The sequence below is a fragment of the Megalobrama amblycephala genome, linkage group LG12, assembly GCF_018812025.1.
Source record: "Megalobrama amblycephala isolate DHTTF-2021 linkage group LG12, ASM1881202v1, whole genome shotgun sequence".
Classification (NCBI taxonomy): domain Eukaryota; kingdom Metazoa; phylum Chordata; class Actinopteri; order Cypriniformes; family Xenocyprididae; genus Megalobrama; species Megalobrama amblycephala.
Window position 1 is genome coordinate 17,888,843 of NC_063055.1, and position 72,089 is coordinate 17,960,931.

At 38.3% G+C, this 72,089-nt stretch overlaps 1 protein-coding gene, 1 long non-coding RNA gene and 2 other non-coding genes across 8 annotated transcripts; 3 read left to right on the plus strand and 1 right to left on the minus strand.

The window, feature by feature from the left end:
* Positions 1–36,405: 36,405 nt before the first annotated feature.
* LOC125280651 lies at positions 36,406–43,202 on the minus strand. 4 transcript variants are annotated; one of them, XR_007187677.1, is made up of 8 exons: positions 41,936–43,202; positions 41,292–41,350; positions 41,078–41,163; positions 40,896–40,990; positions 40,100–40,117; positions 37,514–37,777; positions 37,003–37,077; positions 36,406–36,908 (listed from the first exon to the last, which is right to left on the minus strand). It is a non-coding gene; the product is annotated as an uncharacterized LOC125280651 (long non-coding RNA). The 4 variants fall into 4 exon arrangements; XR_007187676.1 differs by lacking the exon at positions 37,514–37,777 and having other exon boundaries at positions 41,936–43,201; XR_007187679.1 differs by lacking the exons at positions 37,514–37,777; positions 40,100–40,117 and having other exon boundaries at positions 40,943–40,990; positions 41,936–43,201.
* A 3,201-nt stretch (positions 43,203–46,403) lies between these two features.
* On the plus strand, positions 46,404–53,693 carry LOC125279753 (gastrula zinc finger protein XlCGF8.2DB-like). 2 transcript variants are annotated; one of them, XM_048209742.1, is made up of 3 exons: positions 46,404–46,792; positions 51,045–51,919; positions 53,465–53,693. In XM_048209742.1, the coding sequence occupies exons 1-3, from the start codon at positions 46,708–46,710 to the stop codon at positions 53,480–53,482; spliced, it is 978 nt and encodes a 325-aa protein (XP_048065699.1). In that variant the 5' UTR covers positions 46,404–46,707; the 3' UTR covers positions 53,483–53,693. The 2 variants fall into 2 exon arrangements, with proteins under 2 accessions (XP_048065699.1, XP_048065698.1); XM_048209741.1 differs by lacking the exon at positions 53,465–53,693 and having other exon boundaries at positions 46,405–46,792; positions 51,045–53,113.
* A 16,073-nt stretch (positions 53,694–69,766) lies between these two features.
* LOC125280761 lies at positions 69,767–69,885 on the plus strand. The gene has a single exon (XR_007187741.1). It is a non-coding gene; the product is annotated as a 5S ribosomal RNA (ribosomal RNA).
* A 1,827-nt stretch (positions 69,886–71,712) lies between these two features.
* Positions 71,713–71,831, plus strand: LOC125280766. Its single transcript, XR_007187745.1, has one exon. It is a non-coding gene; the product is annotated as a 5S ribosomal RNA (ribosomal RNA).
* The last annotated feature ends 258 nt before the right edge of the window (positions 71,832–72,089 follow it).

Sequence of the window (72,089 nt, forward strand, 5' to 3'; positions counted from 1 at the left end):
CTTACTTGAGAAGTACTCAGAAGCACAAGCTTCTGACCACTCACACAAGACAACTCAGACCTGCTCAAGTCGGCGCCGCCACCAGAGCAGAGGGACACAGCAAACTTCAGACTCCTTTGGACTGAGAGCAGAGGTAACAAATGCTTCTGTCATCAACCCTAGGTCAGTCTGAAACACTCTTCACACTACAAATCCCATAAACTCTTCCTGCAACCACCTGCTTCATGGGTGTCCGAATGACAGGTGACACTGTCATGGCACCTGCAACCTCGACACCTGCTGAGCAAGCTCAAAGCCCTGAACCTTGCCACCAGCAAACGTCTCGCCCGCACTAACTGACTTTAGGGTGACAGGTGACACACCGTCAAGGCACTGGATGCGTTGATTCCTGCAGCACCAGCTCAGAGAACTTAGCTTGCCCACGGTCTGCATCAACGACCACCACTCCAGGAGACACATACAACCAGGGCCCATCACAGCCTTCCAACCTTGTGTGTCAGTGATGTGTCTGATCTTTCTGCACCTTCAATGTCGCTCACTGTTGCCATAAGAGAGACAACAACGAGCGAAAGGGGGGGATTATGTAATGACTGAGGCAAATCAGACACAATTATTGGTTAGTTAACCAATAGTTTTAAGCTCACTCTGGAGTCTGTCCCCATCCCCCGGGAAGTTTTCAGTTACAAGTTTATTGCGCTGAGGAATGTGGTTGCCGCATGGAGAACAGAGTAGAGACACAGAAAATCTGCATCTTCCCTGCATTTTCCACACAGAACACAGACTCTATGGCATTAATGTATAGACAGACTGTGCTATAAATGATTCCTTCTCAGGAAATGGTATCCATTATTACTGATATTGTATTGTACTCATTGTATTTACATGTTTGATGATTGTTAAATGTTATGACCTGCACGGTAACTTCAATCATGCCATGTTTAGTGTCTATACGTTCGTAGCGGGAAGATTTAAATGTTTGTGTATGCGGTACATCCATACCTGTGCAACACATCAGTATTAAAAGAATATTTAATAGTTCTGATTCAAGAACTCAGCTTGTTAATCTTTCTGGGTTGTAAAAGCCCTGACAGGAGGGGTGTTGCCACCCAGAATTACAACATCTTCATTGGTCCGGTCAACAACTGAGAGGTGTGACTTTGACCAGAGGTTAAAAACCAGCGAACAGTGCCACTCCCTCTCTTCTTCTTCCTTGCTTCTGGACCGAACAAATCTCCTTGCGGCTGGTAGGCTGGTAGGCCCCTGGCCTACAACTAGTGATGGCCGATTTCGAAACACTGCTTCATGAAGCTCCGAAGCTTCATGAATCTTTTTGTTTCAAATCAGTGATTCGGAGCGTGTATCAAACTGCCAAAGTCACGTGATTTTAGTAAACGAGGCTTCATTACGTCATCACTGTTTCGAAACAGTTTGAAATTTCAGTGGTTCACCTATAGAGGGCGATGATAAAGTGAGCCCATGAATCATGCAGATTCACTGAGAACTATTGAACAAGTGTCTAGGGCTTTACCCTATGGTTTTACCTGATCTCCGATCAGTTTTATACAGTTGTAGATGTTTTAATTATACATTAGAATAATTAAAATGAATAATGGTAGTTATTAATCTCTTATTGGCCTGTTTAGCTTGAGCCATGGAACAGATACAAGCCTTTAAAATTGATAAAAGAACACAAATTATACAGACACTCGATATTTAATCTTATTAGATGATTAGTTAATTCCATTTAATTGATTTTACTTTAAATAAAACTTTTGAAATACATTTGTTAAAGTGTATTTTTAATGCATGTTTGGCCTGAGTTTTGTTGCATTTGCACTGCTCTGACCACTAGGGGTCACCGTGGAGACGGGTGTCAGATTGTTTCGAAGCCTCGAATCATTACGGCACATTTGATTCAGCTGCTTCAGTGTTTCATGAAGCCTCGATCTGCCCATCACTACCTACAACACCCAGCCATGTGCTCATCACCCAACAGACTGGCAACAACTTCAGATGATAACTTCAAGAGTTATCCTCAACCTGCAGATCCGACGCTCTTCAGCCTAAAGGCATCTTGCAAGTATCGTACATTTTAATGCTAAACAGCGATTTAGTATTGATTTGTAAAGACTTTACCTTTGCTATTGCTAAAAGAAACTGATGAGTCCTTTCCAGATTGCCTTTGACATTTCATGTAGCTCTAGTAACAGCATCTCTTCCGGTTCAACACTATCATTACTCATTCTGACTTGCGTGTGTGTGTGTGTGTGTGTGTGTGTGTGTGTGTGTGTGTGTGTGTGTGTGACCCTTTATGTATGTTATGTTATGTGTTTGTTAGTTTAGTTATGTGTTTGTGAGTTAGTTAATAAAGATTGTGCACAATACACGTTTGGTTCTGACTCCGTCTGCTAATGAATTGCCTCTTAAGTGATAGATCCGGACTACGTGAGTAGTACAGTACAATAAGAAATATTATTTTTCCATAACTTGGAAATTGACATTTCTTAGAATTAATAAACAATCAACACTGAGCGTTCACTGGACGAACAGGTTAACTGATTGTAATGTTAATTTTAATGTAGCTACATCCAGTTAATCTGATTAACGGATTTGCATATTCATAATTAATCATAATTAATAATCATAATGAGTTATGAATAATTATTAATATTTCCCCTTTGAGTTAATTTTCGCTACACCATGAAGGACACACTGGACATACAAATAAAGGACATCTGCAAAAGAGAGACAGGGCTAAAAGAGGAGATGACAATTTTTCAGTCAAAATGCCTGAGGATTGAAAAACTGTATACTTTTTCATCATTCTTAAATGTTTAACAGATTAGTTTACTTTAGAATTAAAATTTCCGGACAATTTACTCACCCCAACGTCATCCAAGATGTTCATGTCTTTCTTTCTTTCTTTCTTTCTTTCTTTCTTCAGAAAAAAAATTAGGGTTTTTAAGGAAAACATTCCAGGATTTTTCTTCATATAGTGGACTTCAACATGGATCAACGGTTTGAAGGTCCAAATTGCTGTTTCAGTGCAGCTTCAAAAGGCTTTACACAATCCCAGCTGAGGAATAAGGGTCTTATGTAGTGAAACGATCTGTCATTTAAAAAATAAAATAAAAAATCAATAAAAATGTATATACCTTTAACCACAAAAGCTCGTCTTGCACTAGCTCTGAAAGAAAGACATGAACATCTTGAATGACGTGGGGGTGAGTAAATTATCAGGAAATTTTTATTCTGAAGTGGACTACTATTTTAAGCCATGCTTTTGTGGATATTGTGAATAATGCAGTTTCATTATATAGGCTTTGATTGCCAGACACTGATATTCAAGTTTTTTCAGGACTCGAAGGATGCGATCATGGAGGCGCTTGTACTGCAGTTAGACATGGCCATTAACAAAGGGAACTAACTAATCTAAAATCTCTAAAACCTATGTGAATAGTTGTTGTTTTATGTCTGCACTTCAGCTTTCACACCAAACGGTGCAGATGTTGCCATTATTCAGACATCTCTGTTTTGTATAGGGAAATCTTGGGGTTTGAGGAGATGCTAAAGCTGGGCAAGTCACAACGAAGTATTGGAGATTTTAGCAGACCTGGAGCAACGAGGAAACTTCCAATATCAGAGCGACATTGAAGACAATTTTTACTAGTGTCTAGATGAGGAACAAAGCAGAAGTGAGTTTCTTTTACACTGCAGGAGGACTGATTCCTTGAGAACTGAATATATAATATGGTCATTTAGTATTGCAGGGGTTTTCAAACTGTGTGTTGCAGAGCGGGAAAAGGTGGGTCGCGCAAAGTCACTTGGCTGCAGCTACATTTCAGTGAATGGCATACATGCACAAAAAATGCTGCACGATTTACCAACATTAAACAGAAATCTCAATATAGCTTGGTCTGATTTTAGAATCACAAAGGTTGCGATTTAATATAGAAATATATCCACTGTATGTTTTATAGTGAGCGCGCATGTAACTTGTTAAAACAACGTTCGTTCATCTCCGTCTGTTCAACTCAGTGCTGTTGTCTTTCAGAGACATGGTCATAAGAGTGCGTTCTTTACGTCGCCCCAATGTGCATTTGGCTATCTACCAACACATAAGAAAAATATGTCTGTAAAAAAAACATTTCACATTATTTGCAGACGTTTTGCGTTGGGTGGGGGGCCAACTTCACGCAGGTCACCCGTTGGCCTCAGGAAAACAGCGAACAGTGGGCGACATGCATGTGAGCGAGTAAATACAGGAGAATTATGGCAAAATCATGTAAAAGTGCCACACTTCCTGCTGCCAACAGGTGGCGCTATAGCTAACTGAATATTGTCAAATAGATGTCTTTAGGCCAGGACTTTTATCACTCATGTGAAGTTTGGGGCAGATCAGACATAGTATGCCTGAGTTACAACAGCTTCCTCTTTCATGGCGAAACATCAGACTTAGTCAGTCTGCCACAGACACGCCCTTCAACGAAAACTCAAGATCTTTGCAATTTAACATCTCAAAGACCTTAAGATTAGACTGGCCATATATGGTGTTGATCTGATAAAATCTCTAGGAGGAGTTAATCACAGTGTAAAACATGTCATTTCCTGTTGCCCCCAGGTGGCGCTATGACTGTAACTGAATATTGCCATATAGATGTCTTCAGGTCAGGACTCTAATAAAACATGTGAAGTTTGGGGCAGATCAGACATTGTATGCCCAAGTTACAACAACTTCCTGTTTCATGGTGAAACATCGAACTTTGCCAGGCCGCCACGGACACGCCCTTCAGCGAAAACTCTAGATCTTCGCAATTTAACATCTCAAAGGCCTTTAGATTAGACTGACCAAATATGATGTTGATCTGATTAAAGCTCTAGGAGGAGTTCGTTAAAGTACAACATGTGGAAATGGCAAAAACTGCCAAAATTTTGTAGATAAAATTAAAAATATCTCACTTCCTGTTGGGTTTACAAACTTTTTGTAGGTATTGGGCTGTTACATCTGTCTACCGAATTTCATAACTGTACGTGAAACGTAGCACGAAGGGCGCTTAATTGAAATTTTGTAGGTGGCGCTATCGAGCCATTTTGCCACACCTAATTCTGAAACCCATATCAGATGTAAATTTTCACTACTTCTGACGCGTGTGCAAAGTTTCATGAGTTTTTGAGAGCGTTTAGGCCCTCAAAAATGCGATTCATTTTGGGAGAAGAGGAATAATTGGCTGAGCAATTCCAATAGGGTCCTCACACCATCAGTGCTCGGGCCCTAAAAAGCCAGTGTTGAGCAGCAAACAGGCATTTGAAGCTGCTGGTGTCTCTGGAGTCTGAAGAACCTCTCCATGCAGGCTGGCAGTTATGCGTAAAGTTGCATTTTAGCCACCAGTGCAAACTGCAGTGCAAAGATAGCTTTTGTTGATAATGATTTCATTTGAATTAAATTATTGATTTAGTTTCATTTATTTCTTTATTTATTATATTAATAATTAAATTAATGGAATTTTAAGAATTTGACATAAAACATGACATACATTTAATAGGATTAGAAAAACTTTGACTTTGTAAAGGTAAAAAATCCACCTGAAAATATTGTCCCTCAATGGAAAAGGTGTGAATGCAGTCTAAATGGAAGAGAGGGGGTACGCAAAAGGATGTTAAATGCCTCAGGGGTATGCAAGTCAAAAACATTTGGGAACCACTGGTGTAGGCTATGCTATGCAAAAAAAAGTTACATTACATTCTTCTAACATTGTAACAACTTTACAATCTAAAATCAAATGTAAAGCAGTTACTTAGTTAAAATCACTAAATTAAAAATTAAAATTAAAATAAATATAAAAACAAAAGCACAGACTAAATGGTAAGAGGAACACACATTCAATACTCTGGGCTTTATAATTATATGATTGCCCCATTACAATAGTCAATTTACAATTACTGCTATAATAAAAATACACTTATTTGTAGGTTTTAAATTCTACATATGGCACATTTTATGTCCAACAACAAACATTTTAGCAAAATGTATTGTATTTTAGACGAATTATGGCTCTCCATCTGTTTGGCGCTCATTCACTGAAGTTTGTGAAGTTTAGCAGAGACTTTCTTGCATAAGTCTCATCTTCAGAGGCAGCATAACAGTTTAATGATATACAACAAAATAGAGAGAGCTTTGGTGATCATCAAGTGAACATGTAATTACTACAAATATAATTTCTCGCTAGAATGAGGTCAAAATGTACATTTACACATTTTTAGCTCAATTGTCAGAGAAGCGAAAATGCACAGGATTGTGGGATATTATAGGCAGTGTAAGAAACATCTATGCTGCCTTCTAAAATCGATCAGATTAAGGTATCTCAGTAAACAGGGTGTGACACGATCATTTGATTCACGACTTAACTTGTTGCCCTCCTACCTCCATACACTGCCTGCGGAGGCAGCATTTTCAGCACTTCACACTGCACCAACAGACATGACCAACTTGGACAATCACCAGAATACAATATGTCACTTCTTAGACATTCCACGACCCAACAAATGCTGATTCAACATGTTCAATTGGCAAAAATGAGCACCAACCAAGGCCAACAGACCAACAGATATGTCTGTTGCCATTGGTCAGCTTCTGACAGTGCAGTGTTAACTGGCCTGTAGATGCTATTCTGAATGGATGATTTTTTTTTTTTTTTTTAGAATTTCAGTCTGTGCTGATGTGGCCCAGGCAGAAACTGAAATTGATGCCCATTCTAAAGTATAACTGCACCCTTAGGGGAGATGAAACCAACTACGGACTCTGACTCAGGACTATGCCTACAGGGATGGGTCACCCAAAAAATGAAAATTCTGTCATCAATTACTCCCCCTCAAACTGTTACAAAAAGACAGAGTTTTCATTTTTGGGTGAACGACCCCTTTAATGCAGAGACATACAATGAAGAAGTGGATTTAAAATATCTACAAAGAAAATCCTAAGTGTATCTTCAGTTCATGTTATCATTAATCATGATGCAATAAACTAAAGTCAAAGATGGAAATTGCTCACCTTTTGTTTTGATTCACCATTTTTAAAGTCACCATGAAATCAAATTTGACAAATCTTGTTTGTTTTTTTATCTAATTTTGCAGTATTTTAATAGAAATTATTTATCCATGCACATCATTAATTTTTTTAATTTATGTTCCTTGTAATCTTTAATCAAAATAACTTCCCCTCCCTCTTGCAGCAACCTCTCTTTTCCTCTCTGATGATGTGTTTACTGGTGGGACAACCTGTCACTCACACAAGATCTACCAATAGCGAACCACAACCATCCAACCATCTAATCAATTCCATATAAACAACATTGAGTCCTGCACTACACTTTTTTTGTTCCAGAAGCCAGAGATGGAAACTTGAGTCTTAAGTCGCAAAAAAAAAAAAAGTCTTGAGACTTGAAGACAGAAAAACACAAGTCATTTTGGTACAGCATTTCCGAAAATTATGAGCATCTTGAACATCATGATCAGAAAGACATCACAAACAGCAGATTTTATATTTTAAATCAAAATCAGACTGACAAATATTGGGCATACCATAATACTAAATATGAGACTAAATGGGCATCAGTTATGTAACAGTTCTGGCCTCAGCCTCACTGCATTGTACTGGGGTTTTGTGTGTGGAAAACCATGCAATGCTGGAAAATCTTTGCCTTTATTTTGGATGTTGTAACTTTTACAATCAAATGTGTTAAGTCTGATGATTCATATATGAAACATTATTTGTGTGATAAAGTGTTATAACCAATAAATATGAAATATAATTTGTGTGATCGTGTGTTATAACCAATGAATAAATAAATAATATCACTTGTCTGCTGGGCAGTTTAATTTCTTATGCAGTAATTCTTTGTAATTCAACAACCTGTGACAAAACATATGTATTATGGCACACGGCACCTGCATCTGCAGTTTTGTGAAGTCTGTGAGGTTTGTCTCTAGGTTACTCATGTAATACTGGATCCCTGAGAGGAGGGAACGAGACATTTAGTTAGTAGCTAGTGCTATGGGGATCATGTGAAAACAAGCCGTGTTACCAAACAACAACTTAATCAATTACAGGCCGATCTCGAGTCTACATTTCTGTCAAAAATACTAGAAAAGGTGGTAACACTTTAGAATACTGAATCTTCATTAATGAATAACTACACAGGAACAAATTAGTAATGCATTATTAACACTCTAGTTACTTTTATTCTATTTTCATTATATGGACTCCATTTCCCACAATTCCTCACCTAGGAACCAATCATGCACTCACACCTGTTTCCCATCAGTGACCCTTTATAAGCTGCACTCACACACACATACATGGCTGAGTATTTTCTAGCCTTTGTTCTACCTTGTCTCCGTGTTTCCTTGTCCTTGCCTAGCCTTGCCTGTGTTTTTGATCCTGGACTGTTTTCCTTGTCTGAGGATCGTTTGCTGCCTGCCTTGACCATAGCCTGTGTTTGGATTACTCTTTTGCCTTGCCTTTCCTGTATCTGTTCCTGTATCCTGTACGACAACGCTCTCCTGTATTAAAGCCTGCATGTGGATCTCCAACTCCGTTGCCCCGTCCCGTACATTACAGAATACTCAGCCACACCAAGATCCAGCGGCTTTTATGAGCGTTTCCAGCCACAACATGGATCCAACAGTGCGTCTTGTCCGCCTACGTCAAGGTAATTGTACCTTCAAGGACCTCATCCAAAAGTTTCTGGACATTGCACATTTATCTGACTTGCCTGACTTTGCTCTCATTGATTTCTTCTGTCATGGATTAAACAAACCACTGCAAGATTATTTAATCAGTTATGGTCCTCGAGGGTCACTCGTTGAATTTTTAGATTTTGCTCTGCTCTCTGTTGGTTCACCCTTTACCGTGGGGGAAGTTGAGGAAGTGATCCCTAATATGTCCGGTTCCCTCCATGCCAGTCAGGTCAGTGTCTTCTATGCCACAGACTGTTCACGTCCTGCCTGCCCAGCCACAGACTATTCACACCATTCCAGAGCCCTCAGCCAAGATGGCTGTGCCCTCAGAGATTGCAGCGTTGGCCATTATAGCCACAGCCATTAGGAGTGTTTGGGCTGTGCACTGTGCTACAGTTGAAGAGTTCACTCCAAAACATGCTCCAGTCCATGAATCGATGCCTGAGCCCACTCCAGTCCATGAGTCCACCCCAGAGCCTGCTCCAGTCCATGAGTCCACTCCAGAGGCCGCTCCAGCCCATGAATCCGCTCCAGAGCCCACTCCAGTCCTTGAATCTGCTCCAGAGCCTGATCCAGCCCATGAGTTCACTCCTGAGTCTTCTTCAACCTATGAGTCCAATCCAGAGTCCGTCTCAGTCCATGAGTCCACTCCAGATTTTGCCTCTCCAGAGGTCATACCAGAACTGTCTGCCTGCCTCTACATGACTAGAGAGGATGTTCTAGTTAGAGCCCTGGAGGGCTTTCCTGAGCTCCCTACCTGTGCTGTTATGGCCCTAGTGGCCAACTCTAACCTCTCTGTGATTCCTGTTTCAGTTTCATCTGATCAGCCTTGGTGGTTCCCAGGGTTACCAGATCTGCCTTGGGTGTCTTCTAGTCCACCATGGAGATCTCCAAGCCCATCTGAGCTGCTTTGGTGGTCATCTGTTCCGCCATGGGGGTCTCCAAGCCTGTCTGAGCTGCAGTGGTGGTCGTCTGCTCCACCATGGGGGTCTACAAGACTGTCTGCACAGCTGTGGTGGTCAACTGCACCACCGTGGGGTCTTCAAGCCCATCGGCACTGCTGTGGTGGTAGTCTGCACCACCGTGGGGATCTTCAAGCCTGTCGCTGTGGCCGTCTGTCCAGCCTCCTTCACCCTAGCTGTCTGCCCTGCCTTCTTCGCCCTGGTCGTCTGCCCTGCTTCAGTTTCCAGGACATCCTCCTCTCCATGGACCTGGAGAGGAGGACATGGACAACTCTCCACCCCCAGCTCCTATATGACCTAGTTGAAACCACTCAACCACTCACAAGGGGTAATAGCAGCTAAGGAGAAGGCTGCTTTACCCTGTGATGTGTATGACAGGGCTAACGCCTCCACAATCTAGAGGGACAGTCTTTGCTTGGAAACAGGCAGCCCTTTAGAGTGGCCCCCAAAGCAAACAAACAGTTGATCCATTTAAACTGACTAGAGTGCTCAATATAAATTTGGAGTGTTCGTACTGTACAGAGCGGCTGAGGGGTGTGAGAGACTTCCATGGTTGAAACTCCAAGCAGCTCCACTCCGGGAACCATAACTTGTTGGGGCACTTTGGAGCTACCAGTAATACTGACTCCTGCTCCACTCTGATCTTCTGCAATACCAGGGGCAGCAGTTTCACACGAGGAAATGCATACTTGCGGCCGCTCTGCCTCTGGCAAGCTAGCACGTCCACTCCTAGAGGGGACTGAGATGGAGAGAAATAAAGCAGCCAATGGGCATTTTCGGCTGTTACATACAGGTCCACTTCTGCCTTCCCAAATATGTCCCAGATTAAGGCCGCTGACCTGAGATGGAGTCTCCACTCCCTGTGGACCACACTAGCCAAGTTTACATGTAATTTTTTTTTTCATTCCAATTAAAATCATTCCGATTGAAAGATTCGGTGGACTGTTTACATGAGACGTCATCCAGTCCGATATGATGTTTACATGTGCTGGTGCTTTCAATCGGAATGACTTTGTGATACGCGCACATTAGCTTATGTCCTGTTTTGCGCCTTGTATTCCTGTCAACATGGAGCTCCATTATTTCTTATGTCCACCCTGAATGGAGCAGAGGTTCTAATCGGCCCAAAGAAGGAGGCTTTGCTCTATGCTGTGCAACGAGCAAGAGCAAACACCCCCTTGGTGATTGATGTAAGCCACCGCTGCCATATTGTCCAAACAAATAAGAACATGGTGGTAACAGACAACTGGGAGGAAGCATTCCAGGGCCAACTGAACTCCCTTAAGTTCAAGGCAGTTTATGTGCCTTGTAGTGATGGGCGGTATACCGGTTCATAGGGTAAACGGTTTCAATTTTGAGACCGATATGTATTTTTAAAAACCGCCATACCGGTCCGATACTTGACTCTCTTCTGAGTGGCACAAATTCAACAAGTGTTGTTATACCAAAGCAAAGGCAATGGAAAATTACTGCTTCATAATGTTGTCCTGTGATTCTGAAAACCTTGAGATGGGGACATTCCCTTATACCACTAACTTACTTGTGATAATAGCTAACCCTAACAGTAAACACACTGGTGTTCAGGTAAAACAACCTTTTCTCCAAGTAGGTTACGCAACAGACAACTTTTCATATTACACCCTAAAGTGTTGTTCAGTATAACGGGAATAAATGGAATGCAAACAACAAAACCAACTGAAAGAAAAAAACACAAGAACCATGAAACATTTAGGCAAATGGATAGTGATGGAGAGGAGAAGCACATTACCATAATCTACTCACTCAATGCATGTTTAGCCATAGTTCTAAAATTGTATATGAGAACACTTCTTGGACATTTCTGTAGAAATCACAGAAATTCTATTCAGTTTTTAAGCTGAATTCTGACAAAACATGACAGAATTGTGAACAAAGGGGTTAATAGGGAATTGTAAAGCATATGACACAGGTGTGTATATTAGAGGTGCTACTCTGCTTCTTTATGCATGGCCGTCTTGTCCCTGAATTGTCACAAAAGTCCTCAATATGCATATCAGTGAATCTCTTGCAACAGATATGCATTAGCATACTGTAGCAATCAAGAGCATTGTTCCATAATCAATTCACATGTATCCATGGGTTTCATGTGACGTCACTGTATTCTATCGCCGCCATGTTTGTGACCGGTGTTATGAAATATTCGGTGTCTGAGATTTTCGGTGACATGAATATTCACAAGTTTCCTGTTTTGAGTTAAAGCGCCACTGAAAATGTTAGTGCACGCTCTTCGGCTTACATTCAAGGTAATTAGCCTTATGTTTCAGCGTTAGACGAAGTCAAGCTTATATTCTAACTGTTATTGATGCACAATATTTTATATAAGTTATATTGTGTTATGTTGTGTCATGTGTTAGCTATGTTTGATATGAACACAGGCAATGATTCGCCAGAGGTGTCGTTAGGATTCGCTAAACGAGCCAATAGCGTTTTAAGCCTATTTTTGTTGTTTCTGTATTACCTTGAGTCTTTTAAGCATATAGTTTTGAAAGTTTGCCGAAATGTATGGTAGCATAATAATAATTGTGAACTCACGTGGTGAAGGCAGCAGTACCTTTTTAGTTTGCAGAAGCAGTAATCTGGGTAGACTTGAATTTCTAGTGTTATATGTAATATGTTTCAAAAATTGCACACATGCATGAAAACATGTCAATGTACTTTAAATATAGTTTATTTATTATCCAAATAGGCCATGATGAATTGTGCATGTGATAACAAATATATATAGCTAATATCCTTGATTCATTCCCAAATATGACTTTTGCTAATAAATATCCCTGTACACCAGACAAAGCTGACACTTTTATTTTTCACTTTGTTTTGAACAAGACAATGTATTAAAAATTTTAATAATACAGGTTTGTAGTGATGTCATTTTTTATATATATATTTCAGATTGAATGTGTCAGTAGCAAAGGCTGGTATCACTGATATCACATGATCAGACCAAACTTTCATCTGTCTGAGATCACAAGACCCTGTGTAAAGTGTGTTAATCTGTGTTTAAATACTGTGTTTTTGCTAATTAAATATGTCATATTATATGTTGTGACTTCTCCTCATTTGTGAATAAAATTTCAACACAGAATCATTTGCTCTTTTTTTATTCAAAATGTAACTACTCTCATTATTTAATTTCATCTTTGATATTACAGATATGCAAATTACTACATGGTGTATTATTTTAGCAGCTAATTTAACATAAATAAAATTTTAATTATTATGGAAAGCTTGTAGAATAGAACTAATACATTTCATTGTGAATATACTGCAGGTTTGATCATTTAGTTCCATATAGTTTCATATCATTGTTAAACTGAATCCTGATTCACAGTGCTTCATGTTTTTTCACATTTAAAATGTTTTGTCAATGAAATGCATCATTTTGTGGGAAAAAAGTTTGAGAATGTTTCCTAATAATATGAAAAAAATAACACTTCACTTTAGGATTTAACAAAGTCTCTTTAAAATTATTTACCAACTGAGCAAGCAATTAAGAAATGACAGAACAATCACAGTAGTATGTATATATGTCTGATTATCCATATAACAATGATATTCCTCATACTTTTGCCAATTGTCTTCTCCATATAAATATTTGTAAATAAAACCCACAATAGTTACTTTAGTTCTGTAGCTGATCAATTTAACCACATGTAATTCAATTTTAACATTTTAATTGTTGTGGAAAGCTTGTAGAATTAAACTAAAACCTTGTGAATGTGCTGCAGGGAAGCTAATATCACTGTCTCATCATGTTTCTATTCATATAGAGCATTGTGTGTTTTGCAGAAAAAGATAAATAAGTTTTACATTAATTCATACATGTCAAAAACATAAACAAAACAAACCTAACCCTCATTGTGTTTTAAAAATAACAATGTCTGGTTAAAGTTATGCAGCCTATCAACTGAGAAATCAATAGGGAATGACAAAAGAATCACAACTGAAACTTTTATTATGCAACCACAGATACATTTATACAAGTTATCTTCTCAAACGAACTAAAATAAAATCAAAACAGTTACAAACAAACTCGATGGCTGTTGTCTCATTTCCTAACGATAAACCAGTGGCTATAATCACTACTAAATTATATCACACGTCACGACACAATGTAACCTTCAAACTATTGAGCATACATAAACAGTTATTAATAAAAAAAAAAGAATCTTAACTTCATTCGACGCGGAAACCCAATCACGTTACAGAAAACAGTTCTGTGATCCAAGGACAATCCACTAAAATTTTCAGTGGCGCTTTAACTCAAAACAGGAAACTCGTGAATATTCATGTAAGCTCCGCCCAGTGTCACCGAATATCTCAGACACCGAATATTTCATAACACCGGTCACAGCTGCGCGCTCTGTTTAAGTCTATGGTGACAGCAGCTACAACTAGCAGAGGAAGGCCAACAAAACACTCTCAGAAGGTTACAAACAAATTTACAATATGTCTGGGATATGTGGTGCTGTTAGCCGTTTCAACAGTCGTCAGAACTACACATTTATTTGATCCCAAAGGAGTTAGATCGGCAGAATTATTGGCTTCATTCAGAAAGGACCATACCACTGGCAGCCAAACAGCAACGCACAACATTAATAACTGCTGGGACTGTCATTTACATAAGATTACCCAGATAGCAAACGGACGTCGATTCAACATTTATTTTTGGTTGTAAAGATCAGTATCAGTCGCCGATCAAATTTCAATGTTGATTCAACGTTCACTATTTGATCGGTACATCAGAACGTTATTACGTCGAAAATATGACATCGATTCAATGTCGAAATGAGGTTGTTTCATCAACAGATAGCTACACCGACGCATATGATCGAAATCTATAACGTCTAATATATGTTGAAACTTGGTTAGAGGAATCGGACATTGCGTGCATTAGGACGTGCATGTCTTTTGACTTATGTACTGATATAATTTTAATTCGTTATAAAAACCCTATTAAGTAAATTAAACAAGTTTATAGCAGTGGTTATTTATAATAAATCCACATAAATGAGCAGCAAAATCTAGCAGGCTCTTACTCTGACACTGATAAAATGAGCAGTCCTCAATATTTCCGTGATTTCTTGTCCGATGCATACATTTTAAAATTAAATGAAAGCATAGCCTACCGAAGATTGCTCAAACGGTATCGGCAGGTCATAAACACACGAGAAGGAGCGTTAATGAAAACCATGAATGCAACATATATGTGAAACACTGTTAATATGAAGACTTAAGATGCAAAAGCCTCTAAGTACCGTCTGAAATTTTTATCAAGCTCGTAGGTTCAGTAATTTCACTTGAATGGCAATTAATAGGTCCTTTTCATTGCCATTAAAGTGAAATAACTGAACATAAACATATAAGCTTGATAAAAATGCTCATTTTAGAAGAAAATTTCAGATGGCACTTAGAGGCTTTTGCATCTGAAGTCTTCATATATATATATATATATATATATATATATATATATATATATATATATATATATATATATATATATATACAGCTCTGGAAAAAATTAAGAGACCACTCCAAGTTCAGAAATCAATATTAAGTGGTCTCTTAATTTTTTCCAGATATATATATATATATATATATATATATATATATATATATATATATATATATATATATATATATATATGTGTATGTGTGTGTGTGTGTGTGTGTATACAGTTTATATTTTAAAAATGTAAAAATGCATAGAACATAAAGCTTAAAAATTGATCTTCATGTTACATGCATAAATAGGCCTGTGTACATATGTAAAATATATATTTAAAAAATATAGCCTATTCATGAATCATGTTATGTATAGTTTTTAACAAGAGACAATATTGTGAAACAACGAATGTGAAATGACTATGAGTGTACACAAAGCAACACACACACACACACACACACACACACACTGATGCCTGGATGCTATATGCAATCAATCACACAAACACATATTTATCAAAACCAGCAAGTACATATACTTCAATTCACCCACTCGACCAACAAAAAGAATCAAAATGTTTTTTGAGACTCCATCCTATCTTACATTTTTTCATTCTGATTGCCATTGCTCATTGTTTCAGTATATGTGTTAAGTTCAAAGTCTTCAACGCTAGTTCACATACTGTGTTTGAACTCTAGCTCATAATACTGTATGGTTAAAATATGTTTTTTGTTGTTGTTGTTGCTTCCGTCCTGGTGCCCATTGTAGTGGACATGAAAAAATCTAATATATTGTACATTTATTTTATTTATTTTTTTACAGTTAAAGGGAATCTGAAAAGCACAAAAAACTGGCTTTATATATAACAAAAGTAAAGTGTTGGTATAAAAATACTCCAAGCACGTTTTCCAAAAATACAAATAAGTTCTTTTAAAGTTTCACTTTCTCATTTTGCACAATGGGTCGATAGAACTACAAAATGCATTTTAAATTCATGATTTAATAATTGTATGTAATGTTATAATTCTATATGTTTATGTTTGTAAATGCTGCATGACTGTGACGTGTTTTAATGCGCGTGCGCGTTGAACGTTCGAATCGCTTTCAAATGCTGTAGCGGATCTGAGTTGCCATGGAAACGGGGAAACGTCAAGCAGCAAGCCTCCGTCTCGCTGTTGTTTTCACTGATTTTAGGTAAGTTTAGTCCACAAAATCACACACATAATATATAAAACTGTTCCTGACACTTTTCTTAAGTGTAACTGACACACTTCTGTTGAATATTTACTTAAAAGAAATGATTTAGTGTCTTTGAAAAAGTCCGTTAGCATCTCAACCGTTTTCAGAAGCGGTTGGCTAACTCTATATTTTGAGCCCTTGTTTAATGAAAGTTTGGGCTTTTAATCTCATCTTTATGTGTAGATGAGATGTTTTGATAGCTTTGTTAACGTTTTTTTGGCATATTATCAATGAATGATGGTAAACTTATTTATTTAACCTAAAAGTATGCGCTTGCTGTACCGTTAATCGGTGACGTCATTTACATGAGCGCGAATATTAGCTGAAACTATTTCAAACACGGTTTGATCTAATGGTAAACAAATATTGATAAAAATTGTTCTGTAATTTCAGGGACGACAGAAAACCCCCTCCAACAAAGGGTAAATTCCAAAGTTTGCAGCATTTCTGGAGGAAACACAGGTGAACTGAGAAAGCTCATTAAATACTTTAAAATGCATTTATTTCACAATATATTTTACCGATATCACCATGCATCTGCAGTTTTCTTTTGTAAAATTATTTTTAATGCATTAGTTAAGAAGGCTTTGACATCCAAACGTAAGTGACGCTGTATGTACAATAGTGAATTCTAATACTAAAAATATAAATTCTGTTAACTTAAGAAATTATTTTTTAATATTATGAATTTTATTCTTTCCACCTCTGCTCTAGCTTGGTTCCTTGTAATAAACCTGTAATAAATGTGGTTGGCTCTGTGACAAATTGCATGTTGTGTTCCTAGATCCTTCCATGAGGATGGCCTCCTGCACCCCAGCAGAGCTGAGCGACCTCCTGTCAAAGGCCATGAACCAGATGACTATAGTAAGCAAAACCTCAATCATTCACTACACTACTGTTGAAAAGTTGTGGGTCTGTAAGAGTTTTACATGTCTTTGAAAGAAGTCTCACATTTTAAAATCATTAACCCCAGGTTGTTTCAGTGAGGTTGTCTTTGAAAGGCCTGTAGGCTAAATAATCAGCTAAAAGAGGTAACATACGTGACAAGTATAATGTTATAATGCTTGTAGTTATAATCATTTATTTAACTATTATGATGACAGGATATCATGGTCATTAATCTATTTTATTGTATTTCTCTGTCTATTTGTAGTTATGTTTGCCAGTGACAGACGCCATACTGTTCCACTCAAAGGTATTTATTTATTTGTATACGTGCATGCATTTTTTAATGATATATTCTTAAATACTTTTTACTTATAAATGCTGATTGTGGTCCAGGGGGTCGACAACTTTAGGCAAGTAAGTTATTTTCGACAGAAATCTGGGCAGCTTACTCATTGCTCATACTCTTAGCCTCTAATATGTTTGAATTTATATCATCAATGCAATATTAGGGGGTAAAGATATCATTACAGTTCTTACAGATATGGCTGTACTATGCTCTTGTTACCAGATGAGATGTAATCTCTAGCATTTGGAGCTGTGATTCTTCAGGACAAGATGCCATTCACACTTGATACATGAAGATGGTGAGTTTCACAATAGCTGCACAGTCACAAATCAAGAGACTGACTCAAGCTTTCATCCTTATGAACTCACCCATATGTAGGGATGGGTACCGAAACATGGTATTAAACAGGCCCCGGGGCTAAATTCTGAAAGACCAGAGTATCGATAAGCTTGAACAATATTGGTTCTGCCGTCGGTACTGGAGAAATTACACGCACTATTCATTATTGCTATATAGATGTTAGGGCTGGGGGAAAAAAATCGTTTCACCTATCGCAATTTGTTTATGATTTAAAAAAAAAAAAACATTTTTATTCCAGAATCAATATTAATTCATATGAAATTTCTCTATTTTAGTCCTTGCCTATAGACGAGGTGGACAAAAGTTACCCACTCTTGTGTCATTATCAATGCTTGTCACGTGACGTAAACCAGTCCTGCTGTTAACGAGCAGAATTACTGAAGGAAAGAAACAACAACAGAAAAAGTGTAAAACTTCCAGCCACAGCCTTAGATGAAATCAACCAAAGATAAAAAAAAAGACCTTAAAGGGTTAGTTCACCCAAAAATGAAAATTATCCCATGATTTACTCACCCTCAAGCCATCCTAGATGTATATGACTTTCTTCTTTTAGACAAACACAATCGGAGATATATTTAAAAATGTACTGCACTACAAAAAATGATTTTCTTATTTAATATTTTCGTATTGTTTATATTCCAAATATCTAGAAATTGGGGGGGTAAGAAAAATCTGGTTTCTGTTTGAAATCCCAAGATGAAATTCAAAAATCTAAAATCTGTTACAGTTGCCGATGGATATTGCCGCGCATATTGTGGGCAGCCTATAACACATCTCGATTGAGACAGACTGCTTCAAAGCTCATGTGTGCTGTGATGCACGGGATATCTGTGATCACATAAACAGTAACATCTTCTCAGCATGTTTAATAATAGAACCCGTTATAATCTGTGATTTTGTCTACACTGGATGAGGAGTGACGCAACACAACAAATTCCTGGTTTCCCGTTCTATTTTTGACGTAGACCAAGTGCTTTGCAACAGTCGGTCAGCTTTTAGCTGTTGAGGCGCGACACAAAAAAAGTCATGTCTGGTGTAGACACGGTGTTAGTTGTTGTTTAGAGTTGTTTAATCCTCCTCTGCTGAGATCTTGAGAGATTTAATGTATTTTATATTCAGTTGATTTAATCTATAAAGCAATGTTAATTATGTTCTTAATTTGTATATAATAAAAAGAACCAATAAGAATACCGTTGAAGTACCCGATCAATAATTAACAGTAGCAATACCGTTAGAAGTATAACGATACCTATCCCTACCCATATAACATAACTGACATAATTTCTATGAGTCACATGAAATAACTTCTTAAGGCTGTCCTAACCTAATGTAGCTCTACCCAACCACTGCATGGAGGCTGAAAGATGGCTTCCTGAAGATGAAAGGACAATATGGACTTGAGGAGGGGAAATACTTTATATGAGGATTAGGAGGGGTGTTTTATTCCAACTCTAGTCTTCATACAACATGTGTTTGTCAGGATGGTTGTTATTTTGTAAGATTAGGGAGAGACTGTACCTCTCATTTGTGTGTCTTGTGTACTATAATTTTAGAACAGGAGCTTGTACTCCTTTGATTTGATTGAAAAGTTTCAGATGGAGCTGTTTTTTACTTTCTGTTCCCATTATGTTCATTTACATGCAAACAGCTCATGGTGAAATTTTTCTAGCATTTATATATACTACTACTATTACTACTATTAATATTGTTCATATTATTAAACAAAATTAACAAGATCTTTTAAAAACATAATATAATGACTTTATTATAAAAGGACCCACTATGAAAACACAGTTTTACAGTGTTATTCGTGTCTTTCCTTTTACTTTACAGCACATCACTGACAGGCTTTCCTGTGTATCACTGATTCAAGTTTTCCACCATTGTATTTATCCAAATGAGGTTTGTAAATGCATGGATGTTTCATATTTTGCATTAATTATTTCTCTTATATGAAAATTACAATGTAAAAGAAGACGTGACAAGGTCATTGGTCTTCTCACAAAATGCCACGTTAGAGGAATATTCAGAAGGGCGAATTGAATTAATTTCTTTTGGGCATTATCATGCCACAAATATTGTATATTGAGCTAAACTTAAACTAAACCTGGAATGATAATTTGTGTTACCAGATGAGATACTTTGTAATGGGTATGTATGATGTATGATTTTGATCTGTACTATTTCTATTGCAGGTTCTCAGGGATCCCCAGTTGAAGGCATCAGGACATCAGATGTTGGCCTGGACAGATGTACCAACAGTTCACCACAAAGACCTCTGCTTTTAAATGGATGGCTGATTATTACCATGTTCTGTGAGGGTATTATTATAGCAAAACTGAGCACATGTGACAGTGGGATTTCTAATTTTAAAGAATAGTCATACATCAGTAAATTATTTATTTATTAAAAAATTTGAAAGGATTTTTAAAAGTTGCAAACTTTTTTTCTACAGTTACAAAAACAGCTATACCTTTTCAAATTCTTCATTGGGGGTGCACAAATCCTATTTCACAAATTAAGAAATTCATATGCTCACATTTAAGCCGTGTTCTTCAGACACTGTAACAGTCCTGATATGATGTCACACTTTGCAGTATCTTTTTTATTAACATGAATTCAAATTTTAACAAATATATTCAAAATGTAAAGATATACAATCTGACAATCTGATCTTGTCATTATTAATCAATCAGTAATCAACACCGCACCACCCTGAAATTACCATGCACTGCAGAAGTATGGTTTTGGCAAGAAATGAACAGTAGCTAAATATTTATTATAAATGCTACTATTTGACATTCAGTATTTTAGTCTATATTAAAGGGATACAAGTCTCTTTTATGTATGATGTTTTTTTTATTACGAACTGTTTTTGTTTGTTTGTTTGTTTTTTGTAGCTAGCACTTAATATTTCTTTAATGTTACCACATGAGAATAGCCAAACAGTGTAGGTGATTCACAAAATCATACACCAAGAAATGTGCATGATTGGCCAAGTTTTACTAAGTTTTACTGATCTACAAAAAAATTGAGCCTATGAATTTCTTAATTTGTGATTTGTAGAATAGGTTTAGTGCACCTGCAATGAAAAAAAATTAAAGGCAGCGGCTATTTGCACTAAGTGACAATAGCACATTTTCTTACACTAGGTGAAAATAGTGATAGATTCTATTTACACCATGTAAAGTATCAATTCTTTGCAATAAGAGTAAATAGATGCTATCTATAGGCCTACTTAATATTGGCAGATACTATTTGCACCTCAGTATTTTTGTACATTAACAGGATGCAATAATATAGAGTGTAAATGATTGTATTTATTAAAATGATTAAATGGATGCTGCCTTATTGGTAGAATAAACCCTCCCTACACCTTCTCCTAACCCTACCCAATAAACACTTTTAATATTATTAAACACTCATTTGCAGCTTATTTCCTCTTTTAGAACATTATTTTCATTTTTATTGAAAATAAATGTGAGCTTAGCAAAAGGCAGATTTGAACCTGCATCAAAAGCCAGAACTCCCTACTCGCTACTGCTGTGTCACTGAAGACGTTGCCTTCTGTGCTTCTTTTTTAAAACTTGAGTGGCCCAAAAGCTAGTGTAAATAGCGTTTGCCAACAAGGGACGCTATTTGCACTTTATGTAAATAGACACTCTGAAATTTAAAAGGTGTAACTGTTGTGTTTTTGAGAGAGAAAGGAACTAAGTTTTCAACTCCTAAAACATTTTGATGACTTCACTGAAATATTGTCTACTCCTTCCACTGTCAGTTGCTCAGTTTCACTACAATAATGCTAGATATAATACAGCATGTGCATAATTGAGTCGCTATTCTAACAGATGGGGGCTATAGACTTATAATAAATGAGCAATATTATAATAAATATGCACATTGCTTTCTGTACTCAGTTTTATTTTTACGCTGCTAGAGAACCACCTGCACTGCAAATTTTCAGGAGTGACATTCGCATTTATCCAATTACAGGAGTGAATCCGTTAAATCATTGGGGCACTTCATGAATTGACACTGGTTTACATTTAGATAAAGATGAAATATTTTAATTTTGATATAAATGTCAATAATAATTATGAAATAAATTTAAATATTCATAAACCTTGAAATTAAAAAAGTAATTAAAAATATATATTTTATTGTCCATTGTATTGAAATTGTGGGTTACATCTTTGTCACCCTTTTCACCCCTGATGAGTTTACATTCCTGTTACAAGAGCAAGGAACTTACATTTTAATTGCACAGGAAAACCAATTCATCGTCTATATTCTTCTGTCCTCCATTTTTAAGGGTAAGATTTTTTTATAAATCATCTACTGATCCATATGTCTTTATTTTTGTTGAACACAAAAGGAGAGAGTCATAAAGTCTCAGTCACAGTTAGAAAAGAAGCAGTGATAGTGAATTCTGACTCAGGCTGTCAGTCTCTTGATGTTCTGCCTTACATCTCCTTTTGTGCTCCAATAAAAATAACACATTTGGTACAAAAGAACATGACCAGTTTTATACTTGAGTAAATATTGGTTTTAATTTGTAGCTTGAGACTATTTATAATAGCTAATAATTAACTTGTATACCTCTTTGTGTGTATTTGAGAGTAAATGCCTTTTCTATGTTAGTCTTGTATAGAAGGTTTGTATGCTCTAACGATGTAGGCTATTTGTAACTGTATTTTGTAAATATTAAAGCAATGTTAACTGAATGTGATGTGTGATTATTTTGTAAACAGGCTTATCTTTTAGTATTAAGTGTTTGAGATTTTTAAAATAAGTAGAAAATGTGTTAACTGTGTATAGAGTTGTTTCACCCAAATGAAATCAACATCAACGTTGGGTAAGCAAACCAGTTAGATCGATTTCATGTTGAATTCGTGTTGATCTACAACGTCGTTTCACTCAGCTGAAATCAACATCGTTTCGACGTTAGGTAAGCAAACCAATTAGATCGATTTTATGTTGAATATGTGTTGATTCTACAATGTCGTTTCAACCATCCGAAAATCAACATCGTTTCAACGTTCGGTAACCAAACCAATTGCGTTGATTTTCCGTTAGATTTGAATGGAGTGTCTGACGTTGATTCAACATTACCCCGATGAGCAAACTGATGCCGGATCAACGTCGGAGATCAACATCGTTTCGATGTCACGAGAAACGTCGTTTCTACGTTGATTCTATGTCAGTTTGCTATCTGGGTATAATTGTATACAATATTGTATTAAAATATTGTGAGTTCTAGTTGCTGTGTTTCGGCGTGTTATTACAGGATGAACAAATTCACGACACGAGCTGACTACCCAGCTAACACAGTTACGTTGTGACGACGTAACTGGACCGGACCATATTCGTTGTAGCGACGTACCAAATAACGTTCTAGGGACGTAACTTGATTCCCATATTCGTCGTGGCGACGTTATGGCGGTACGTCGCTGGAACGTGACAGTAACGTCTCAACGACCAAACTGGCACGTTGTAAAAACGTAACTGGATCGGCTCATATTAGTTGCAACGGCGTCCCGAATAACGTTCCAGCGACGTAACTTTGTGATTCCCATATTCGTCGTGGCGACGTTATAGCGGTACGTCGCTGGAACGTGACAGTAACGTCTCAACGACCAAACTGGCACGTTGTAAAAACGTAACTGGATCAGCTCATATTAGTTGCAACGACGTCCCGAATAACGTTCCAGCGACGTAACTTTGTGATTCCCATATTCGTTGTGGCGACGTTTTAGTGGTACGTTGCTGGAACGTGAGGTACGTCCTAAAGACCAAAATACCACCTCGACCTTTATCTTAAAATCTGCTTCTCACCTTTACTCCGGGGAATGGAAATGTGCACCGTCCATAACCTTGAAATCAATGCAGAACTGATAAACACTTCATTCTCTGCTATAAAACCTTATAAATTCTAATTGTTATAGGGAATTGTATTGCTTTGGTTAATACATTTGCAGATCAAAATATGTGACCAGATCCAGCAAAATGAGTCACAGTGACCCAAATTTCAAAATTGAGATTTTGGTATCAATGGAAAGATGAGACAATAAGCTTTAAAATGATATCCTAGTCAAAGTCATACCTTGAATGGTTTTAATTATGGTCGTCTGCCCTCTTTTTCAAATTGAAAACCTGAGAAAATCGCTTTTAAAGTTTTTTGCCCATTTTTTTGTTGATATCTTTCAAAATCCATTGCATTTAAAGGGATAAACTATTTATTTTACAGCTTAATTTGAACAAAGACATTTTTATATATATATAAATGCTATTAAACCAGGCTGAAGCTCAAATTATTTTAAAGTATTTATTTGAATTAACCCTTTAAGACCTGAAGGCTTTTTTAGAGTTCTTTTTTTTCTTTTTTTTTCTGAGCGACACACACAAAAGTAAAGACTCATAACTCCAAAACTCTAGCAAGGAGAGTCAAAAGGTAGGTATCATTTGATACAAAACATTTTAAATTTTAAGAAAATATAAATTACATTACATTTGGACATTTTCTTGCCGAGAAACAGCTGATAAAAGACAAAAATATATATAATTTTAAAAAAATAGTTTTTCTTTTTTTATTTGACATGGAATAACTCAGGAACACAATAAGATCGCTAAAAAAACTTTTTTGGTGATGCTCTCCTATATGTGAGCTGCATCTGGTTCAAATTTCGTGGTGATATTATAAAGAATAGTTTGAAAAATTGTTGTTCATTTTTTCCGCCGCCAGGTGGCGCCAACGGGCGGTAAACTCCGGTTTAGAGGTGCTTCTCAGCACTCGTTAGGAGTTTTTCAAAATGGTTAGATGCATTAAAAAGATAAGATTCTAAGCTTTAAAATGATATCTATTTTGTGTTATTCCACGTTGGAAAACAAACATGGATGGGTCCGGGATCATTGGATACACACTGCATCCAGGAGAGATGATAGACATGTTTTTAGCCAAGTATGTTAAATCATTTCGTGAGTAATATCCTGTGATCAACGCAATATATTATATTGATTTTGGATTCATTTTAATCTTGAGAATCTGCTTTAAATACTGATGTGCGATTTTTATGATCTGTGCATTTTTCATGAAGTTATGAGCACGTGAAATACATACTTGTATTCAGTTAGCTGCTGTGCTATTTTTGTTGTAAGTATATTTCTCAGACTCATTAGAGGGTGAAAATAACGCAACAGAAGCATGTTGGAGGCTTGATATGAAATTTTAAAGTCTTTGGTTTTGTATGCAAAAAGAATTTTTGTGCTACCTATATGGATTCAATTTTTATTGGCTTTTAAAGAGAGACACGCAAATGGGAGTTTTATTTTATAAGGCGCGCTAGTCTGACAGGAGGATGGCTGGACCGATCGCGTGCCTGTCAGTCGAAACGGGGCTTCCCATTGTTAAAAATCAGCGTTTAGGTCAGATTTTTGATCGGTTCTATACAACGTGTAACACCATATTTGTAGAGCAGAGATAATGACGTTTCAGGGGATACTGGGAAATGCTCATAAGTGACAAGAGGAGTTGAGAAGTTCATTTCCAGCTAATTTAGTGAAACCATGTCAAATTTAATAGCCATTTAAATACCTTTACTCGATTATCTGGACTACGAAACTTTGGGAGATTATTTTTGAAAGTCTGTTCTTTGAAATTAGCTTAAAAAAAAAAAAAAATCAATTTTGCAATGTTTTTCCACATTATCGGCCCATATCTTAAAATAGAACGTTGCGACTTCCGACTCATTTCGCCAGATCGGGTCACATATGTAGTGGAAACCAACAGAAACCCTCATTAAATTTTGATAGAAAATGGCTAGAAAGACACTGCATCCATGAAATCATCAGCATTGTTACTTTGTACAATTACTAAGCCAATACATTTGAATATTACCATGTAACCATGTTTTAACCATGTAAAGTGTTAACACATGAATTCATAAATTGAACACATTCATAGATCAAACAATACAATCAACTAGATGAGTAAAGTTCGTAGACAAACTTTAAGTTGGCTTGAAAAAGCCTAGCCAGAAGGTTTGGAGTAGTTTTAAAAGCTTGAAGTTTGAAGCTTTTTAGTTTGAAATAGTTTAAGTTTTAGTTTAGTAGTTTAAAAGCTAGATAATGTGTGAGTAAGTAAGTGTGAGTGAGTGTGTGTAGATATAGTTAGTTAGATAGTTAGTTAGTTAGATAGATAGTTAGTTAGATGGTTAGTAAGTTAGTCAGATAGTTAGAAAGTTAGTTAGTTTATGAGTTTGAATGAGTTTGAATGGCTTAGTACATTGAATGGAAGCTTCATTGAGTTTAATGGGCTTTAGTTTGTTTTGATTTGAATTTGAGTTAGATAGGTAATTATATAGTTAGTTAGAAAGTTAGTTAGTTAGTAGGGATGTCCCGATCACGTTTTTTTGCCCTCGAGTCCGAGTCCGAGTCATTTGATTTTGAGTATCTACCGATACCGAGTCCCGATCCGATACTTCTATAATACATGAAAAAGAATTAAGAAGAGCGAAAAAACAGATCCAGGATCCAGGAACAGTGCTTTTCAGGTTTTTCAGGTAACTAACAGTAGTTTTCAAGTACAGAAAATGGATAAAGTAATTAAATATAAAATGACACTGCATATTATCTTTACTGTATAAAATAAATAAAGATTAATCATTATTGAAGTTACAAAAACTATTCAGTCAAGAGCAGTGAGTGATTTCTTTGTTATTTGTTGTTTGATTTAACATTAAAAACAGGCAGCAGGAATAGTTTTTTTTCCCTATAAGACATGCACGATCCAGTACATATACTCTTACACATGCGCTGTCTTTCTCGACCAGGGGCGGATTTAGACATTTTGGGGCCCAAGGCAAACACAGACATGGGGCCCTCTACATCTCTTGTTTCCCTCCTTTTGTCAATCCTTATTTAAAAAAAAAAAAAAAGCCCTACTTGTTACTTCTCTTCAGCAGTCTTCACACAGCAATGATGTATAGACATCTGGAGTTGTATCTGTAAGAAAAAAAGAAGAAAAATAAAAAACACAGAACAACATTCTGTTTAACAGATGTATCCTCTGTAAAATTGTATTTACATAAAATTTTCTCTGTACAATAATATGTATTGTCTATTTACACAGGGAAGAGCTGTCATTGGTTGTCATTTACCTTGGTTGTTCTGATAGTATCTTCTATATGGATCTGCTTGCTGCTACATGTTGTTTTTGGACTTCTGTCTTGTGTTACTAAAGTGAGAAGAAACACACAAGACAATAAGTGATCAATTATGGAGACATCATTTTAGTAAAAATAACTTACCTTTTAAAATGTTTACATTTTTTCTTTCACTGACTTTCTCCTGCTCTCCCTTTTTTCTGACCATTTCTTTATTTCCCTTGTCTCTGTTTTTGCATCTTTCTCGTCTTCTCTCTTTGGTCTTTGCCTATCTTTTTCTTCTTCTCTCTTTGGTCTTTGCCTATCTTTTTCTTCTTCCCTCTTTGGTCTTTGCCTGTCTTTTTCTTCTTCTCTCTTTGGTCTTTGCCTGTCTTTTTCTTCTTCTCTCTTTGGTCTGTGTGTGAGTGAGTGTGTCTGTGTGGGTAAGTGTCTCTGAGTGAGTGTGTCTGTGTGTGTGAGTGAGTGTGTCTGTGTGAGTGAGTGTGTCTGTGTGTGAGTGAGTGTGTCTGTGTGAGTGAGTGAGTGTGTCTGTGTGTGAGTGAGTGTGTCTGTGTGAGTGAGTGAGTGTGTCTGTGTGTGTGAGTGAGTGTGTCGGTGTGAGTGAGTGTGTCTGTGTGTGTGAGTGTGTCTGTGTGAGTGAGTGTGTCTGTGTGTGTGACGTAGTCATCATTATTATCACTGTCACTGAAAGTGAACGCGGAAGTTTTGTTACCTGCAGCTGCAGTTGAAGGATCCTCCTCATCCTGTAAAATTGCCGTGCATGTAACGTTAGCAGCAATATCGCTTGAGCAGCCTGGGCTAGCACTGTCGGCGCCGGCGGCAACGGGTAGCTCCTCCACGCTAGCAGCAATGCTAACAGTCATGATGGTGTTAACGTTGTTGTCATTGTCAGCGGGGCCGGGCATCACAAAAAAGTTTAACTTCGGCAATTTTGCTAAAAACTTTTTGCTTTCCTCCTGTTTCTTCCTTTTTTCAGCACCGCTTGGGTAGCTTCGCTTCATTTTTACTGTCAATACTCTCTCTCTGTACACTCTGTCTATCACTGTCAATCACTTCTTCTTCGTCAGTTTTTTGGCGCATTACAGCCTTGTCACTTTCGCAGATGCGCAGTAAGTGAAATAATGGAATAGTCCAATGTAGTGAGGTGGGGGGGGGCCCTCCTGTCAGCGACACTAATGATTTGATGCCATTTTTCGCAAATGGAGTTTTAGAAATATATATTTTGCACGAAGTAAAAAAAAAAAAAAATCTTTAAGCAAGTTAATGGGGCATTTTGGGGGCCCCTAGGTAGCTCGGGGCCCAAGGCAATTGCCGACCTTTGCCTAATGGTAAAGTCCGCCCCTGTTCTCGACTAATATACGTTCAATTAAGACGGGCATGTTGACATCATTTTTGTATGAATTTGTCCGCTGAAGTGCAAGACTTGAAAGAGAACTCAGTATTTGCGCGCTGACTGAAATAAGCGTGTGCGCGCTTCGGATGAGCGCACACAAATCTTCTCACAGCGCGCGCGAGTTCTCTTTCGCGTCTTGTTCTTGAAGGTTTAAATCAGCAAGGCTTAAATGAGTTAGTTTAAACACAGACAGCAACGTGTGCTGTTCAGGTCTCACCTGTATCAACACCCGGGTGATGATGGCGTAAATGACTGGACATTAGAGCATACGGCACTCGCAGTTAACAGTTTACAAAGAGTGACTGTTTTGTCCACGCTTTCTGATTATCGTTGTTGTAACGTTTTGCGCATCCATCGACTGAAACATACATTATTTGAACTCTGTCTGTCTGTTTTCCACGTTGCTATTTTAAACAAACCATATTAACCAATAGATGCATGCGTCGTCATTCGAGATGGACCGCGGTGCAAGTGCGTACCGAACCGTAAGTGGGGAACCGTACGGTTTGATTTTTTACTGAGAACCGTTGCACCCCTAATACATATATATCCGAGTCCTGATCGGGAGGTAACGTCCGATTCCGATCGAGTCTGAAATCACGTGATCGGGCCCGATTTCCGATCATGTGATCGGATCTGGACATCCCTATTAGTTAGTTTATGAGTTTGAATGAGTTTGAATGGCTCAGTAATAGTACATAGAATGGAAGCTTCATTGAGTTTAATGGGCTTCAGTTTGTTTTGATTTGAATTTGAGTTAGATAGATAGTTATATAGTTAGTTAGAAAGTTAGTTAGTTAGTTTATGAGTTTGCATAAGTTTGAATGAGTTTGAATGGCTCAGTAATAGTACATAGAATGGAAGCTTCATTGAGTTTAATGGGCTTCAGTTTGTTTTGATTTGAATTTGTGACTGTTGGAGGTTGATGGAATGTTCAGATTTTCAATGTAAGTCTATGGGAGTTTTTTCCAGTTTTAATCAGCATTTTTAGGAAAACCGTAAGTCGGATCAGTCTGAAAAGATATAGCAACCCGAGTCAGAACAGTCTGAAGGTCTGGGCCGAGTTTGGTGGTTGTAGCTTGAACAGTCTAGGAGGAGATAGTGTTCAAATTTTCAGTCAGAAGAATAATAATAACTAGATAAAAAAGTTTGAAGACAAACTTTAAGTTGGCTTGAAAAAGCTGGTCCAGAAAGTTTGAAGTAGTTTTAAAATTTTGAAGTTTGAAAGTTTAAGTTTTATTAGATAGATTTAGTTCAATAGATAGACTTAGTTTGATAGATTTAGTTTGATAGATAGATAGATAGATAGATAGATAGATAGATAGATTCAGGGTACTTAAGGCGGTTGCTAGGGTGTTAAGTGGTTGCTAGGGTACTCAGGGTGGTTGCAAGGGTGTTGCTATGCGGTTGCTAAGGTACTCGGGTGGTTGCTAAGGTGTTGCTATGGGGTTGCTAGGGTATTGGGGTGGTTGCTAGGGTGTTGCTATGCGGTTGCTAGGGTACTCAGGGTGGTTGTTATGGTGTTGCTATGCGGTTGCTAGGGTACTCAGGGTGGTTGCTAGGGTGTTGCTATAAGGTTGCTATGGTACTCAGGGTGGTTGCTAGGGTGTTGCTATGCGGTTGCTAAGGTGTTCTGAGTGGTTGCTATGGTGTTGCTATGTGGTTGCTAGGGTACTTGGGGTGGTTGCTAGGGTGTTGCTAGGCAGTTGCTAAGGTACCTGAGGTGGTCACTACGGTGTTGCTAGGCGGTTGCTAGGGTGTTCTGGGTGGTTGCTAGGCGGTTGCTATGGTAACCTGGGTGGTTGCTGGGGTGTTGCTAGGGGGTTGCTAAGGTACCTGGGGTGGTCACTATGGTGTTGCTAGGGTGTTCTGGGTGGTTGCTAGGCGGTTGCTATGGTAACCTGGGTGGTTGCTAGGGTGTTGCTAGGCAGTTGCTAAGGTACCTGGGGTGGTCACTATGGTGTTGCTAGGCGGTTGCTAGGGTGTTCTGGGTGGTTGCTAGGCGGTTGCTATGGCAACCTGGGTGGTTGCTAGGGTGTTGCTAGGCAGTTGCTAAGGTACCTGGGGTGGTCACTATGGTGTTGCTAGGTGGTTGCTAGGGTGTTCTGGATGGTTGCTAGGCAGTTGCTATGGTAACCTGGGTGGTTGCTATGGTGTTACTAGGTGGTTGGTAGTTGTCACAGATAGTTACTATGAAGTTTCTATAGAGTTCTTAGCATGTTCTTAGCCCACTTTAGCACTTAGCTAATCACTATTAGCATGTAGCTATTCACCGCTAGCATGTGTATCATGTTGGAAGTCCAGTTTGCTAGCATGAGTCAAAAGAGCCAACCGCCATGTCTCTATGATGCTCTGATGCAGAGATATAGATCTTGCTAAACGGTTACTAGGGTACTCTGTTTGGTTGCTAGGGAGTGGCTTGGCAGCTACCAATGATGATACTCCAAAGGCTGCTTGACAATATAAACCAACCCTCATGTCTTTACGATGTTCTGATGCAGAGATATAGATCTTGCTAAACGGTTGCTAGGGTACTCTGTTTGGTTGCTAGGGAGTGGCTTGGCAGCTACCAATGATGATACTCCAAAGGCTGCTTGACAATATAAACCAACCCCCATGTCTTTATGATGTTCTGATGCAGAGATATAGATCTTGCTAAACGGTTGCTAGGGTACTCTGTTTGGTTGCTAGGGAGTGGCTTGGCAGCTGCCAGTAATGATAAACCAAAGGCTGCTTGCCAGTATGAATGATATAAACCAACCCCCATGCCTCTATGATATTCAGATTTGAAGATATCCCTCTTTGCTTTGGGTTGCTAGGGTGCTCTAAATGGTTGCTAGGGCGTGGCTATGAAGTGTTTAAGGTGATCCGTTATTGGCTGTTTGCTGCCCCGAGTCAAATGAGCCCACCCTTATGTTTCTATGACACTTCTATCCAAAGATATTCATTTGATATTTTTCAATGGAAGTCTATGGAACTTGTTGCTATGGTGCTCAATATGGTTGCTAGGGCGTGGCTTGATAGCTTAACAGTGATCCTGAGACACTGATTGGTTGTCTGAGTGAAATGAGCCCACCCCCTTGTCTCTATGACACTGTGATCAATAGTGAGTGAGTGAGAGAAAGGGTTCTAAGGGCCTGCGTGTGTGAGTGTGTGTGAGAAAGTGACAGTTGAAATTCAAATTTCTGAAGATTCCGCCATTGAAAGTCAATGGGACTTTTTTGGCCGCTTTTTCACCCCCTGTGCGAACATCGTTGGTCCGATCGCTTATAAAAGTCATAGCACACCTCTCCTCAATGGGCCGGTCGATTTGACACCTCATTCATAGGTCTAGGACAAAAACTGCGGGACAAGTTACGCGCCGAAGTTTTGTCCAGAAGAAGAAGAAGAAGAAGAAGAAGAAGTATGCAGGAGAATAAGAATGGAGCTTTGCCTTTGGCAAGCACCATTAATAAGTATGCAGCAGAATAAGAATGGAGCTTTGCCTTTGGCAAGCACCATTAACTAGCATGTACATTTCCTGAAGAAAATGTGAATGGTGCTTGCAGTGGCAAAATCGGCACTCGGTTGCTAGGCGGTTGCTAAGGTACTTTGGGTGGTAGCTAAGGTGTTGCTAGGGGGTTGCTAGGGTGTTCTGTGTGGTTGCTAGGCGGTTGCTAAGGTACTTGGGTAGTTGCTAAGGTGTTGCTAGGTGGTTGCTAGGGTGTTCTGGGTGGTTGCTAGGAAGTTGCTATGGTAACCTGGGTGGTTGCTAAGGTGTTGCTAGGCAGTTGCTAAGGTACTTGGAGTGGTTGCTAAGGTGTTGCTAGGCGGTTGCTAAGGTGTTCTGGGTGGTTGCTAGGCGGTTGCTATGGTAACCTTGGTGGTTGCTAGGGTGTTGCTAGGCAGTTGCTAAGGTACCTGGGGTGGTCACTATGGTGTTGCTAAGCGGTTGCTAGGGTGTTCTGGGTGGTTGCTAGGCGGTTGCTATGGTAACCTGGGTGGTTGCTATGGTGTTACTAGGTGGTTGGTAGTTGTCACAGATAGTTACTATGGAATTTATATAGAGTTCCTGGCGTGTTCTCAGCCCACTTTAGCACTTAGCTAATCACTATTAGCATGTAGCTATTCACTGCTAGCATGTGTAGCATGTTGGAAGTCCAGTTTGCTAGCATTAGTCAAAAGAGCCAACCGCCATGTCTCTATGATGCTCTGATGCAGAGATATAGGTCTCGCTAAACGGTTGCTAGGGTACTCTGTTTGGTTGCTAGGGAGTGGCTTGGCAGCTACCAATGATGATACTCCAAAGGCTGCTTGACAATATAAACCAACCCCCATGTCTCTACGATGTTCTGATGCAGAGATATAGGTCTTGCTAAACGGTTGCTAGGGTACTCTGTTTGGTTGCTAGGGAGTGGCGTGGCAGCTGCCAATGATGATACACCAAAGGATGCTTGCCAGTAGGAATGATATAAACCAACCCCCATGCCTCTATGATATTCAGATTTGAAGATATCCCTCTATGCTTTGGGTTGCTAGGGTGCTCTAAATAGTTGCTAGGGCGTGCCTATGAAGTCTTTAAGGTGATTTGTGATTGCCCGTTTGCTACCCCGAGTCAAATGAGCCCACCCTCATGTTTCTATGACACTTTTATCCAAAGATATTCCTTTGATCTTTTTCAATGGAAGTCTATGGAACTTGTTGCTATGGTGCTCTATATGGTTGCTAGGGCGTGGCTTGATAGCTTAACAGTGATCCTGAGGCACTGATTGGTTGTCTGAGTGAAATGAGCCCGCCCCCTTGTCTCTATCACACTGTGATCAATAGTGAGTGAGTGAGAGAAAGGGTTCTAAGGGCCTGCGTGTTTGAGTGTGTGTGAGAAAGTGACAGTTGAAATTCAAATTTCTGAAGATTCCGCCATTAAAGTCAATGGGACTTTTTTGGCCGCTTTTTCGCCCCTTGTGCGAACATCGTTGGTCCAATCGCTTATAAAAGTCATAGCACACCTCTCCTCAATGAGCCGGTCGATTTGACACCTCATTCATGGGTCTAGGACAAACGCTGCGGGAGGAGTAGCGCGCAGAAATAAAAGTGGAAGAAAATGAGTGTGTGTGAGTGTGAGAGAAAGGGTTCTAAGGGCCTGCGTGTGTGAGTGTGTGTGAGAAAGTGACAGTTGAGAGAGACGGAATGTTCGTGAATTTGAATTTTTCAATGTAAGTCAATGGGACTTTTTTGGCCGTTTTTTCGTCCGCTGTGTGAACATCGTTGGTCCGATTGCTTATAAAAGTCATAGCACACCTCTCCTCAATGAGCCGGTCGATTTGACACCTCATTCATGGGTCTAGGACAAACGCTGCGGGAGGAGTAGCGCGCAGAAAAAAAAGTGGAAGAAGAAGAAGAAGAAGAAGTATGCAGGAGAATAAGAATGGAGCTTTGCCTTTGGCAAGCACCATTAATAAGTTTATATAGCAGATCAGTAAGTTGGCTTTTTCAAGCCAACTTAATAAGTTTATATAGCAGATCAGTAAGTTGGCTTTTTCAAGCCAATTTAATAAGTTTAAATAGGATTACAGTAAGTTGGCTTTTTCAAGCCAACTTAACTAGATGAGTAAAGTTCGTAGACAAACTTTAAGTTGGCTTGAAAAAGCCTAGCCAGAAGTTTTGGAATAGTTTTAAAAGCTTGAAGTTTGAAGCTTTTTAGTTTGAAATAGTTTAAGTTTTAGTTTAGCAGTTTAAAAGCTAGATAATGTGTGAGTAAGTAAGTGTGAGTGAGTGTGTGTAGATAGATATAGTTAGTTAGTTAGATGGTTAGTAAGTTAGTCAGATAGTTAGAAAGTTAGTTTATGAGTTTGAATGAGTTTGAATGGCTTAGTACATTGAATGGAAGCTTCATTGAGTTTAATGGGCTTCAGTTTGTTTTGATTTGAATTTGTGACTGTTGGAGGTTGATGGAATGTTCAGATTTTCAATGTAAGTCTATGGGAGTTTTTTCCAGTTTTAATCAGCATTTTTAGGAAAACCGTAAGTCGGATCAGTCTGAAAAGATATAGCAACCCGAGTCAGAATAGTCTGAAGGTCTGGGCCGAGTTTGGTGGTTGTAGATAGAGTCAGAGTACTCAAGGCGGTTGCTAGGGTGTTATGTGGTTGCTAGGGTACTTGGGGTGGTTGCTAAGATGTTGCTATGTGGTTGCTAGGGTAGTCAGGGTGGTTGCTAGGGTGTTGCTATGTGGTTGCTAAGGTATTCTGGGTGGTTGCTAGAGCGTTGCTATGCGGTTGCTAGGGTACCCGGGGTGGTTGCTAAGGTGTTGCTATGCGGTCGCTAGGGTAATCTGAGTGGTTGCTAGGGTGTTGCTATGCAGTTGATAGGGAACTCGGGGTGGTTGCTAGGGTGCTGCTATGCGGTTGCTAAGGTATCCTGGGTGGTTGCTAGGGTGTTGCTATGTGGTTGCTAGGGTACTCAGAGTGGTTGTTAAGCTGTTGCTGTGCGGTTGCTAGGGTACCCTGGGTGGTTGCTAAGGTGTTGCTATGTGGTTGCTAGGGTAATCTGAGTGGTTGCTAGGGTGTTGCTATGCGGTTGCTAGGGTACTCGGAGTGGTTGCTAAGGTGTTGCTATGCGGTTGCTAGGGTACTCGGGGGGGTTGCTAAGGTGTTGCTATGCGGTTGCTACGGTAATCTGAGTGGTTGCTAGGGTGTTGCTATGCGGTTGCTAGGGTACTAGGGGTGGTTGCTATACGGTTGCTAAGGTACCCGGGGTGGTTGCTAAGGTGTTGCTATGCGGTTGCTAGGGTAATCTGAGTGGTTGCTAGGGTGTTGCTATGCGGTTGCTAGGGTACTCAGGGTGGTTGCTAGGGTGTTTCTATGCGGTTGCTAGGGTGTTGCTATGCGGTTGCTAAGGTACCCGGGGTGGTTGCTAAGGTGTTGCTATGCGGTTGCTAGGGTACTCGGAGTGGTTGCTAAGGTGTTGCAGTGCGGTTGCCAGGGTACTCGTGGTGGTTGCTAAGGTGTTGTTATACAGTTGCTAAAGTATTTTGGGTGGTTGCTAAGATATTGCTATGAGGTTGCTAGGATATTCTAGGAGGTTGCTATGCTGTTCTGGGTGGTTGCTATGCGGTTGCTAGGTACTCTTTGTGGTTGCTGTGCTGTTGCCATGGATTTAGTTTGATAGATTAGAAAGATAGATAGATTTAGTTTGATAGATAGATAGATTTAGTTTGATAGATAGATTTAGTTTGATTGATAGATAGATAGATATTTAGTTTGATAGATTTAGTTTGATAGATTTAGTTTGATAGATAGATAGATAGATAGATAGTTGGATAGATTTAGTTTGATAGATAGATAGATAATGAGTTTATGAGTTTGAATGAGTTTCAATGGATTCTAAGTTTCAATGGCTACTAAGTTTATATAGCAGATCAGTAAGTTGGCTTTTTCAAGCCAACTTAATAAATAAATGAAGAGTTTCGTTGCAAAACGAGATAACTCCGTTTTTTTTGTTGTTTTTTTTTGGTTGTGCATTCCAATTAATATCAATTCAACTGCAGTTGGTTTGTTTTGATTTAAACCTTCATAACTTAAAAAATACAGCTAAGTAGCACCATAAAACAAAATAATAACATGATAACATAATAATAAACATGTTTTGACAAAAATGTTAAAAACGGAGTTATCTCGTTTTGCAACGAAACTCTTCAAATGTAACCAGTGATTAATATGTTTTATTCTTTTAATTGACAAAGTGTTTTATCATTAGATGAGTATAGTTAAATAACGATTTTATCAATTATATTTATAGATACTCTTATGATTACTACTATCCATAATTTGGCACAAAAATGACAAAGATATGAAAAAGATTCAGCAGATATTTTATGACTTTATTTGCAAAAAATATATATTAAACCATTTCCTAAGTGTCCTGTATGAGGCAGCTGCTACAAATATACTGAGGTAATGTGCTTTAATACTGCTTTACTGCCAGACAATATCACAATTACCAAAGATATACAGTCCTTGAGCTTCTCAAAAGCTAAAAAAAAATCCAGAAGATGACAGTCATAAAGAGTAAGATATGTATAAAGAATAATATAGAGATTTTTAGCATTTCTTCAAATAATAGTTTGGCCCACCCAAAAATACATGTACAGTTTTTGTTCAAGAAAATGAACATGTGGACTTTGAGGAAGAATTTGAGATCTCTCATTACCGTGTCCTCAGCTGTGTATAACACTCTTGCCAACAGTGTTGTAGAGGTAGATGATGGAGAGCTGTGAGAGAAGAGGAAGAGGGTCTTTCTCAGGTTCTTCTGAGGCAAGGATAGGAGAATGGTCTCTATATATTCACTTTGGATTTTTACAAACTGGAAGTAAAAAAAAAATATATATATTATAGTAGTTATTGTAGTCAGGTTTATTGTTTGTTAGAAAGGTATGAGGAAAGCATGTTTAACTTACATGTTCCTCCTCTTCTTCATCCTGAGCTGCACTGTCACCTCGGTCACCACTGCCATCATCATCCTCCTCTGGCAGCTGAAAGGTTGAATTACATTGTTAGAAGTTGCATTTTTACTTTTGAAAGCAGTCTCTTCTACTTATAGTAGTACTACTTTTAATCTATTTTTAAAAGTAAGTTATTCCTGTGATCAAAGTTGAATTTTCAGCATCAGTACTCCAGTCTTCAGTGTCACATGATCCTTCAGAAATCATTCTAATATGATGATTTGATGCTCAAGAACACAAAAATATGAAGCAGCACATTTCAAAAGAAATGTCCGAGCATCAATTCAGCATATTAGAATGATCAAAGATCAAGTGGCACTGAAGACTAGAAAAATGATGCAGAAAATTTTCCATCAAAGGAATAAATTAAATTTTGCAACATCTTCCAAATCTCAATATCTTTGATTGGCAGTGTACATTATTACATTTAGATAATAAACAGTGCACAAATTCTCAAAGAACTTACATTTTAACGATTACTTCAAGCTGGGGACACACTGAACGACTAGAAGAAACATTCTAAGACTGAAATCAACACACTTAAAAACTGTTTCCTTCGACTGAAGTGGATTTAAATACTTACAGATTATGAACAGACTGAACGCAACTGGCTCTGACTCGACGTGTTTGGGCAAGATCAGTTTATTAGTTTATTTATAATCGGCCTTACAGTCGTTAAGTGTGTCCCTGGCTTTAGTCGTTGTTGCAGCCTCCTCAAAAATACATCTTTCTGTACACGAAAGCAAGAAAAAAATATTTTAAGAAAAAATACAGTAAGGGCATATTTCATGTAGCCTAAATGAATTGCGATTATGAAGTTTTTTAAAATTTTTGATAGTATTTTGAAATCATTAAAATATCATGTATATATTGTGAGTTACAACATTATTTGTTTTTATCATTACATGAATTCATGTCATTCCAAACCTGTTAAGACTTTCGTTCATCTTCAAAACACAAATAAAGATAATTTAATGAAATCTGAAAGCTTTCTGTCCTTCCATTGACAGTCTACACAACTGCCACTTTGATGTTTAAAACAAAAGTTCATACAGATCGTAAATCTAATAAATATTGAGAGGTTTGGTCCAAATTTTCTGAATAAACTCGATCACTTTATATAATGAACAAATTTAATACACAAGTGCATATACAAACAAGTAGTTGAGCTTCCATTTATGTTCGCTAATTAATGTTTATATGTGAATAAAAGTCTAAACTCAAACTGTATATTGCATTAAGCGAACAAGTCTCTTTGAAGTTCATGTTCAAATTTGGACTAAACTGCTCCATTCATATGGATCACTTTTACAATCTCTTTATGAACTTTTTGAAGTATCAAAGTGTTAGTTGCATGGTCTGTAAATTGAGGGAGATAACTCTCAGATTTCATTAAAATATCTTCACTTATGTTTCGAAGATGAACAACACATTCTTGCATGTTCGGAATGACATAAGGGTGAGTCATTTTTTTTTTTTTCATTTTTGTGTGAACTAACCCTTTAGGCAGGCGTACACTTTGTAAGTTCGAACACTCAGTAGTTTGCGAGCCCTTGCATACAAGTTAGTTAACCCGATAATAATGTCAAAGCAGTTGGTACATTGCACGACTGCACTACACAGCTTTTCTTTGTTTTAAAAACAGACTTAACATTTATCTATTATGGGTCCTAATTAGGAGACGATGAGCACATTAAGCTTTGTGCCATGCTGTTTATATTTATCAAACAGTAAAAATGTCCCTTTCAACGCCCAAAACAAGAAGCTTGCGGATGAGATGATGAGAGGAAGGAGATTTTGGATTGTATTTGATAGTCGAATTGATTCGAACAGTTTTAATCGAACAGATTTTAAAAAAGCTTTAATCATGCCCTTTCAATCCGAATGAAATGTCAATTGGACCCGGCCAATTCATTTCAACTAATGTGGTTACATGTGACTTTTTATTCCATCTGTGCTACTAGTCTGATTAAAGTCTGATTATTAGAGCCCATGTAAACACAGCTAATGTTGCTGCTATAGCTTCAGATTTAAAAAAGTTATAGGGTTGCCAAGCAGCCTATGTGATGTGATTCTGTATCATTTGGGACTATACAATAGCTGCATTTACATGGACCCTAATAATTAATTTGTAATCGGACTAGTTGCACAATCTAATTAAAGGGATAGTTCACCAAAAAAATGAAAATTCTATCATCATTTACTCACCCTCAGCTTGTTCCAAAGCTATATAAAATATTTTAAAGAAAGTTTGTTACCAGGCTGCTTTGGGCCAACATTGACTTCCATAGTAGAAAGAAAAAAAAAAAAAAACTATGGAAGTCAATGGTGGTTTTTAACAGAAGAAATTTATACAGCTTTGGAACAAGCTGAGGGTGAGTAAATGATGACAGAATTTTCATTTTTGGGTGAACTATCCCTTTAAGTCACATGCAACCATGTCATTCAGAATAAATTTGCCAAATCAGATTTTAAAATTTCATTCTGATTGTAAGGGGTGGTTTAAACCTTTTCTAATCTGTTCGATAGGACATGTAAACACTTGATCAGATTAAAAACTGAAATTTGAAAGTGTAAATCATGTGTAACCATTGTTGTTGAATGAATGCAGTGTAATAAATGACGGTTGTCATAAAATTTCAAAATGCTTCTGTTTAGTTTTGAGCATTTTTACTGCTTGATAAATATAAGCAGCACGGCACATAGCTTCATGTTCTCTGCGTCTCCTAATCAGGACCTGGAATGATAAATATAAAGTCTGCTTTTTGAAACAGAAAAGAAACAATGACAGGATGATGGTTAATATGCACCAACAGCGGGAAAGTCTGTAATTTTGGACAGACAGTGCATTTTAAAATATCAAATCCGATATCTAAATAAATGTACACATCACCTATATTCAGATTCATCAATCACAATGATTTCATTCTGAATTAAATAAAAAGTGTAAATGTATCAAATAGTAAAATTGCTGACCCCTCAAATTCAGAATTATTTACATCTCCTTGTCTCTGTGAGTAATTGAATTGTGAAATTCAACCCTGTGAATTACCTGTTTGTCCTCCTGAGCCTTTTAAAGGGTTAGTTCACCCAAAAATGAAAATTCTGTCATTTATTACTTACCCTCATGCCGTTTCACACCCGTAAGACCTTTGTTAATCTTCAGAACACAATCTAAGATATTTTAGTTGAAATCCGATGGCTCAGTGAGGCCTCCATAGGGAGCAATGGACACTTCCTCTCTCAAGATCCATAAAGGTACTAAAAACATATTTAAATCAGTTCATGTGAGTACAGTGGTTCAATATTAATATTATAAAGCGACAAGAATATTTTTGGAGCGCCAAAAAAAATAAAAAAATAACGACTTCATGAAGCATCGGAGCATAAATGAATCAGTGTGTCGAATCATGATTCAGATCGCGTGTCAAACTGCCAACGGCTGACATCACGTGACTTTGGTGCTCCGTACAGCAGATTCGACACACTGATTCATCTGTGCTCCGATGCTTCCTGAAGCATTGTTTTGAAATCGGCCATCACTAAATAAGTCTTTATTTAGTTTTTTTGCCGTCCCAAAAATATTCTTGTCACTTTATAATATTAATACTGAACCACTGTACTCACATGAACCGATTTAAATACATACCGATTTTAATGTTTTTAGTACATTAATGGATCTTGAGAGAGGAAATGTCCATTGCTCCCTATGGAGGCCTCACTGAGCCATCGGATTTCAACTAAAATATCTTAAATTGTGTTCTGAAGATTAACGAAGGTCTTATGGGTGTGGAACGACATGAGGGTAAGTAATAAATGACAGAATTTTCATTTTTGGGAGAACTAACCCTTTAACGAGAAGGCTGCTTTTATGGCTGGATGCTGATTGACACACCTTTTGACCATGTTCTCACATCCAGGACAACAAAATGATCAAGCAGACCTGAAACAAATGACCATGATTGAAATCACTTTAAATCCATTTAGTCTTACCTAAGTGATATTGGAAAAATGAGGCATAGTTGTTCACCCAGTATATGCTGCTTCTCCTGGAACATGGTCTGCATGATGAATGATATCTTGATCCTGGACCCGTGCAGTCCACCTGGAGGTTGTCTGAATGATATGTGGTAGCATATAAAGGGTAATTAATGACTGAACGTTACATACCGATAGCAGCACTATTAGTCCAGGACCTTATATCTATTGGTACTGAACAAGTCAGAAACTAATTTAATACCCACCCCTGCTTATAATCATTGTTGTCTTGTTGTTGCTGCACAGGCTGTCTCTCCTCCAGCTGCTGAAAATAAAAAGTATGTTAGATTTATTAGAATGAATAGACTCACACATAACGTTCACGTTAAACCAGTAAGTGGCGACAAACGAGAATATTTTGTTATGAACAACTCTAAATCATTGATTTGGCTGCTTCACTGGCTGTCATTACAAAGAATTTAAGTAAACAAATCGTGAAGTAATTAACCGTGTCTGATTAACCGTTTTATACAGATTTTATTGAATTTTCAATATGGTTCATATGAGCTTCAAGGAGGCCAGGCAGGGTCTAAAATTAAAAAACACTTTACTACAGTTGCCGTTTAACGAATATAAGTGATTATTCTGCCGTTTATAGCATTAAACAGTGAACGTTACACTTAAAATAACTAAAATAAAAATATAAAACTGCGTCTCAGATAATTTTAACGTTAACGCTACCTCAGACCGCCTCACGGGGACAGCGCTCGTGCGCACATTAACCAAACGTAATTTATTTATGAAATACATTTAGAAAACCAAAAACATTGCACTAACATTACTCATCACAAGTGATATTTAGTGACACATGGGCAAAAACGATGAATAAAAGCAGATTTGTAGGGCTTACCTTTTACTCCGTGTCCGTCTGCTGGAAGTCGACCGTTACAGAACAAAATGATGCGCATGCGCAGTACTCAAGATTATCCGAAAGTCCGTTAGACTTGCTCATTTAAAATTTCGAATTTGTCTCGCGCGTGCCCCATCCAATAAATCTCCTTCATTCACAAACACAACATATAATATATAAACATGTCCATAACTTTTGGCGCTCTAACGGTTAAACAGAACGGCATGCATCTTGCGGAAGAACATTGTAGCCGGAGCTACTTCTCTCTGTTTATGTCTATGACGAATCACGCAGGTATTTGTGCTACTCCGCAGCGGTTCCTACCAGACTGGTCTAAAATAGTCCGAATATAAACACTTATCTAGGTGTACCATAATGATTCAGGGTACAACAAAAACACGGTTTGGAAAATGTATTCATGTTGTACATTCCCATTGTATTATGTATTATTAGTTATCAGGAGACCAATGGACCACGTCGCTACAACGCTCTCCGTGGGATTAACCAGCGACGTCTTTTGAGGACGTGCCCGCGACGTTTCTGGAACGTTAGCCAAGATTCTTAAAAAAAAAAATAACTTTACCACGACGTCCTCACAACGTTGTCATTCAGTAAACCTCTTGTTCACAAACATATGAATAATCACAATTTATTAAGTAAATGTTAGGTAGTTTTGCTGGCAAATTTTTATGAATAGGTAGGCTATTAGGTATATCTCAAATATAAATAAAACTATGTCGATTCGTTTAAAAAGCGTGAATCAATTAAATTTACTCATAATATCCAAATGCCATATTAACAAACATAATGTTGGCTTAATGCAATATCTGGAAAGTTATCAGGAGACCTGTGGACCACGTCGTTACAACGTTCTCCGTGGTATTAACCAGCGACGTCTTTTGAGGACGTGCCCGCGACGTTTCTGGAACGTTAGCCAAGATTCTAAAAAATGGAACATTACCACGACGTCCTCACAACATTGTCATAAAGTAATGTCACGCTGACCAAATGACGACTAACTGACGACGTCGTCACAACGTACTGTGTTTGCTGGGTACATTACTTAGTTCAAGTACATGCGTGCATGATTTTGTGCAAATATAAGTTGTAATTTTATGTCTATCTTGTATAAATATATATGAATTACCCTATATAGGATGTGTTCCTTTGAGTTAATTAACTTAAAGCGCTTCATTTTACGGATGTTCATTCAGCGCGCAGCTCAAATAATCAAAATGAGATGATTTGAGAAAAAAATCTGTTATTGTTCGTGATCCTTATTAATCAAACTGTGTGTTGCTGAATATAATACAAGAACAATATAAGAGCTAGTTATTAAAAATAATGTATTATTTTTTTTTAAAAAAAATGAAAGTTTTAATATTACTGTAAACATTTTAATGACTTAATCATTGCTGTTTGAGCTGCGCACGCTGAAGCTGAAGAGAATAAAAACCCGTAAACAAAGTTAATTAACTCAACGGAACACATCCTATATAGGGTAATTCATATATATTTATACAAGATAGACATAAAATTACAACTTATATTTGATGTAGTCAGCTCGTGTCGTGAATTTGTTCATCCTGTAATAACACGCCGAAACACAGCAACTAGAATTCACAATATTTTAATACAATATTGTATACAATTATAATCTTATGTAAATGACAGTCCCAGCAGTTATTAATGTTGTGCGTTGCTGTTTGGCTGCCGGTGGTATGGTCCTTTCTGAATGAAGCCAATAATTCTGCCGATCTAACTCCTTTGGGATCAAATAAATGTGTAGTTCTGACGACTGTTGAAACGGCTAACAGCACCACATATCCCAGACATATTGTAAATTTGTTGTGAACCTTCTGAGAGTGTTTCGTTGGCCTTCCTCTGCTAGTTGTAGCTGCTGTCACCATAGACTTAAACAGAGCGCGCAGCTGTGACCGGTCACAAATATGGCGGCGGACATAGCGGAAGTGACGTCTTTGAAACCCATGGATACTTCTTCTTCTTCTTCTTCTTCTTCTTCTTCTTCTAGGATTTTATGGCGGTTGGCAAACCAACTTAAAAGGTGCATTCCCGCCACCTACTGAAATGGAGTGTGAAGCGCATACTGGAAAGGAAGTTTAATCTAGATCTACTCTTTCAAAAAAAAAAAAAAAAAAAAAAAAAAAATATATATATATATATATATATATATATATATATATATATATACACACACACACACACACACACATATATATATATATATATATATATATATATATAAAGAGTTTACACAGAGTTTACACAGAAGGGAGTTTTACATTCTATTAAATAATCCTGTTTCCTTTAAAATATAAATAACTCATGATAAATTCTTGATTGTTTGGTACCTTCTCCTAGGAGAACCTGAAGTGTCAGCTCATTGATATCTATATTTCTTAAGGCGTGTCTTAGCTGGGACCGCTCTCTTTCATAAGCTTCGCATTCTATAAGCACATGTTCTACAGTTTCAGCTAACCCACATTTATCACACTTTCCATTCTCATGTTTACCAATTCTTTGTAAGCATTGATTTAATAAACAGTGTCCAATACGCATTCTTGTGACTAAAACGTCCTCTTTCCTGTTTCCGAATCTTCTTCTCTCTGAACCAACTTTTCCTTGAATGCAGTAAAAATGTCTACCTTTTGTTCCTTCATTCCATTCCTTCTGCCAAATTTCCTGTATTTGTTTCGCTATTATCACTTTAATTTCTGTTTTACTTAATGCCACTTCAACGTCAATTTGTGAATGATTTAATGCCTGTTTAGCCAGATTGTCAGCCTCCTCATTTCCTTTCACACCCATATGCGATGGAACCCATACAAGATTTACCAGAATTCCATACTGTCTTGTTCTGTAGAGACTCTGCATTACTTTGTTTATCATGTCTTGCCTTGCTGATGATGTTCCACTTTCCAAGCTATTTAGAGCTGATAGAGAATCTGTACAAATCACTGCCCTTGTTGGTTGTATTTCTTCTATCCACTGAAGTGCTAGACATAACCCATGGATACTGTTAAAGAGATTACTTTTAAAACGGGCTGCTCAGCCCTATCACTTAGTCAAATGAGGAGAATTAAAATGATTTATATCTTTCATTCACTCAGTGGTGCTGATTCTATAGTTGTGTATAACGTTAACTTTTGTGAATGGCCAAAACACATGCAGCCAATGTATATTATTACTAAATTAAAATAATTATTAACAACTCAACAGTATTTGTACTGTTCACTGTTAATTTTGGTCCAAATCAAGTTTTTTGTTTTTATGTACCTACCAGCACTCCTAGATGCCCACTGAGGGTGAAATGTAAATCTCGGCCATTTCCACCACTAATTTCCATATTTCCACTTTGAAAGATTCTTGTAGTCAGCATTGTCAAATTAGTACCTCAAAATAAGTATAATATTTTATCATATTCTACTAAAATGCTAATATCTCACATTTTGATGATAGGAACAAAGTTGATATATACTATATGCAGTCCAGGTGTGTAACATACAAAATGAGTTTAAACAATGTCACTGGAAATTGGACAAAAACAAGAGGGGTTATGAGAGATTAGATAATATAAAGTTAAGTTATTTATAGTCTAAAGGTAACAGAGTGGTACAGGAATGAGTCCTAAAACCCGGAAACAAGTTAGCATTTTTGATATTCTGCTTCCATCGTCCTGAAGTCAATTGTTTTTTTGTTTTTGTTTTTTGTCAAATGTCTGAAATAAGGTCTGTGGTGAACACAAGCTCAAGATATTTTCTTAATTTTTTCTACATAATAAACTCCATCAGTAATACCCCATTCATTATTTTTTAAAGCATTTACGTGTCTTGAAAAAAATGTCCATCAAATAATTAAAAAACGTATTATTATTAATATTATTATTACAATAATTTAATGTAATTCTTATTTTTGTAATTCTAAAAATAAGACTCACCTCCTATTCTCTCACATTTTATTTTTAATTGAGGTAGATTCTCTTCTCAAATCTTTTTTTTAAAGTAGTAATAGGCTAAATAAATGTGACAGATTCTTTAAACCATATGAGAATTTCTGTTATGATTGTAATGATACAGCTTAGTTTGCTTTCCTCTGCTTATTAGCCTAATGTTTCTGTTTATTTATTAATTTATTGATATTTATCATTACCTATTTTTTTAGATTAATGAATTTTATTTTCATTAGGTCTAATTTTCTGAAATCATTTTATCTTTATCTTGTTTGTGTTTTTTCTCTTGTTTGTTAGATGTGAACATCTCTGTTGTGAACATTTCTCCTGTGTTTCTGCTTTTTTTTCTGCTGACGTTTTTACATTTTCATCTCTGTTTCTTTACTATAAAAAAAAACAAAAAAACAGGGCGATACAAACTTTCGGGTTGGCTTAGACTGCTTTCATTGCGTCACACTCCAGTCCAGTAGGCGGCGGTAATGCAGCAAAAGTCAGTCAGACGTCTGAAACTCGAGAAGAAGAAACAGCGCGTTGCCATCTTGTTCCACCAATGTTATCTACAGTGCGTCGCTCAATAACAGCTTTACAGTGAAAAGCAGGAAATATTAAGTAATATTATACAACATCTGACTTTGGATATTCTCAGAAGAACGCGTGCATCTAGTGCCTAGCGGGAGTATGCGAATCGGGCCAAAAATTTTCCGTGTATTTCGGTTACTCTGAACGTGAAGACCCGCGTCTAAACAGGCCCAAATAACTCGAGCTTTATCATATTATATCTTGGTCACAAGCTATTGTAAAGATGGACTTTATAAAAGAGGAGAGTGAAGAAATTACAATTCCAGAACCATGGAGAGTGAAAATTGAACAAACAGATGAACAAAGAGGTTTGATTCTTCATCGTTTACTCCTTTCGGTAACAAAGCTTCACTGCCAGTTTTGGTGGTTGTGAAATTATAGATAGCATAATTGACATGTAGAGGGAAAATGCATGGTCGTTACATGACTGTAGTATGTACGCAACTATTGTGCCAGGTCTGATATGGCAATAATATACGAATGACAGAATCGATCGATTAACTACCGTACGACTCGAGCCGTATATTTCAAGTGTTCTGAAGGCATACGTAGGATTTGGCGAAAAACAAATTGAAATGTATTTTTTTTTACAGTTGCGCGCTCATGAGAGCAGCAGTTCACGGCCACGCGCGAAAGAAAAGCACCACGCGCACCATTTTGAGAAAATAAGATTAATGATCACGACGCCTAAACCCGAAAAACAAATGCACTTACTTTTACGACACGTTTGAGGTGATCTCTATCTGTGCTGTAATCTCAACCAAGTCACCTTTTATTTATGTAGTGCTTTATACAACACAAATGAATAAACAGCAGAATAACGATGTTAACTTTATCAAACAAAAATAATTAATTTTATGCTGTAAAGCAGCTTTAAAAAGAAAATGGTGTTAGTATTTCGCTCAAGTCAGTTAAATGTTGATTTAGTTCAACAACATGTATGGCATAATGTTGATGACCTTAAGAAAAAGAAGCAAAAATTGAGGCTGTTTTTTGCGCACCTTTATAAATCAGTGGTGGTGTTCTAAAATGAGACTTAAAAAAATGTTTTATATAAAAGTCAAATGTAAATTCCTGTCCCAGTTGCACATACTGTTGGCACATGTTCCTGGTTAAAAAAACAAACAAAAAAAACATTACATTAAAAAAATAGAAATACAATTCTATTTTGTATTTTTACATTAACTATGGAATTAATGTTCTATTTATTAAAACCAAGTAAAAAATCTTGTTAGTTTTAACATTTTTACACTTATTCCAAAATAACAACTTAAGGCAGTAACAATTTAAACAATATATTTTATTTGTGAATTGAGGTTCAACTGGTCTTTTTTATAGTCAACTTATTTTCATCAGTCATCATCAAGCTCAGTAAACATTGGTCACAGACATAAAGATGTACCTTTAATTTCACCACATTTACAAAATATGCAAACTCAGAGTGAGAGTTTAATCTTTTATTTTGAAATGTCGATGAACAGTTTGCATATTTAGCAACATATTGGTGTATTCTCCTGTGTTGGTGTAGGATTATAAATGATTTACTAGGCCTGTGTAAAATATATTGATTTCTAGATTTTAATTGATTCTCATTTTTACGAACCAATATCGATTCTTAAATCCCAAGAATCAGTCTAGTCTGTTTTCAGTTGATGAATGAATAGAACATTGTAGCGCTCCTCCCAATCCAATAAATGGCAATAATAGCTTTTTCTTAACAGGCACATGGTGTGTAAACATGGATGTTTTAGGTCTTAAACATATAAAGTAAATAAACTAGACTTTATTAACTTTTTACAGAAACCATTCATCTCATAAAGAGTAAAATATAATGTGCATACACAATAGTAAAATCAGTTTACATGTTTTGACTGAACAGTTGCATGTTCATGTTAAAATGTTAGTAAATCTAGTTTAATTTGCATTTTCCAGTATGTGTTATTTATTATTAAATAACGTACATTTTGCCAAATTCGCCCCCTCATTCAAGTCCTTATTCACCAATGTTCATAGTATCAGCACAGCATCAGTTCGCTGTCCGAATGAAACAGTTTGCTTCAGACGCGGTGCTACCACGCATGCTCAGTATCTCCAGCTCATCAGTTCCCAGTATTGAACGTGTCCGAAAGTTTGGTTCAGACTCAAGAGTCGGTGCTGTCACACATGCTCATTATCTCCAGCTCATCGGTTCTCAGTATCGAACGTGTCCGAAAGAAACAGTTCTCGTACTGGTGATTCGGGAACTCCTCTAACCAGTTCTTGACTCCAGAACTGTATGTGTGCTGAGCTCAGAACTGCTGTTGACAAAACTAAAAAAGTCATAGCATGTATCAAGTATGTTTAATACATTTCTACTGTTTTGATTACCACATTATAAACATTAAGCAATATGGCAAAAGTTTACATATCTATTTAATCTTACTTAGAAATTAAATAAACTGTTCCTGAAAATATCATGCTTTATTGATAAAACAAATAAATGCATAGTTTGACAGTTTTACAATCTATTTATCATGTTTCCAATCTTTAAAATAATAGGCCTACAGTAATTGTGTGATAAAACATTTTCCAACATATTTTATTTTGTTACAATTTGTTCATCCTTCTGAAGAAATTACACGCATGTTCAGCTCATCAGTTCTCGTTATCGGACATGTCTGAAAAAAGAAAAGAAAGTTATTGGCTCTGTACTGGTGATTCGAGAACCATACATTCGGTAGTACATGCATGCTCAGTGTCTGCTGCTCGTTCTCATCAGTTCTCTCAGCACAGCATGTCTGTTCATGCTGTGTGTTTGAGTTCCTGGAGTAACTATATTCTCCGGGATATTGGTTTATTTTGGGTCAGAGGGACTGTCAGGCATGTCCGAAAGTGAGTAATTTAAAAAAAAACTGTGGATCAGTGCTGACTTGCGACGTAGGGCTGCACAATTTATTGCAATTTTATCATACGTGATTTGGCAAAGGCTGTGATTATTTTATGCGCAGCTTGTCAGAGCTGGGACGTGTTTCCCGAAGCGAACTATGGTCGCAAGTTCGGTCGTTACCAATAGAGTTCAATGGGAGTTACGACCATGGTTTACCAACGATGCTTTCGGGAAACGCACCCCTGTACGGCTCTGTGATCAGTAGTAAAAGCTTCTCCATCTAAAAGCCAGAGGGCGCTCTTGCACAGAAACTGCAAATATGCCCTGCTGCCGAAGTCGAACACGTGTCAATCCAGGAAATCCCATACTATCGCTGTAGCTGAATAAACAGAAGATTGAAATGTTTTAATTGATTAAACATGACTAATAAACACAACTGCCAAGGACGCTTAACTGTCATTAGGAAGTGAGTTTGAAGTAAAAACATGTTATTAAATGTTATTTTTTGTTGGACAAGATGTTAATAAATGCTTCTCATGTCTGGAAAGATGTTTGACGCCTGTTGCTTTTTCAAATGCGCATTATAAGCGACTCAAACTCGGTGCTTTCAGATGGATTAGCATTTGGAGCTATAGTTCATTGACAAGCCGCTCATGAAAAAAAAATCACAGCTTTGCGATTTCATAATCACACTAAATGCTGATTTATACTTCTGTGTCGGACCTACGCCGGAGCCTCTGCGCCGTAGGCTATGCGTCTGTTTTCATTTATACTTCTGCGTCATTGTCTGCGTCAAAGTGCATGCAGACCACTAGGAGGCAGTGTCTACGGTCATGTTTAAGATCAAGGCAAAAGCCGAAGAAGAAGCAGCTTTGTTTCGAATCAGTGGTTCGGAGCGCCGAAGTCACATAGTTTCCTTTTTCCAGCTCAGTGATTATGGATTTTAATTTTTTTCCTGAATGGTGGTGTTATATCTTTTACTTGGATGTTATACGTTGTAAAGAGTAAATACAGCTGGATAAAACAAACTGTGTCCATCTTCATTTCAGGCTGCAAAGCAACAAAATGTGATTATTTTAAAGGGGGGTGATTATTTTCTACACCCACTGTACATTCAATCACAGTCGATGTCAAACACACCTATTGCCACACACACACACAAAATTCACTGAACGATTTAGGGGGTCTGTTAAAACTCAATGGGATTGTTTTCTCATCATATCTTTTGAGGCACTCCCTCTCTTGTCTCCTCGGAGGAAAAGCCCCTGATACCTATCAGGAGCATATTTTATATCAATATATTAGGCCCATTCCAGATATATTGACAGCACCTAAATTAATTATCCTGTATTATTTGAGCTCTTGAAGTTGTAAAATAGGATATAACTACACAGAAAACAGTTAAGCATTTTTCCCATATGATTTACGTTTCATGCTTGTACTACTAAAAAAAGCAAGTATTTTAATGTTTATGAATTTGCCTGTTCACTTCCATTGTATGTGCCTCACTGTAACCCAGATATAATTTCCACCTATAGAGCAGGGACAGGTGGAAATTATTTTTGCACTTCAAATTTTGCCGATTGAGCTTAACATGGACTATTCCTTTAAATTGGGACCAATTTTATTTCCATTACCTTGACAGTCGTCAGTTTGTGATTTTTAACTTTTTTTTTTATTATTGTTCACTTTAGGTCTGGAAGTAAAAGAGGAAAGTGAAGAACTGAATGTGGATGAGAAACATCAGTATGAGGAACCTCAGAGTGTCCTAACTGGACAGAAAGTTTTAAGTTGCTCAAGGTCTGGGAGAAGTTTCTCATACAAAAGAGCTAATAGAAATGGATTTTTCTTCACCTGCCTTGAATGTAAAAGGAGTTTTGAGTCTAAAGAGCACCTGATGGATCACTTTAGAACTCACTCTGGAGGAAGTTGCTCAGAGACTACATCAAACGTAGTGCGAACTGGTGCTCAACCAATTTGCAATTTGCCCTTCACCTGCCATCAATGTCAGAAGAGTTTTGCTTGTAAGGAACACCTGATGGAGCACTTTAGACTTCACACTGTGGAGAAACCTTTCCCATGTGATCAGTGTGGGAAGAGTTTCATTCATAAACAAAGCCTTAAGAATCACTTAAGAGTTCACACTGGCTTGAGGCCGCACGTATGCCATCTGTGTGGGAAGAGTTACATACACAAAGATAATCTTACTGATCACATGAGAATTCACACTGGAGAGAAGCCTTTTGCATGTGACCAGTGTGGAAAGAGTTTCACACATAAAGGAAGCCTTCTACATCACATGAAAATTCACACTGGACTGAAACCTTTCACTTGCCGTCAGTGTGGAAGGCATTTCACACATAAAGGAAATCTGAAGATTCATATAAGACTTCACACTGGAGAGAGACCTTTCATATGCCCTCAATGTGGGAAAAGTTTCATTTATCACGGAAACCTAGTTGGTCATATGAAAAAGCATTCAGGAGAGAAATTATACCACTGTTCTCAGTGTGGAAAGAGTTTCATTGAGGCTCGACATCTCCAGAAGCATGAGAAAACTCATGAAACCGTAAGGCCCTTTGTGTGTTCTGAGTGTGGTAGAGGTTTTCTGTGGCTCCACAATTTTAAAGAGCACCAGAAAATCCATACCGGTGAGAAACCTCATGTGTGCTTCGACTGCGGGAAAGCCTTTACAAGAGTCATATACTTAAAAAGGCACCAAAGAATTCATACTGGCGAGAAACCTTACAAGTGTGCACGTTGTGGAATGTGTTTCACGGTTTCTGATTCCCTGAAAGCCCATGAGCGAGTGCACACTGGAGAGAAGCCGTACAAGTGCCCTTCATGTGAGAAGTGTTTTGGTCGATTAAGTACTCTGTTGACTCATAAGAAAAAGCATTGTCCAAAGTTGGCGAAGTAAGAGTTGTTGTGAAATGTCACAATGTTTGCAGGGATGCTTTTTGATTATATTTTGGGGAGTAGCAGTACTATATCTGCATTAATATCCTTAAAAATTACATACTTTATCATATTTGTTGTAAGGTCATGCATGGAACAAATGGTGTTGGAAGCTTTAATAGTAGGTTTCTGAAAAGCTGGGAACTTGCTTCCAAACGTAAGAAGACTTTGCTGAACGTCCAGAGTGCTCTTTGTTATAATGGGATCTGGGGCTGTCGAGCTCCAAACAAGAACCAAAAAAAGCACCATGAAGGTAGTCCAGTGTTAAGGCGTATGGCTGAAATGCAAGTCGTTTTTTGCTGTAAATTTTCTTCACTGCTGTAGCTCTCAAATAATTACTAGGAATGCACCGAAATATGCCGCCCCGCCACTTCATGTTTAGTGATCAGGTTTCACTCTTGCGCAGCGTGATTTCTAACTATGCTAGCGCCTCTGCTTTGGAAGATGCACAACTTCGAAGTGACTGTTCAATGTTCTGCTTCGTGTGCACGCCTGAGCTCTCTGCTCCATGTGTGCACTGTGCTCTCGGCTCAAAATGTTGCGCTCTATGTGTGCGCTGTCTGCTCAGTCACTCACGGCCCAAACGCTCTACTTATGTACCACTCACAACATTACTAATAAAATAAGGTTATATTGGGCATACCAGTATTCATATTGTTGGATTACAGTCAAGCCCAAAGTGTGAGTTTATGGTTGAATAGGGTACATTAATTGCATTGTTTAGTTGTTTTATAACCAAGGCCACAAATATGTAGTGCGCAAACTGTACATAATGAAACTAACAAAAATAAAAAGAGCAAATTCATCTTGTGTTTGTAGTATTCATGAAACAGAAATAGTGGGCATGAATTATTTGTGTATACTCTTTTTGATTAAAAAATCATAGGTTTTTTGGATTCAATCCAAAACCCAATTTTTGTAAAGCTAGAACAATTCAAAATTCAAATTGTTTATTGCACCAAAAGTAAGTAAGGAAACAATAAATACATGGACACTAGGGAATAATAGTCTGTTTCAGGAAGGGGAGAAGGAAAAATTAGAAAGAAAAGAAAGGATGAAAGGAAAGGGAGAATTTAAACCCACCTTTCACACTTCTGTGTGATTTTTTTAATATTCATATTTTATAGGAAGATTTCTTTTTTTATGTATTTCACAGGGCAAATCGCTGACGTGAATTACGACGATTCGAGTCCCACCTCGGACAAGGTTAAAAACACCCAATATCTACAATGAATGTTGATTGTGAATGAGAATAAATAACTTTCACCCAGATTTGTTTGTGATCTGATACTGATATTTCACTGGAAACTGCATAAACTATATGCATTTTTTACTTAATGTATGAACACCTATATCTATACATTTAATTTGCTTTTATGCCTTATGAATGTGAGGTTGCTTAAAATTAGCTATACAAATGAGATGTTTATATATTATAATAATTATTATTTATAATAATGATAATGTTTTGACCCAGGCACACAGAATGATTACTTATGTAAATATGAGACACTGTTCAACTCTGAACAATAAAGTGTTTTTCCAATAAAAAATGTCTGATAAATTATAATATCAGTAAACACACAAAGGTAGAAACATTATAAAACTATAGTATACATGTTAGTAAAGAGTGTATATACACTATATTGCCAAAAGTTTTGGTACGCCTGCCTTTACGTACACATGAACTTTAATGACATCCCATTCTTAATCCGTAGGGTTTAATATGGAGTTGGCCCACCCTTTGCAGATAACAGCTTCAACTCTTCTGGGAAGGCTTTCCACAAGGTTTAGGAGTGTGTTTATGGGAATTTTTGACCATTCTTCTAGAAGCGCATTTGTGAGGTCAGGCAGTGATGTTGACGAGAAGGTCTGGCTCGCAGTCTCCGCTCTAATTCATCCCAGAGGTGTTCTATCGGGTTGAAGTCAGGACTCTGTGCATGCCATTCCTCCACACCAAACTCGCTCATCCATGTCTTTATGGATCTTGTTTTTTGCACTGTTGCGCAGTCATGTTGGAACTGGAAGGGGCCATCTCAAAAGTTGGGAGCATAAAATTGTCCAAAATGTCTTGGTATGCAGAAGCATTAAGTGTTCCTTTCACTGGAACTAAGGGGCCAAGACCAACCCCTGAAAAACAACCCCACACCATAGTCTCCCCTCCACCAAACTTTATACTTGGCACAATGCAGTCAAGCAAATACCGTTCTGGCAACCTCTAAACCCAGACTTGTCCTTCAGATGGTTTTTCAATGTTTGTAACGGGCATATGATGACATGAAAGAGAAATATCGACACCCCCCCCCCTTTTTTTTTTGTACGCTAATTAAAAGGTTTTATTTAAATATTATTTATATTTAGGGCTGCAAGCATAGGGCCTCTTGTTGTTGTTGTAAATGACAACTGTCCTGTGAATTAAAATAAAATGAATATTTGATAGGCCTAATTAACAGCCTAATACTTATTTGATATTACGTTGCAAGTTACAATGCTAATATTTATGTCTAAAATTCTTCACTTTCAAACGTTCAGAACTTCGAGCTTAGATTTTGCCGAATACTGGTGAAAGCTAACTTCTATCCACATGTCGGAAATCGTGCGAAATGCGAACGTGTAAATGAAGTAAACCTAGTGCATATTGCGTTCCCAAAATGCACCACCACACATAAAGAGATGGAGTAGGTGAGAAGCAGCATTTATTGTGTGAACCGAGGTGCTCAGAGATGCTGAAAACACCGTAAGCTGAACGACAGTGTTGCAGTCACATTTAGGATAACAATTTTACAAGCCGTTTAATTGTTAGCTTTTTTACCAAAACCACCTGCAGTCTTAAAAACACAAACTTGCATACCAAATGAACAATTGGTTTGTACAGGCCAAAGCCCAATAAAGAACAGGATTATCCAAAGACTCAGGTCACTAATCAACAAATAAAGGCTCAAGCCATTCCTGTCTGTTACATTTTTTGTGTGTTTTCTTTGGCAAACTTTTGTTCAACAGACAAAAGCAGACAAAGACATACAAACATCACAAAGACATGAAGCTGACAAAGACAAACAAACAACACGCATGACAAAAACGTAGATTATCTGAACATGAACAACCACTAAAGGGTATGTAAACTGATTGTGTTAGATCGGAACTGATTAAGGTTAAAATGATTGGCCTTGATATTGAACATAGGCCAGAACATGTTTGTATAAAAAAAAGATACTACAAAGTGCATTTTAACAGCAACATAAATAATAATAAAAAAACAAACACAGGAACATTCTTAAGTAAAACTGTAAAGTGAATTTTTTTGAACTTTTGAACTATATAAATAAATAGATTGTACTTGCTGAAGCACTTTGAAACACAAACAAACAAACCAACATAAACAAGCCTCTTTCTCTCTCCTACAGATGGCACAGGAGAAGTGGCATCACACAGGTAAGTTATTTACACAGTTCTCCTCTTTTCCAACTCAGCATCCACCAAACTTTTAAAGTGTTCAAAGCTGTCGAACACCACATTGTCAAACCCAGAGGTGGTGGATTTCCTAGTGGATGGACAGTAGGAAAATATCTTCTGGGTGCTTCTAGCCACTTTGTCCTTGGAAGGTATGTACCTCTTCTGCTGTCCACCACAATTAGGCACGTGGCAAGCCCCACATGGCCGCGAGGACTTGTTCGGCATGAATGCCTTGACTGTTGGTGCAGGAGGTACAAAGCTCTGGCCGCACGATAGCCCACGAAACAGGACGGAGGGAGCCTGTGGCTGTGCGGGGAGAACCAGCAGTATGGGTGCTGCCGACACAGGGGGTGGTCCATAGGTGGGCGCAGCAGGCTTTGGTTGGAGGTGGGTGGACGCAGCAGGCCTTGGCAGAATGGGGGTGGGCTCAGCAGGCTTTGGCCGAGTGGAGGAGGACGACGCCGTGGGCTGAACGGGCCGGTTCACAGGAGGCACAGGCTCTGGCTCTTCAACAAATAATCTGGAAATATAAAATACACATGTAATGAGTATTGATATGACGTGTGTGCTATTTGCTTTCCACAGCCAACAGGTGATACAAAGTGCTTATGACAACTTACCTCCGCTTCTCACCACGCCTTTTTCCAGCCTCGTGATGAACGTGCTGGTACTGGACCTGAGGCCGGTCTGGCGGTGGGAGGGATGTTGGCAGCTGGCAGCGCAGGAGCTTCTGGGAACGGTGTGTCCGACAGCACTTTCAGGTGAGGCGTCACCTTCGGCAGTACCGTCGCCCCGTAGTTGGCCTTTTTCTCCTCCACGGAGCGATGCCATGCGGTGGTTCCACTGCACGGTAAAGGACACCAAGTATACCTGAAACACATTTCCATTTTGACTGTTATTGTGTACAGTGTTTACAAGTGATGACTGGAGCTGTGAAATAAAATGTATCATTGAAACTATCATTGACACTTTTCTTTTTAAATTATCCTGTATAATGTGCTATAGACAAATCCGGCGAAACACGGAAGTAAAGCAGCGCCGCCATTACTGCGTGCATTGCTGCTAAGGAAGTAGCAGAAGTAGCGTGTTGGTCCCGTAGGCTGTAGCAGATGTTAGCTATATAGTTTTTTTTTTAATACCTATGCTGTCCAGTGATGCCGGGCAGAGCGTGTTGTGTGGTTGGTTGTTTTAACAACAGCACAAAACTACAGGCCTGGAATAAAACCGTTTGTGTAATCCACGAAGCTTTGTTGCACATTGACTGCCCATGTTTACGGCCATACGGATTGCACAGAGTTCCTGGTCGAGCGGAGGACCAAGATGTGCGTCAAAAGTGGATGAAACACATAACCGAGGTGGCTCATCGCATGCCAGATGATTAATAAAATAATCTTCAATACCTGTAAGAACATGTATTTTATTGCTACAACTGGTCGTGGCTAAGGCCATCCTTAAAAATATTTTGGTTTGCCGTAACAGCCAAAAAAATAAAAAATGGTCGTTAGGTCGTAAAAAATGTAAAAAAAAATAAAATAAAATTGATTGCATCACATTAAGTGTATTGTGATTGTCAAAACATTTTAGTAACTAAGCTGAATTTTATTAGGTTTAGTGACATGTTACAATGTTTACATGGTAGGCTACAATTTCTGGTAAGCTACATTTTTTTTATTATTTTTATTCAATTATTATTATTTAATTATTATTGTGATTTGATTTAATATTGACTCATTTGGATAAATATTAGCTAGGCTACACAAGGTAGGCATTAATTTTTCTCAAGAAAAAAACAACTCACCTAACTTAATGCTGTAAACATACAGAGAGCCCTATCAGCTGGCAGTATTATTTAAAAATAACAATTTAAATATGCATTTTTTATTATAATAACAACTTTATTTAATGATATAAGTAAAAATATAATAAAGACGTAATACAGTACACATATCAGCCAAAACAGGTTCTGTGTGAGGGGCTGCTAGCTGACAGCGTTCGGTCATTTCTGAGAGATTTACCTCAGACGAAGGTAAGTGTGAATACATAAATCCATTTTGAAAAACATGTTTACAAGAACATAACATTATACGTCGTTTGATGTTGTAATATTTTTTAATCTGTATTTCTAGCATGTCACATTTACAAGCACCAAAACAGTATTTATTGTTTGAATTTCGTAATAAAATTGACAGAATCTGAGAGCTGAGATTTTTTTCTATCATAAGTAACCTGCTCTGTCTAGTCTGTCGGTCTCTGTGTCCTCTTTACTTCGCGATTTTTCTGTGCGTGAGAAAATGGATGTGTGGCGTGAGAGCGTGTGAAAAGCGTCAATTGCGTGTGTCTCACATTTTATTGCATTTGTATTAGCTGTTTGAAGAGTAAAAAAAAATATAGCTGCGAGCAGCGATGGCGGGCCCAAGCCCGGTGGCACCGCCACCCCGGTGGCTTCAGGGCAACTGTGCACAGCGGGCAATAGGCACTTAAAACGGTTAAACATCAAAGGACTATGTCAAATTCACTCCACATTTACTGCACTACAAGGTGCCACTATAGAGCCCCTCCTCCCTGCCCATTTTCAAAGGATTACATGTGCCAAGTTTTAACATTATTCTGATGAATTTTGAAGCAAATCAGGTAAAAATAAGAGGGTGATCTCAATGTATGCTGAAAGTGACACATTTTCTGCTTCCAGTTGGTGGCGCTATGACTTTGAATCACAATAGTCACATCCATGTGATCAGCCTTGTACAACGAAGACTAAGCCGAAGTTTCATCAAAATCAATTAATGTATGCAGAAGTTATAACACTTTGTTTCCCTTTTCTTGCCATAAATTCGTTGCCTCGCCACGGCCAAACCGTTTGAGATATCCAAAATCCGTTTGCAATTAAACAACTTCAATGTGTTAGCAACAAGTTAAAAAAAGCTTGGTGTAAATTGGATAAACCCTGTAGGAGTAGTAGTATAAAATTCATAGCCTGTTTTTTCAAAAAATTAACATTCAAACCAAAATAGCTGACTTCCTGTTGGTCGGAGCTAATGAATGTAAATTAGAAAATTGTCCGGCTTGATGAGAACAATATGTGTACCAAGTTTGGTGACTGTAGGAAAAACAAACCCCCCCACTTTTGTCAAAAGGTGGCGCTACTGAGCCCCTCCACCACGCCCATTTCTATGGCTTTGTCCATGTCTACTGGTTGACAATATTGATGTGTGTGTCGAGTTTCATGCAATTTGAAGCATGTTAAGAGCCTCAAAAACACTCAAGAATATTATTACAGTTTGACCTGTTGCCATGGCAACAATATTTCAAATATCAAAAATCCTGTCATAGGTCTACATCTGCTGTGTATTGACATTACACTGATGAAGTTTGAAGCAAATCAGGTAAAAATAAGAGGGTGATCTCAAAACATTTCAAAAAGTGATACACTTCCTGCTGCCAGTTGGTGGCGCTATAACTTTGACTCACAATAGTCACATACATGTGATCAGACTCCTATAACGAACACACTTGTGAAGTTTCATAAAGATCAATATATGTATGCAGACGTTATAACACATTTCCTGTTTCCTTTTTCTCGCCATAAATTCGTTGCCTCGCCACGGACAAACCGTTCGAGATATCAAAAATCCCCTGGCAATTTTTAATCATCAGTGTCTTGACTTCATGCTGACCGAGTTTGGTGGCGATCGGATTAATCGTCTAGGAGGAGTATATCAAATTCCAGAGCATGCGTTTTTCAAACAACCCTTAATAGCTGACTTCCTGTTGGCGTGACGTTTAACTTAGAGCACGAAAGTTGTTTGGCCCGATGAGGTCTATATGTGTACCGAGTTTCAGACTAATACGTGCAAGCGTGTTTAATATATGGACCAAATTTTCAGACCTTTTTCAAGGGGGCGCTGTTGAGCCCCCCTGCCACGCCCGGGTACCAGCTTCTGCCCGGCCCTGTTGGCCGCGGATTCCAATGTGTGTGCCAATTTTCAAGAGTTTTTGAGCATGTTAAGGCCCCCAAAAAGCCCCGGAAGACGGAAAAAAAAAAAAAAAAAAAAAAAAAAAAAAAAAAAAAAAAAATAATAAATATAGCTGCGAGCAGCGATGGCGGGCCCAAGCCCGGTGGCACCGCCACCCCGGTGGCTTCAGGGCAACTGTGCACAGCGGGCAATAGGCACTTAAAACGGTTAAACATCAAAGGACTATGTCAAATTCACTCCACATTTACTGCACTACAAGGTGCCACTATAGAGCCCCTCCTCCCTGCCCATTTTCAAAGGATTACATGTGCCAAGTTTTAACATTATTCTGATGAATTTTGAAGCAAATCAGGTAAAAATAAGAGGGTGATCTCAATGTATGCTGAAAGTGACACATTTTCTGCTTCCAGTTGGTGGCGCTATTACTTTGAATCACAATAGTCACATCCATGTGATCAGCCTTGTACAACGAAGACTAAGCCGAAGTTTCATCAAAATCAATTAATGTATGCAGAAGTTATAACACTTTGTTTCCCTTTTCTTGCCATAAATTCGTTGCCTCGCCACGGCCAAACCGTTTGAGATATCCAAAATCCGTTTGCAATTAAACAACTTCAATGTGTTAGCAACAAGTTAAAAAAAGTTTGGTGTAAATTGGATAAACCCTGTAGGAGCAGTAGTATAAAATTCATAGCCTGTTTTTTCAAAAAATTAACATTCAAACCAAAATAGCTGACTTCCTGTTGGTCGGAGCTAATGAATGTAAATTAGAAAATTGTCCGGCTTGATGAGAACAATATGTGTACCGAGTTTGGTGATTGTAGGAAAAACTAACCCCCCCACTTTTGTCAAAAGGTGGCGCTACTGAGCCCCTCCACCACGCCCATTTCTATGGCTTTGTCCATGTCTACTGGTTGACAATATTGATGTGTGTGTCGAGTTTCATGCAATTTGAAGCATGTTAAGAGCCTCAAAAACACTCAAGAATATTATTACAGTTTGACCTGTTGCCATGGCAACAATATTTCAAATATCAAAAATCCTGTCATAGGTCTACATCTGCTGTGTATTGACATTACACTGATGAAGTTTGAAGCAAATCAGGTAAAAATAAGAGGGTGATCTCAAAACATTTCAAAAAGTGATACACTTCCTGCTGCCAGTTGGTGGCGCTATAACTTTGACTCACAATAGTCACATCCATGTGATCAGACTCCTATAACGAACACACTCGTGAAGTTTCATAAAGATCAATATATGTACGCAGACGTTATAACACATTTCCTGTTTCCTTTTTCTCGCCATAAATTCGTTGCCTCGCCACGGCCAAACCGTTCGAGATATCAAAAATCCCCTGGCAATTTTTAATCATCAGTGTCTTGACTTCATGCTGACCGAGTTTGGTGGCGATCGGATTAATCGTCTAGGAGGAGTATATCAAATTCCAGAGCATGCGTTTTTCAAACAACCCTTAATAGCTGACTTCCTGTTGGCGTGGTGTTTAACTTAGAGCACGAAAGTTGTTCGGCCCGATGAGGTCTATATGTGTACTGAGTTTCATACTAATACGTGCAAGCGTGTTTAATATATGGACCAAATTTTCAGACTTTTTTCAAGGGGCGCTGTCGAGCCCCCCTGCCACGCCCGGGTACCAGCCTCTCCGGCGTCCTAATGGCCGCGGATTCCAATGTGTGTGCCAATTTTCAAGAGTTTTTGAGCATGTTAAGGCCCCCAAAAAGCCCCGGAAGACGGAAAAAAAAAAAAAAAAAAAAAAAAAAAAAAAAAAAAAAAAGAACAAGAGGGCCCTAATTTTCGCTTGGGCCCTAATAATCCTTAGCAAGAGGCTGCGAATTTTCGCAATAATCCTTAGCGATGGCGAATTTTCGGCCCAAGCCCGGTGGCACCGCCACCCCGGTGGCTTCAGGGCAACTGTGCACAGCGGGCAATAGGCACTTAAAACGGTTAAACATCAAAGGACTATGTCAAATTCACTCCACATTTACTGCACTACAAGGTGCCACTATAGAGCCCCTCCTCCCTGCCCATTTTCAAAGGATTACATGTGCCAAGTTTTAACATTATTCTGATGAATTTTGAAGCAAATCAGGTAAAAATAAGAGGGTGATCTCAATGTATGCTGAAAGTGACACATTTTCTGCTTCCAGTTGGTGGCGCTATTACTTTGAATCACAATAGTCACATCCATGTGATCAGCCTTGTACAACGAAGACTAAGCCGAAGTTTCATCAAAATCAATTAATGTATGCAGAAGTTATAACACTTTGTTTCCCTTTTCTTGCCATAAATTCGTTGCCTCGCCACGGCCAAACCGTTTGAGATATCCAAAATCCGTTTGCAATTAAACAACTTCAATGTGTTAGCAACAAGTTAAAAAAAGTTTGGTGTAAATTGGATAAACCCTGTAGGAGCAGTAGTATAAAATTCATAGCCTGTTTTTTCAAAAAATTAACATTCAAACCAAAATAGCTGACTTCCTGTTGGTCGGAGCTAATGAATGTAAATTAGAAAATTGTCCGCTTGATGAGAACAATATGTGTACCGAGTTTGGTGATTGTAGGAAAAACTAACCCCCCACTTTTGTCAAAAGGTGGCGCTACTGAGCCCCTCCACCACGCCCATTTCTATGGCTTTGTCCATGTCTACTGGTTGACAATATTGATGTGTGTGTCGAGTTTCATGCAATTTGAAGCATGTTAAGAGCCTCAAAAACACTCAAGAATATTATTACAGTTTGACCTGTTGCCATGGCAACAATATTTCAAATATCAAAAATCCTGTCATAGGTCTACATCTGCTGTGTATTGACATTACACTGATGAAGTTTGAAGCAAATCAGGTAAAAATAAGAGGGTGATCTCAAAACATTTCAAAAAGTGATACACTTCCTGCTGCCAGTTGGTGGCGCTATAACTTTGACTCACAATAGTCACATCCATGTGATCAGACTCCTATAACGAACACACTCGTGAAGTTTCATAAAGATCAATATATGTATGCAGACGTTATAACACATTTCCTGTTTCCTTTTTCTCGCCATAAATTCGTTGCCTCGCCACGGCCAAACCGTTCGAGATATCAAAAATCCCCTGGCAATTTTTAATCATCAGTGTCTTGACTTCATGCTGACCGAGTTTGGTGGCGATCGGATTAATCGTCTAGGAGGAGTATATCAAATTCCAGAGCATGCGTTTTTCAAACAACCCTTAATAGCTGACTTCCTGTTGGCGTGGTGTTTAACTTAGAGCACGAAAGTTGTTCGGCCCGATGAGGTCTATATGTGTACTGAGTTTCATACTAATACGTGCAAGCGTGTTTAATATATGGACCAAATTTTCAGACTTTTTTCAAGGGGGCGCTGTCGAGCCCCCCTGCCACGCCGGGTACCAGCCTCTCCGGCGTCCTAATGGCCGCGGATTCCAATGTGTGTGCCAATTTTCAAGAGTTTTTGAGCATGTTAAGGCCCCCAAAAAGCCCCGGAAGACGGAAAAAAAAAAAAAAAAAAAAAAAAAAAAAAAAATAATAAATATAGCTGCGAGCAGCGATGGCGGGCCCAAGCCCGGTGGCACCGCCACCCCGGTGGCTTCAGGGCAACTGTGCACAGCGGGCAATAGGCACTTAAAACGGTTAAACATCAAAGGACTATGTCAAATTCACTCCACATTTACTGCACTACAAGGTGCCACTATAGAGCCCTCCTCCCTGCCCATTTTCAAAGGATTACATGTGCCAAGTTTTAACATTATTCTGATGAATTTTGAAGCAAATCAGGTAAAAATAAGAGGGTGATCTCAATGTATGCTGAAAGTGACACATTTTCTGCTTCCAGTTGGTGGCGCTATTACTTTGAATCACAATAGTCACATCCATGTGATCAGCCTTGTACAACGAAGACTAAGCCGAAGTTTCATCAAAATCAATTAATGTATGCAGAAGTTATAACACTTTGTTTCCCTTTTCTTGCCATAAATTCGTTGCCTCGCCACGGCCAAACCGTTTGAGATATCCAAAATCCGTTTGCAATTAAACAACTTCAATGTGTTAGCAACAAGTTAAAAAAAGTTTGGTGTAAATTGGATAAACCCTGTAGGAGCAGTAGTATAAAATTCATAGCCTGTTTTTTCAAAAATTAACATTCAAACCAAAATAGCTGACTTCCTGTTGGTCGGAGCTAATGAATGTAAATTAGAAAATTGTCCGGCTTGATGAGAACAATATGTGTACCGAGTTTGGTGATTGTAGGAAAAACTAACCCCCCCACTTTTGTCAAAAGGTGGCGCTACTGAGCCCCTCCACCACGCCCATTTCTATGGCTTTGTCCATGTCTACTGGTTGACAATATTGATGTGTGTGTCGAGTTTCATGCAATTTGAAGCATGTTAAGAGCCTCAAAAACACTCAAGAATATTATTACAGTTTGACCTGTTGCCATGGCAACAATATTTCAAATATCAAAAATCCTGTCATAGGTCTACATCTGCTGTGTATTGACATTACACTGATGAAGTTTGAAGCAAATCAGGTAAAAATAAGAGGGTGATCTCAAAACATTTCAAAAAGTGATACACTTCCTGCTGCCAGTTGGTGGCGCTATAACTTTGACTCACAATAGTCACATCCATGTGATCAGACTCCTATAACGAACACACTCGTGAAGTTTCATAAAGATCAATATATGTATGCAGACGTTATAACACATTTCCTGTTTCCTTTTTCTCGCCATAAATTCGTTGCCTCGCCACGGACCAAACCGTTCGAGATATCAAAAATCCCCTGGCAATTTTTAATCATCAGTGTCTTGACTTCATGCTGACCGAGTTTGGTGGCGATCGGATTAATCGTCTAGGAGGAGTATATCAAATTCCAGAGCATGCGTTTTTCAAACAACCCTTAATAGCTGACTTCCTGTTGGCGTGGTGTTTAACTTAGAGCACGAAAGTTGTTCGGCCCGATGAGGTCTATATGTGTACTGAGTTTCATACTAATACGTGCAAGCGTGTTTAATATATGGACCAAATTTTCAGACTTTTTTCAAGGGGGCGCTGTCGAGCCCCCTGCCACGCCCGGGTACCAGCCTCTCCGGCGTCCTAATGGCCGCGGATTCCAATGTGTGTGCCAATTTTCAAGAGTTTTTGAGCATGTTAAGGCCCCCAAAAAGCCCCGGAAGACGGAAAAAAAAAAAAAAAAAAAAAAAAAAAAAAAAATAATAAATATAGCTGCGAGCAGCGATGGCGGGCCCAAGCCCGGTGGCACCGCCACCCCGGTGGCTTCAGGGCAACTGTGCACAGCGGGCAATAGGCACTTAAAACGGTTAAACATCAAAGGACTATGTCAAATTCACTCCACATTTACTGCACTACAAGGTGCCACTATAGAGCCCCTCCTCCCTGCCCATTTTCAAAGGATTACATGTGCCAAGTTTTAACATTATTCTGATGAATTTTGAAGCAAATCAGGTAAAAATAAGAGGGTGATCTCAATGTATGCTGAAAGTGACACATTTTCTGCTTCCAGTTGGTGGCGCTATTACTTTGAATCACAATAGTCACATCCATGTGATCAGCCTTGTACAACGAAGACTAAGCCGAAGTTTCATCAAAATCAATTAATGTATGCAGAAGTTATAACACTTTGTTTCCCTTTTCTTGCCATAAATTCGTTGCCTCGCCACGGCCAAACCGTTTGAGATATCCAAAATCCGTTTGCAATTAAACAACTTCAATGTGTTAGCAACAAGTTAAAAAAAGCTTGGTGTAAATTGGATAAACCCTGTAGGAGTAGTAGTATAAAATTCATAGCCTGTTTTTTCAAAAAATTAACATTCAAACCAAAATAGCTGACTTCCTGTTGGTCGGAGCTAATGAATGTAAATTAGAAAATTGTCCGGCTTGATGAGAACAATATGTGTACCAAGTTTGGTGACTGTAGGAAAAACAAACCCCCCCACTTTTGTCAAAAGGTGGCGCTACTGAGCCCCTCCACCACGCCCATTTCTATGGCTTTGTCCATGTCTACTGGTTGACAATATTGATGTGTGTGTCGAGTTTCATGCAATTTGAAGCATGTTAAGAGCCTCAAAAACACTCAAGAATATTATTACAGTTTGACCTGTTGCCATGGCAACAATATTTCAAATATCAAAAATCCTGTCATAGGTCTACATCTGCTGTGTATTGACATTACACTGATGAAGTTTGAAGCAAATCAGGTAAAAATAAGAGGGTGATCTCAAAACATTTCAAAAAGTGATACACTTCCTGCTGCCAGTTGGTGGCGCTATAACTTTGACTCACAATAGTCACATACATGTGATCAGACTCCTATAACGAACACACTTGTGAAGTTTCATAAAGATCAATATATGTATGCAGACGTTATAACACATTTCCTGTTTCCTTTTTCTCGCCATAAATTCGTTGCCTCGCCACGGACCAAACCGTTCGAGATATCAAAAATCCCCTGGCAATTTTTAATCATCAGTGTCTTGACTTCATGCTGACCGAGTTTGGTGGCGATCGGATTAATCGTCTAGGAGGAGTATATCAAATTCCAGAGCATGCGTTTTTCAAACAACCCTTAATAGCTGACTTCCTGTTGGCGTGACGTTTAACTTAGAGCACGAAAGTTGTTCGGCCGATGAGGTCTATATGTGTACTGAGTTTCATACTAATACGTGCAAGCGTGTTTAATATATGGACCAAATTTTCAGACCTTTTTCAAGGGGGCGCTGTTGAGCCCCCCTGCCACGCCCGGGTACCAGCTTCTGCCCGGCCCTGTTGGCCGCGGATTCCAATGTGTGTGCCAATTTTCAAGAGTTTTTGAGCATGTTAAGGCCCCCAAAAAGCCCCGGAAGACGGAAAAAAAAAAAAAAAAAAAAAAAAAAAAAAAAATAATAATAATCCTTAGAAGAACAAGAGGGCCCTGCGCGAATTTTCGCTTGGGCCCTAATAATCCTTAGAAGAACAAGAGGGCCCTGCGCGAATTTTCGCTTGGGCCCTAATAATAATCCTTAGAAAAACAAGAGGGCCCTGCGCGAATTTTCGCTTGGGCCCTAAAAATCCATGGGTCTTAACGCAATTACAATCGGCAAGTCGGTCGGACTAAAAGGGGAAAAAATAATTAATTGGGTCGGTCCTAAATTGACAGGGTCGGTCGGGTTATGGCAAACAAGAATATTTTTAAGGATGGCCTAATAATTATTTGAAACTTAAGCTTGTGAACATATTAGCAACACAGCTAGTAATGACAGCGTTCGGTTTTATTGTTGTCATCAATTAATACACTTCTTAATTACATTACATTACATTACATTTTTACATTATTACATTATGTTATGTCAATTATTACATAATTTATGTCAATAAATTACCTTTATCGGTAAGTTTTGGCCACTGCCTGACATCATCTACCCATGTTCCCTTTCACCAGACATTTTCTTTAATGAGCAGGATGAACTTTAATTGAAATGTCATTAGAGGGCACCGGCAAGTGTCACACCGTGACACTTCGCAGGCACGCAGTAATGGCGGCAGGCAAGATGGTGGCGCCCATAGAGTTCGCGGCGGATTTGTGTATATGAACATGTGTCTGCAATAAAGCTTTATATATATTATGTTTTAATCACTCACTTGGAATGGCAGAATCCCACATCGCTGTGAAGGGACGGCGTTGAACAGGTGGGCGTGCAACCACTCCAGAAAGTTGCTGCCTCGCTGGCACTTGAGCTTGTTCAGTCGGACGCTGTTCATCACCACCACCTTCACAGAAAAATACAGCGGTATGCCAGGGGGATCCTGTAACACACAACATATTGCAAGGTCCATATTTATTCTGGTGTCCTTTTGAAATGTTGCCATATACAAGTTTGAATGGTTTTGACACACGATGACCGCAAAGACATTAACCCACCTGCATGCAACTGAGGTGCTTGCTCGCAACTGCCCAGTGAGTGTCGACTGCCTCTGGCCACTTGAACAGGTGAATGCCATCGATGTCAAGGCTGGCTGGTCCCCGGAACTCAGCAAGGATGGACTCTATCACCAAAGCAGTCTCCTGTAACACATAGGATATATTCTCAGCGTCGAGTGTTTAATCACATTAAACACATTCACACATTTAACACATACATTTATTTTCAAAGCTGGATCTGACAGATACCTGAATATGAAAGCCACACTTTGTGTCAGTTTACCCCTCCCTGGATCATTAACATCACTTTTCTGATTTGTGAACACTTTTACAGTGCAGTTTGTGTCAGTTTACCAGTCCCTGGGTCATTAACATCACTTTTCTGATTTGTGCACACTTTTACAGTGCAGTTTGTGTCAGTTTATCCCTCCCTGGGTCATTAACATCACTTTTCTGATTTGTGAACACTTTTACAGTGCAGTTTGTGTCAGTTTATCCCTCCATGGGTCATTAACATCACTTTTTGGTTTGTGAACACTTTACAGTGCAGTTTGGTCAGTTTACCCTCCCTGGGTCATTAACATCACTTTTCTGATTTGTGAACACTTTTACAGTGTTTTAATGTTTTTAATGTTTGTAACGGGCACACGATGACAGGAAAGAGAAATATCGACCCCTCCCCCCCCTCCTTTTTTTTTGTAGGCTAATTAAATGGTTTTATTTAAATATTATTTATATTTAGGGCTGCGAGCATAGGGCCTCTTGTTGTTGTTGTAAATGACAACTGTCCTGTGAATTAAAATAAAATGAATATTTGATAGTCCTCATTAACAGCCTACTACTTATTTGATATTACATTGCAAGTTACAATGCTAATATTTATGTCTAAAAGTCTTCACTTTCAAACGTTCAGAACTTCGAGCTTAGATTTTGCCGAATACTGGTGAAAGCTAACTTCTATCCACATGTTGGAAATCTTGCGAAATGCGAACGTGTAAATGAAGTAAACCTAGTGCATATTGTGTTCCCAAAATGCACCACCGCACATACAGAGATGGAGTAGGTGAGAAGCAGCATTTATTGTGTGAACCGAGGTGCTCAGAGACGCTGAAAACACCGTAAGCTGAGCAACAGTGTTGCTTTTCACTCTGAAACACGCAGCGCAACAGACTGTTAAGTCGCAGCTATAACCTGTCTGAAGTACAGTTATATTATGATTACTTCTGCAGTCACATTTAGGATAACAATTTTACAAGCCGTTTAATTGTTAGCTTTTTACCAAAACCACCTGCAGTCTCTCAATCCCCCCCCCCCCCCCACCCCATTTGGGACACGCTGAACTAAACCAATGAAATAAACAGTTTCACCTTACACTGGGCTACCTACATATTTGTCATGAGTTTGTTGTCAATGAACTAGGCCTACTTTATGAATTAAATGGTGTGATGTAGGCCTATGGATTCCTGAGGGAACAACTTGGATGATTACGGACAAACTTTAGTTTACAGGCATTTTCTGTGTGAGTCAATGGAAGGAAATGGGGCCAATCTACTAATCACAGTTTCAAAAGTATAGCCACATGACATAAACAGTGCTCTTTTTTGTTAAAAGGATTTTAGTATTAAAAAATGACTCACTAAGCTTTTCTGTGTAAAGTTGTCCAGTTTCACAACTTTTAGTTTTACTGTAAAAAAAAAAAAAAAAAAAAAAAAAAAGAAAGAAAGAAAGAAAGAAAAAGAAAAATAGACAAGGCTGTCAATTCCTATCGATTTGTTCATTTTATTGTTCTAGTTCAGGGTTTCCCAAATGGGGGTTCATGAGGGAATGCCGGTGGTTTGTGAGTTGATGAAACGCTAATACATAAACGTGAAATCATATTAAATGTGCAGAATGAATCGATATTATCTAAAATCGAGACAGCTTTCATTGAAGCGAGAATATTTTTTTTTTTTTAAATAAATAACTGTATTTATTTAAAGAAGAAAAAAAGTCGAAAGAGACATGAAAACACGTTGGCTGTTTCTCTTGCAGCTAAAGGCCGAGCCGTGTAGGGCTGCCGCACCGTTGTGCCTTCTTTAAATAGCTCGCTATCGACTGTAACTCTCGCTTACGGCCATACCACCCTGAGCACGCCCGATCTCGTCCGATCTCGGAAGCTAAGCAGGGTCGGGCCTGGTTAGTACTTGGATGGGAGACCGCCTGGGAATACCAGGTGCTGTAAGCTTTTGCTTTATCTACTCATACTTCACCATGGCTCGGCTCTATCCTTTTTAAATTCAATTGCTTCATTCCTTTTCTTTCATTTTGCTTTTTTCTCTGGCTTCTCTCTGCTTTCGCTGTGGCAAAGGACAGCTCATCCTCGTCATTCTTCCTTTCTCCTGCAGGGGGCGATCGACAGACTTTCTCCCTCAGTCTAAGCGACGCAGACCTCTAAAGCGCCTGTTCTTTTGTAACCCTCCACTCCTCAGCTTCAACTACACCAGAGGTTGCCTAACTTTTTTTGTCAGCCGAACCCTGACATTTTTCAATGAATTTTTCAAAATTTAAACCACACATTCACACGTTCATGGTTTTTTAATGTTTGTAACGGGCACACGATGACAGGAAAGAGAAATATCGATCTCCCCCCCCCCTCCCTTTTTTTTGTAGGCTAATTAAATGGTTTTATTTAAATATTATTTATATTTAGGGCTGCGAGCATAGGGCCTCTTGTTGTTGTTGTAAATGACAACTGTCCTGTGAATTAAAATAAAATGAATATTTGATAGTCCTCATTAACAGCCTACTACTTATTTGATATTACATTGCAAGTTACAATGCTAATATTTATGTCTAAAAGTCTTCACTTTCAAACGTTCAGAACTTCGAGCTTAGATTTTGCCGAATACTGGTGAAAGCTAACTTCTATCCACATGTTGGAAATCTTGCGAAATGCGAACGTGTAAATGAAGTAAACCTAGTGCATATTGTGTTCCCAAAATGCACCACCGCACATACAGAGATGGAGTAGGTGAGAAGCAGCATTTATTGTGTGAACCGAGGTGCTCAGAGACGCTGAAAACACCGTAAGCTGAGCAACAGTGTTGCTTTTCACTCTGAAACACGCAGCGCAACAGACTGTTAAGTCGCAGCTATAACCTGTCTGAAGTACAGTTATATTATGATTACTTCTGCAGTCACATTTAGGATAACAATTTTACAAGCCGTTTAATTGTTAGCTTTTTACCAAAACCACCTGCAGTCTCTCAATCCCCCCCCCCCCCCCACCCCATTTGGGACACGCTGAACTAAACCAATGAAATAAACAGTTTCACCTTACACTGGGCTACCTACATATTTGTCATGAGTTTGTTGTCAATGAACTAGGCCTACTTTATGAATTAAATGGTGTGATGTAGGCCTATGGATTCCTGAGGGAACAACTTGGATGATTACGGACAAACTTTAGTTTACAGGCATTTTCTGTGTGAGTCAATGGAAGGAAATGGGGCCAATCTACTAATCACAGTTTCAAAAGTATAGCCACATGACATAAACAGTGCTCTTTTTTGTTAAAAGGATTTTAGTATTAAAAAATGACTCACTAAGCTTTTCTGTGTAAAGTTGTCCAGTTTCACAACTTTTAGTTTTACTGTAAAAAAAAAAAAAAAAAAAAAAAAAAGAAAGAAAGAAAGAAAGAAAAAGAAAAATAGACAAGGCTGTCAATTCCTATCGATTTGTTCATTTTATTGTTCTAGTTCAGGGTTTCCCAAATGGGGGTTCATGAGGGAATGCCGGTGGTTTGTGAGTTGATGAAACGCTAATACATAAACGTGAAATCATATTAAATGTGCAGAATGAATCGATATTATCTAAAATCGAGACAGCTTTCATTGAAGCGAGAATATTTTTTTTTTTTTAAATAAATAACTGTATTTATTTAAAGAAGAAAAAAAGTCGAAAGAGACATGAAAACACGTTGGCTGTTTCTCTTGCAGCTAAAGGCCGAGCCGTGTAGGGCTGCCGCACCGTTGTGCCTTCTTTAAATAGCTCGCTATCGACTGTAACTCTCGCTTACGGCCATACCACCCTGAGCACGCCCGATCTCGTCCGATCTCGGAAGCTAAGCAGGGTCGGGCCTGGTTAGTACTTGGATGGGAGACCGCCTGGGAATACCAGGTGCTGTAAGCTTTTGCTTTATCTACTCATACTTCACCATGGCTCGGCTCTATCCTTTTTAAATTCAATTGCTTCATTCCTTTTCTTTCATTTTGCTTTTTTCTCTGGCTTCTCTCTGCTTTCGCTGTGGCAAAGGACAGCTCATCCTCGTCATTCTTCCTTTCTCCTGCAGGGGGCGATCGACAGACTTTCTCCCTCAGTCTAAGCGACGCAGACCTCTAAAGCGCCTGTTCTTTTGTAACCCTCCACTCCTCAGCTTCAACTACACCA

Coding starts and splice junctions, on each gene's coding strand:
- LOC125279753 (XM_048209741.1), top strand. CDS start 46,708: ATGGACTTTATAAAAGAGGAGAGTGAAGAAATTACAATTCCAGAACCA. Junction 46,793..51,044: donor ACAAACAGATGAACAAAGAG/GTTTGATTCTTC, acceptor TGTTCACTTTAG/GTCTGGAAGTAAAAGAGGAA.